Source organism: Peromyscus californicus, unplaced genomic scaffold, assembly GCF_007827085.1.
Source record: "Peromyscus californicus insignis strain IS unplaced genomic scaffold, ASM782708v3 Scaffold_6__1_contigs__length_162567912, whole genome shotgun sequence".
Lineage (NCBI taxonomy): Eukaryota > Metazoa > Chordata > Mammalia > Rodentia > Cricetidae > Peromyscus > Peromyscus californicus.
The window spans coordinates 27,638,528-27,710,616 of NW_026294584.1; the positions used below are offsets into that span (position 1 = coordinate 27,638,528).

Consider the following 72,089-nt stretch of genomic DNA (forward strand, 5'->3'; position numbering starts at 1 on the left):
AGAAACCCTGTCTCGAAAAACCAAAAAAAAAAAAAAAATAAAATAAAGCTAAGATGGAAAGAAACTTTTTCTATTAAATACAAATTACTATTAAGTCGAGTTACAAGTAAGAGGAATATTATCTTGACAAACAAGGCAGGTGTAGTGGCTCATGCCTGCAATTCCAAGAGTTAGGAGACCGAGGCCAGAGAATTTCTGGGAGTTTGAGGCCATCTTAGACTACATGGTAAGGTTGTTTCAATAAAAGGAAATAAATACAACAGACAAAACCCCCAACAAAAAAAACCTCAAAACACACAGTGAGCCACTGAAATTGTGAACCTATTTTTAGGATAAAGCATTCAATTTAAGGATACTACATTCAAATCAAAGTTAAAGTTAAATCAAATACTTTCCAATTGTTGAAATTTGCATTTCTCTATCGAGGCATGAGCATTGTTTAGGAAACTTCTCTCCTTTATAACACTTATAGGGAAGGCCTAAAAGTTACTGCAACTGCTGGCTATGGTAAAATGCCTATTCTCTGGGCACTGCACAATACAAAGACTGATACTGTCAGGGGTCAGTGTTCACAGTGGATCACGTGATTTTTCTCCATTGACTACTATAGATACTATAAGAGTTTCTACCTTTGTTATGTAATAATGTGAAACACTGGCGTTTTGTTAATGTAGTGCAGGAGATTGAAGCTAGGGCCTTGTACATGCTAAGCACATTCTCTCCCTGAGCTATCTTCCCAGCTCAAATCTTAAATCTACCCTCCACTGACTACTTACTGAGGAGTGTCACTGCTGTACTGAACTCAAGGAATTGGGGGAAATGGACAAGTGCTCCAGTGTGTTTTTATTTCTTTTACAATCAGATTTTCTATTTAGCTTGTGCTTTTCTGGAGTGCTGAGCAATGCTATTTGCTGAACGGTTCTTGTGCTTGTGTGCATGTGTTTGTGAGTGATTAAAACCTTCTGCCCCACAACTCCTGTTCCACTTCTGGGAAATAAAGGCAGGATTCTAAGCTGAAGCAGAAAACCTATAGGATCAGTAAGCAGTCGTTCCTCACACAGAAAGATGGTACAAGGATGCTTGACTTTTCCATTATATTATAAGCGCCAAGAAAGTCAGGGGACTATGGTCAGTCCCATGCCTGCTGTTTCCCCAGTATATTGTACATAGTAAAATACAAACAATTGTTCAATTAAAAATCTTTCATGAGAAAGCTGAACACTGGCCTAAAGGGACAGATATACTTAACTATAACAACTGCCATCACATTTCATTTTCTTTGAGAAAATGACATATGGTGGATATATACTTAATAAGAATGTCTGATGGTATTTCATGAAGAACATGGCAGTGTTTGTTAACTGGAAATCACCTGCACTCTCTGGATCTCCGGAGTGAATTTATGTTACAAAGGGACTTGACTAGATGAGCCAAATTCTAAATTGCCAACCAGCTTTCCAATTTTTTAGTGAAACACACCCAAGATCAAAAGCCTTGCTGGGCAGTGGCCTTGCTGGGCAGTGGCCTTGCTGGGCAGTGGTGGTGTACACCTTTAATCCCAGCACATGAGAAGCAGAGGCAGGCAGATTTCTTGAATGTGAGGACAGCCTGCTCTACAGAGTGAGTTCCCGGGCAGCCAGGGCTACACAGAGAAACCCTGTCTCCAAAAACCAGAAACCAAAACCCCAAAACAACAACAACAAAAAAAGCCTTTCAGTTTACAAGCAACAGACAAAGAATATTAGAAAATTTAAATTTTTTAATAAATGTGCTTTGTTCACAAAATGTGAAAAAATACAACAAACACAGACGTACATTTTCAGGTATACTACCTCCAACCACTTTGCAACTATGATAAAAGCACATGATCTGTTCACAATCCCGATGAGCCCAACCAACCACATGATTATCGTCTGTTTTTGAAATAACGAATTATTTTGGAGGGATTGCTGTAAATGGGACGGGAAGTCCCTTAAGTTATTTGTATCCAAATGAAACCATTTTTAACGTACCCACACAATATTGAGAGGCCCTACTAACTTCACTGGTCATTGCTTATATAATCTGGCCCCAGTGAGTGCTCGTGTTTCAGCACTTACACCCTCAACTGGCCTTGTGGAATACGCATTGGCGTAAGTTCTAATTTGAGTAAGCTGAGTTTACAGTAACAAATGATATAACATCAAACATATTTATACTAAGTGGTAGTAGTTCTTATAAAGAGATATTTTTAAGTACTACTTAAAATACATCATGCACACCTTGGAAAAAGCAGACTCAACATCAGTAAACAATCAGAAGAATGTATAGCACCAACATTTTTTGCTGTAGGTCATACCTAGATCAACTTTGCAAAGCACTGTTTCATTTACTTTCAAAGCAATTTCATTTGGTGTATTGTTTTCTTTGCTCTTAGAATCGTAATTAGTAAATAAAACAAGAGAGTATGGTAGGAGAGATGCTACCAAAACATAGTTTTGTTTTATCCTGAATACAGTGCGTTTTCATTCTTTGTCTTTTCTTTTGAGGGAGCTCTAAGATATTATCCTGCAGTGCCTAAATGAAAAGAAATATCAACTCTAATAATTATAGAACTGTATGCTATTGAAAGCAAATGAAAAATTTCAAGTTACTTATGGCATATTTGAACAACCAATGTTTATTGCATTTACACAACTGACCTTTCTAAAATTAGTTATAATCATGTTACTTTCATTAATTTAGCATGTGAAACTGAACTTGAAATATTGGATATACACAATGAACCTATCTTAAAGGGTAAGTTTATGTATTTCTAAATAAAATTTGACATTCAAAGTTAACTATAGCAATTCACAATAAGCACAAAAACATCAGTTTACCAGAGTAAAGAAGTGCAGTTTATGAAATTCAGGATTAACTATTGAAAATGCAAGTTTCCTTTTAAAACACACACATGCACACGTGCGCGCAGGCACACACGCTTGTGCGCGCGCACACACACACACACACACACACACACACACACACACACACACACCATTAACCATGAAATCTGAAACTGTTATATTTCAGTGCAAAAACCTCAGTATGAGGTAATTTTAATGTAATAACCACTTGAAAAAAATCCACACAGTGGCACTCTTAAAAATGATAGTTTACATGACAATTGCTGGCTGACAAGACAATGTGGACTATATGTTTTTAACTGTTTAAACTTGTCTTGTTTGGACATATATTTCTCGTTAATCATTTGCTTCTGATTCAGAAACACAGAAAGGCATTTATCAATGTGGAAAGGGAAATTTCCCACAGCCAACTAATTGTTTATATAGTTACAGAAAATTATCTGCTAGGGCTTAGAAAGAAATTAGGATATTAAAAGGTCAAGACCATTCTACGAGATTATCAGTAGAGGGTTAATTTCAAAAACGTTCATGTAATTCCAAACTTGTAGTGCAGCAGTGCCTTAATGGACAAGTAATGACCCTATCAGAGCTGGTCTCAATAGAATATACTCTTCTAAGTGCAAACCCTTTCACAAAGGTGGTCTCAGTCAGTATTGAGTATTAGACATTGCTCCTTGCTTAAACAGAAAATTTTATAAATGTACTCTAAGTTTTAAAAAATAAAAATGAACTTTCACAGGTAAAACAGACTGAACACCAAAGCCTAAATCAGTAAGAAAGTCATGGAAATATTACTTTGGCAATGGTGTTTGCTGGGCTGTGTTAATGAAATTAGAACATACTTCGGGAAATGTCTCTTCCAATGTCTAATGTTTCCAAATGAGCTTAATATTAAGAGTTGTCACCAATTTCAAAAAGTTCAGAAATACTGTATCAGTAGATGAAACTGAGTAGAAAATGTTTTTTGTAATAGGTAACAATTTAAAAGAAAAGTGTACCATGAATAACTAAACCAACCTATGTGTGAAATATTTAACTTGTGAGTCATCAAAGTGCAATCTACAGCTTTCTACACATCTTAAGGTTCCTCAGGACAATGGTGCAAAGTCAACACTGGACTAAAAAGCAAAATGCACAGTACATCAAACTTCACAACAGCACTATAGAGAAAAGAGGTACCTTTTAAAATCTTAATGCAAAATGCTAAAGGAACAGTGGTTTCTGCTAAGACAAAGTCACTCTGCATGAAACTTTAAGCTTCCTATATAAGAATAAATTTTGAAATCCAGAAGTAGAAAAAAATAGCAAACTCTGTAAACGTTTGCATTTCTTCTCTGCAGACCAGGCTTTAAATACTGAGTTCACGTTAGTATTCTGATTAGTGTAAGCAGTTAGTTTAGGAGTCTGGACTAGAAGGGCTTTTCGATTTTACATTAGCTTAAAAGTAAGATGGGATCCTCTAGCTCATAGAATGGAATAGAGCTGGCTTGACTTTCCCCAGAATCTGAGTCATAAGGAGCATCAGGGAGCTCTGTGAAACCGTATGCTAGTTGTTCGTCTTCTACATCTGATCGAACATAGCAAGAAGGATTAGAATACTCCTCATCTTCTACACTGTTGAAATCTTGAGGAATATATAACATCCCTGGATAGTTCCTACTAACCAAGTCACTGGTGGTTTTAAGGGAGGTTTTCCTAAAAGCCATGAGATGCATATGAGAAAATTTTGAATACTTGAAGCGCTTAAAGCCCAGGGATTCTATAGCAATCTTCCAGCTCTTCATCATCATAGCATGCCGGTTCTGATGGGAGGAATCGGGGGTGATGATGAGCAATAAGCCATTCAGCACTAACAGCTCATGGGCTTTCTTGCAGCAAATCCACCGCTGGTAGGGTGACGGAAAATAGGACAGGAGGAGAGAGAAAACAACCACATGGAAAAGTTCTCCAGGAAGAGAATCAATAGGATTTTTCAGCTGCTTCAGAAAAGCATCTATAGCGTCTTGTGCAAGCTGGAGTGGCTGCTGAAGCTGCAAGTTCAGGAAGTCACATTTGTACACACTCTGTAGAAAGAAAACAACAACGAAGGCATGTTAAGAATTTCAAAGTGTTGTATGCATGCCTGTAATCCCAGTACTCAGGACTGTGTATGTTGGAAGCCAGCCTGGGTGACATAATGAGACCCTGTCTCAGAAAAGAAAAAAACAAAAACAGTTTCAAGAATATGTTCAACCTATAACATAAGTTTCACACCACAATATTTAACATCTCACAGCTTTTTGATAGAACTCAGTAATGACGACCTTTTCCTTCTAACTCCACACAGATTTTCTTTTTTCTTTTTTTTTTCTTTTTGGTTTTTCGAGACAGGGTTTCTCTGTGTAGCTTTGCGCCTTTCCTGGATCTCGCGCTGTAGACCAGGCTGGCCTCGAACTTACAGAGATCCGCCTGCCTCTGCCTCCCGAGTGCTGGGATTAAAGGCGTGCGCCACCACCGCCCGGCCTTTTTTCTTTTTTTTTAAAGGACCAGCCTTATTTTATTTTTTTAGATTTATTTATTTATTATGTATACAATGTTCTGCCTGCATGTATGTCTACCGGCCAGAAGAGGGCACCAGATCTCATTACAGATCGTTGTGAGCCACCATGTGGTTGCTGGGAACTGAACTCAGGACCTCTGGAAGAGCAGTCAGTGCTCTTAACCTCTGAGCCATCTCTCTAGCCCCCCAGATTTTCTTTTCTTCCATTATTTTTTGTTTTTTTGAGACAGGATCTCCTGTGGTCAAGGGTAGTCTTAAACTTCAAAGTCAAGACTAACTCAGGGCTCCTGAACCCGTCTCCTCCTTTCAAGTACCACCATGCCCTGTTCTCAACTAAACTTAAAAATTTTCACTAATTAAGCCCCCGTAATTTCTAATCATCATTCTACACATGCAAACAAATACATGCACACTCTCAAAATTAGGAATAATTTAAAGCACCTTTTTAAAACTGATACTTACTTAGAATTTAATTTGGATAAGAACATACAGGAATGATTCATTTCTAATGTTAGGCACATTTATATTCAGTTTATTATCAACAGTTAGCCAAATAAGAAAAAAAAAAAAAAAAAGAACTTCTAAGGAGATGATCAGAGTTGGTAATTGTTACACAGTTTGTAACGGAATTCTTTAGCAAAGAATGTATGCTCCAGGCTTGCAAACCTGCTGCTAGAACTCACATCCTGGATGCCAGGAGGGAGGGAGGAGACTGAAACCTCAAAGTGACACATTAGTGGACTGATCAGGTGATGAGTTCCCGGGTGAATGGATTATTGGGAGGAGACAGAAACTGTAGGAGCTGAAGCCTAGATCCAGGCAATGGATGCTGTCTCTGTGTCCATCTCTATCTCTGTATCTGAGGAGTCAGCCTTGCCTCAGGCTCAGAATGAATAAGCTATCTGACTACAACCTCTGACATCATGAGACAAAAATAACTTGACCTCCTAAATCTGCCTTTGTCAAGTACTTTGTCACAGTGACAGAAAGGTAACTGACAGATAATGCAGGAAGATTTATGAACTTTCTATATGCAGAATGATGCTAACGCTCTTTAAAGTTCAGTCAAACATTTAAAAATGATACTGACACTACTTTTATTCTATTAAGAAGTTAATTCCTGCCTTGAAGCAAATTACACATTAAATTTAATTAACACTATCAATGAGTAAGGAGAATACAACAAACAAAGAAATAAATATTTCATATTTGGCTGGACACTAAAATGCTACAGAAATATGAAATAAGAAAGTAGTGCAGGGCTTGGGAGATGGCTCCATGGGTAAAAACACTTGCCCTGAAAGCCTGATAGCTTGAGTTTGATCCCCTGGAGCTCATATAAAAAGCAATGCACACAGCTGGAATCTCAGCACCCCTACAGTAAGATGGGAGGCTGAGGCAGGAGAATCTTCGTATATGTTGTTCAGAGGCAGACAACTATGGACCCTAAGCAATACACTTACCTTCTGTATTATTTTACTCTTTGCAACAAAGATGCTTACAAAGACATCTTTGTAACCTACAGATTTTTAAATCACAATGATTTTACTATAGCATACTTCTAAATCCTGGCTTTCTAGATATAAAGAAGGAACAGAACAAAGAAAATATGTTATTATTAGTTATCTAAATGCAAAAAATTTTCAGAATATGTATTTAGTTTTGAATAGAAATGACTTACTAGTTGGTAGACAGGAAGTATATCTTCGCTATTTTAAGAATGTAAAGATAGTGCTTTTCCTTTTTAAAGATACATGTAAAAAAAAATCGTTTGTAAATAAAACCACATACCTCTACGGCAGGTACAATATCTATGCCAACGGTTAGAAATTCTTCAAACTTCAGAAACGGATTAAAGCAGCTGCCAACATCAAGCAATCTGATCTTTTCAGAGGCTTGAAGCAACCTGGAAACAGACACATGCTTTAAAAAGCAAGCTCAAAAGAACACAGTTGAAATTCACACATGAGAATGAAGATTATCACGTGGATTATTAGCTCGTGTCTTAGGAGGAGGGCTTGAAGAAATGTTGATGATGTGGTTACATCTATGCATTCTATGGTAAAACAAAAACAATCTTTATAGAAAAACAGTTTCAAAGTGGCTGTAAAAAGTGAGGCAATGTTTTCTATTTCTTGATCTGTTTAGTATCTGGCATACAGTGGATTCCAACAGCTGTCTGAGCATTTATGATTCTGTAGTATTCCTGCCAGGAAGAAAGACTCAGAAAACACTACTCTCACAGAAGAAAGTAAAAAACAAACAAACAAAACAAATGGTAACTTTGTGAAAATTATTTTTCTCTAGCAAAGACTCCAAAAGTGTCTTAAACCCATACAATACATCTTGAGAACTACTGTATAAGAAAAAGCATAGACTCCAAAAGTGTCTTGAACCCATACAATACATCTTGAGAACTACTGTATAAGAAAAAATAAACTCTAATTCTCAATAGTCAATAGAATTTATCTTTGGATTTCACTTTAATTTGTCAATGACTTAAATGAACCAAAGGAAAACAATACATTATACTCTTTAAATTAGAGAACTTTCTTATTGTATGCAAGTATTTGTCATTTCCCAAACTAGCAGAAAACGAGGTAGCAAATTTAATCAGAATGAAGTTCAATATGGCTCTAGGCAGTAGACAACAGCCTCTGTCAGTCCCAACCCTACATTATAAATAAAAACAATAATTAAAATAGTATGACTGCTTCAACTTTGAACATATGCCACTTTAACTAATGTTAAAATAATTTTTTCTACAAAATTTGTAAGTACACATTGGGAAAATAAAGGGAAAAGAACATAAATAATTGTGTAAGAATAGAATGTTGGTATTTTTTGAAGGCTAAAGTATAGAGACTTGCCTAACTTTGTTTTAGCATTTACTTCAGAGAAGTTTTAAACTACAGATCTAAAAGTGATGTTTTTGAGAAGAAATGCAATAAGGGGGTTATATATTCAGCTAGGAGCTTGATGTGCTAACATTTTATACAAACAGACAGTCATCTGTTTTATTACAAATCATCTATAGTGCACTTCTCTACTATAGTACACAACATAAGACAGTACCTAAAATACGAATCAATTAAAAAAAAACTTTTGTCAATGAAATGTAATTTTAAAAACGTATCTGAACAGGTTACAGGCGTATAGAGGATCAGCAGTTTCTCCAAGTGGACTCTTCCCACCTCACCCCAATTTATAATATAACTTGTTCTTACTAGAAAAATCAGATAAATGTCAGCTTCTGCAACAAACAGCCAGAAACCTTCTCACTGACAAGAACTGCTCTGGAAACTCAAGAGGTGACCTTCTGTGCCCTGGCTGATCTAGGTGAAGACTATCACATGTAATCTGGATGATGTCTATAGGAAATAATCACTTGTAAACCGAATTACATTGGTAGTCTTTGAAATATGACAATACACTAGTTGAAGGAAGATAGCAGCCAGCAAATTTTTGTGGCATAAGTTACAAAATACTCAGAGCAAAAAGTCTAGCCAACAACCAGAGAAATGCCTAGCATATACTTGTGCAAGTTTGAATATTCAGATGACAGCCAGTTAGAACAAATGAGAATCTATAAATATATGTAACAATACTGTTCTAACCCTTCCTTGAGGCTATAGTTAAGCATATGAGTTTTGAAATTAGAGATTAAAATAACAGAAACATTGATCTGTCCTTTAATATGTAATACGGGGATAGGCAGGATAAAATGAGACGATCTATTTAATGTTTAATCACTGTCTGGTACATACACCTTTTTAAAAGGCAGGGTCTGGCTATACAGTCCAAGATGACCTAGAACTTGTTCTGCAGCCAGCTGGCCTCTAGCCCAGGATGACCTTCAACTCATGATCCTTTTGCCTCAGCCCCAAGTATGACAATTACAAGTATGTCCTAGAATGGCAAGTTCTTTGACATTCAAAACTAATGTTAACAGATCAAGCAATAAAAAATATCATTATCCTTTACTTAAAAGGAAGAAGCAACTGAATTTACTGAACATGTGTTATCCTGTGTTGATATTGAGGGAATGAAAATATTTGAAAAAATTAGCTCTAAAAATGCATTAACAGGTGAAGACGTAGATGAGTTAGGGAACAAAAAACTGCATGTGGATATATAGTTACAATACTGTTGGACTACTTCCTATTTTCAGCATATTTGCTAATTCTTTGTGTTGAACGACTGGTGATGACAAATTTCAAATTAGTAATATCTTACTATATGTCAGTGAGTTACTTGTGAAAGCAATATACTTAATGAAGCATGCATAAGCTTTTTCTTGGTATGTTAACAATAAGACTGTATAAAAAGGACATTCAAAAAGTTTCCCGCTAATACTAGAAATAACACCAAGTTATGAGGCAGTGTGGGAGAGCAGTATCAGAACTTCAAATCATCTGTAATATCTGATCAAATACCTGTCTAGACATCATGGAGGTATTTCTTAAAGATAAGATTAGTATTTATATCAAAACTCTGAATAAGGCTGACTGCCCTCTACAAATGGGCAGGTTTCATGCAATCAATCAAAAGCTAAGAGAAAAAGAACAGAGTTGCCTAAAGAAAAAGAAATTTTTCCTTCAGATTGATTCCAGGCTCAGTCTGCAGCATCTTCTATTCTCTGAGTCCACAGAAAACTAGGCCTGCATGACAGATTCCAAACTAGGCAAAATGGGGCCAATTTCTTCAAATAATTCTTCTCATTGTATGTATCTATGCGTATTCCATTGATTTTTTTTTTAAAGAAATCCTGACTAAAATGCAATCCCAATATAGTCTTTGTATGTGATAGCTCAACTTCTTGTCTATCATGTTGGATACCAAAGGGACAAAAGGGAACTCAAACCACAGAGGAATGACAGTAGAAACCTACTGTTAGTTTCCTTGCAGTATACTATAATGTGTTGTTTCATTGTCCTGAAAGTAAGTCTGAGCAATGAACATAATTTCTTAAAAGGAGGCATAGTCAGCAGGAATACTAGTAATTTTTATGGATGTACAGATCTCTCACTACCACAAATATGCCTATACTTTTAAAATTATTTATTGCTTTTTCTCTTAACACAGTTGGTCTCTTTTCACACTTGCCATATTTTAAAATTAATATATCTGAACTTCTGTCTTAAGATTTCTTATATGCTAAACATAAACATATTTTTCTTTGAGGCTGAATGTAGCTCACTAGTCTAGCATGCCCAACAACTTGGGTTTGGTTCCCAGCAATGGAAGAAAAAAAGTGTTTTACATTTTAGTTTCAAAGCAAATACTTAAATTGATCTTGTTTTCACTCTGGGTAGTTAAATATAAGTCTAGTAAAACTGGATCTACTATCGTGTTGTTACTAGGGGAAGAAGCTAAATAGCAGATACTGATACCGGATCATTGTTTTTTAAAAGTACATAGTTTTTTGTTTTTGTTTTTGTTTTTTTTTAAGGAGAGCATTTTGAGTAGTTAATTCTTCAACATTTTAATTTTTCATCTCTTTGAAACCACTTGCCATGTTTTTAGAGTTCCATTCTACTCCCAACACTTGCAGGCATTTCACCTTACCGAATGGTACACAGACTGAAAAGATATTCTAGGGTAACAAGAAAACGAAGGGTAGAAGAGTATTAACTTTTTCTGTTTCTAGTCTTAATACATCCCGATGTTATAAAGTCAGAGTTAATGCAATCATGAGACCGACATAACTGGGAACTGGTGGTATACTTTATTTATAATTTCTTCTAACAAAGACTACATTCACTGAATTACTAAGTTCCTTTACACATACGGTAACTATGTGAGGCTTTGCTAGGCACAGCAGAACATCATGCCACTTCTAACATCTCTGCAGGTAGAGCTTTACAGTCTAATACAGTGGTTAGTTAGGAAGCCTAGAATGGTCCTGAGCTAGGCTCTGAGTTCACTAGTTCTTTCCTACCTTTGCACTCCTGTCAAGCTCTAGGGAAAGCCTGGCATCACATAACAGTTCTCTTGTAATCAGGAGAGAATGGATAATCTTTCAATACTATGAATTCTTTGAACCAGAGTCTTCCCCACGCCTTCAGAACTGCTATTATACTGTATGAATTGAACCTACACTGAATACAGAACAGAAGAGAAATTTTTGGAGATGGGTTTTTCCTCTTGAGTGTTTTTAAGGCAAACAGCATTATTTAGAAGTCTTGGGGTTGAGGAAGACAATTCATCCAAAAGACTTGACTCATTCACACTTACATTTATAGTTTAAAAGCTCTGTACTGTGACCGCTATCACTGATGGTTTAAAGAGAAAAAGTATATAAGTAATAACTTTTTGTTGAAGTCCAAAAATCACTTCTCTAGAGAACTGAGAGAAAAATCCAGAGCTCTTCATATTTGTACTTCCACAAACACTTTACCTAAAGGCTCACACTTCATTTTGGTTCAGTTCTTTGGTAATACTCTTCAGTTTAAAACATAGCATTTTCCAGAAATAACTATCCTCAAGTCTTTATTTTACTCACTTTGCCCATGTTTATTCTCTCATTTATTTAAACACAAGCTGAGTATTTACATGCCAAGCATTCCATAGGTTTCAAGATACATGATAAGACAGTCACTATCCTTCAATTACACACAGCAGGAGTATAACTTAGGGTATTGCTATACAAATACACTGCTTTCTGAATTATTTTCTCAAGTCCTTCTATACAAAGAGCCAAACTGAGTTCAGATGGTAATTATAAATAATAAATGGAGAGTAATATCATCTCCAAAACCATAAAGGATATTCTTAAAATTAAATGTACATATTCTTCCATAAATATATCCATATATTCTTCCATACAGTTACTCAATCCTGAGAAACTAGCCTTTATTTTTATAAGGATAAATTGAATGCAGCCGGGCGGTGGTGGCGCACACCTTTAATCCCAGCACTCGGGAGGCAGAGCCAGGCGGATCTCTGTGAGTTCGAGGCCAGCCTGGTCTACCAAGTGAGTTCCAGGAAAGGCGCAAAGCTACACAGAGAAACCCTGTCTCGAAAAACCAAAAAAAAAAAAAAAAAAAAAAAAAAAAAGAATAAATTGAATGCAGAATGTATTATAAAACTTGGTGCAGGGAAACACCTCACAATTCGGTGAAATATTATGACTGAAGATGCCTGCTTTGATTTTGGCAATCCAAAATTAAGTAGGGAGTCTTCATCAACTACATAATACACAGGAGAGCCACTGGGGAGAGACAGGAAGGCTCTCCAACAGCTTGGTAAAACAAACAAGGGCAGATGAAGGGCTGAAAAACCCCATAGGTATGTTAATAATTTGCAGTTTCAATTCCTATTGTAGCACTTTAAATAGAGACAGCTGTCTCATAAGTTTCATTGTAGAAGGTTTAGACCTAAAATATGAGTCATTAACTGAAACTGGGTTATACACATAGATCTGATCCTGTATAGACCTGAATACTAGATCTTATAAGTATTTAAAAATTCTCATGCTCAAGTGATCTCTCTGTCTCTGTCTCTCTCTCTCTCTCTCTCTCACACACACACACACACGTATGCTTTCCTTACTTGATTTTCCCTTTTTTTCAAACTTCTTCCAAACAATATTAACACTGTATTTTTTCAAAGCAGTAAGGTTGCAAGCAATTGCAGGGATCTTATTAGATAGATTAAAAATATTTGAAGATTGGAGTTCATAAATACAGAGACTCATAACTGGACAAAGTGTAGAGTGAGAGACTTTAGAAAATTCAGTCCTAAGTGGGATATCTCCATCTAATCCTTCCCCTTATGGCTCAAGAAACTCTGTTGCAAATGAGGCAGAGACTGTAGGAGCCAGAAGGGATGGAGGACACAAAGGAAACAAGATCTAGATATAACAGGACTGATGCACATATAAACTCATAGGGACTGTGGAAGCATACACAGGGCCTGCACAGGTCTAAGCTAGATAGGGTCCCAGTGCTGAGATGGGAGAGAAATGGACACAAGTCCCGATCCTTACTTAGCCACAAGCTATCTCCAATTGATAAGTACTTGCAAAGGAAAAATTAGTTATCTCCACTGGAGTCTCACTGGTTATACAAATCACTTAAGGGAGGGCCCATGCCCAACAGTAGATGGCCAAGACAAAATGAACTCAATAGTATTTTTGGAGGGATTTTGTGTCTGTGTGTGGCTCATAATGCTTTGTGTGGCCATGGCTTTTAAACCCTACAGGTCTTTTTCTTGTATATTGTGTTTTCTGATTTTGTGTTTTCATGGGATTTCTGTGTTTGCAAATATGTGTGTCTCTGTGTCTATGTGTGTTTTTTGTGCTTTTTCTTGGGCTCTTTTTATTCTGTTCACTTACTTGTTTTATCTTATTTCTGTTTGTTTTTAATCTATTATTATTATTATTATTTTAGATACCTGTTTGTTTTCTAATAAGAGAGAAAGCAAAAGGGTGTGGATTTGGGTGGGTGGGGAGATATGAGAGGAGTTGGAAGAGAGACACCATAACTAGAATATATTGTATAAAAAAAAATTATTTTCAATTAAAAAAAATTGGAGTTTATGTTTTTCCCTACATACCACTGTAACTTAAACTTTTTTTGCAGGGTCTCAAATTAGAATAATGCCAAAGATAACAGCTTATTTGCCATCTCAATAGAAACAGTAAAATTTATGAGTACTACTCAAAGCAGAGAACTGCTGAACTCTCAGCATCACATTCAATGTGTATATAACTGAAAGTTAAACTCAACTGTCATGAATTTTATGGATTATAAAATATGTACACTCTATTAGAAATATATTATTTATTGTTTAAAGCATGATATATAATTAATTTTTTTCTTTTGAAAATTTTTCTTATAGCCATCCAACTTCTCTATTATTTCCTACTCTTATAAATACCACGTTTCAGGATATTTTTGAGACTGGATCTCACTGCAGAGTGCCTGTACTTCCATGCTTGGCTTCCAGAAATGTGTGCATGAAGAACAGCCATCAGCACACAGAGCAGGTTAGTCTCTTCGTCTAAGGGAAACAATTCTGTCCCATGTGTTTCCCTAACTATGGATCATAAAGAGCAGCTCTAGTCTAAAACAGAGAAACTTGAAATGCTCCAAAAGCTGAGAATGATTGAGCTCTGGACATGATGCCTTAGTGGAAAATTCCACAGCTGACCTTCATGGCGAGTCAGTCAAAAGCATAGTGTTGTTACCTATAGGGTAACAATTAAATTCCAGGCTTTGTGTCATACGAAAAATGAATCTCATGTTCTGCCTGGGTTCCATCTCTAAGCTATCTTGTTGGATGTGTATATAATTCCTCAAAAAGAAAAAAAATCAGAAATCTAAAGCACTACTGTTCCCAACCATTTAGATATTCAACCTGTAATATACTTTTTTTTTGATATCTTTTAAAAATAACATTCCAGAATGGGTAGCTTGTACAACATGTAATAATATTCTGAAACTTTCATTTTTTTCTCTTTACTCAACAGAAAAGAACTGCACTTAAGAGTTAAAACAAAAATAAGTTAGTTTTTCTACCAAATCACCATTGTTACTATCTACAACAAACCACAGATATTATTTTGTGACTAGTACCTTGCTTTCTGTTGCTTGCTTGGGTTAGTATTGGGCACTGAACTTAGGGCCTCATGTATGCTTGGCAGGTGTTCAATCATTGAGTTCTGAAGCTTTCTATCTCTATAAACATCTTATACTTGAAAACTACTATGTATATTATTAAGTAACCAAAAAATAGTAATACAGAAATATATAGTTGAAAAATTAAAATATAAACTAAGATATCTGTAACTCTACATAAATTTGTCTCATTTAATGTTATACGTTCTTTTTAAAAATCTTAACACTTGTTTTTCCTGAATTCCCTGTTACCTCGCAGAGAGCAGGAAAACAGTATCAGTTAACAACTTCTACTCTTTTAAATGGCTAGAAACGTTTCATTCTTAGGTGTTTTGGTTGCTGAGGCTACTTGATATCTCACTCAGGGATTTTTTGCTCTTCAACTGTAAGCTTTTCAAACTGAATATCTTTTAAATAGTTACTATTTTTTTGTGCCTGCTTCCTCTGCGCGCGCGAGCACACACACACACACACACACACACACACACACACACACACACACACACAGTTTTACTGGCTTAGAAACAGCAGAGCCATCTGATGGTTACAATGGCCATTTACTTTTTCTTCTATCTGTTCTCTAAATCTTTTTCCTTAGTCCCTTTATACCTGAGTGAGGTTGTGGCATTTTATAGGTATGGTCATCATAACATATATAGTCCAATCTGGGACACTTCTGAAAATAAAAGAGAACTAGCAAACATAAACAAGATTGTACAAAAATACAGCATATGGTCATCCCAATTTTATGCATAGAACAAATGAAATTATAGCATCAATCAATGACTAATATTCAACAGCTAAAATGTCTTAACTGACTTTCTTAATTTCTGAGTATAATTTTTCATTGCTTTTTAGGTTAGGAATATGCAACTATGTTCAGTATTTTTTGTAAGACTTCTCTGAAAATCATAAATTATAATAATCTACATAGTGCTTTTAACCGCAGTAGTTTTTTGCAACAATTTTATGACTTTAATCTCCCTGTGATGAAAAATGAGCTGTATTTATCAAAATACAAATGATTTAAGAACAAAAGAAAATAAGACTTAAGTATGTTCTGAAGCAGTCTATATAAAACTAGTGAGTGTTTACTGAGGTTCAATACTGACAATACTATGCTATTTTAACAGAAAGATGGCATTCCCTAGTGAAAATTCATTCTTGGGTATAATCAGTAATTAAAAGGTTTTCTAAATTATGAGCCAGAAAGACTTCTCTGTAAGGGAAAGAAAACAGAAACAGAACCTTCAAGAAAAATATTTATTTGGTCACTTTACCAGAACAACTTTGCAAGTAACATCATACAGCTCGATTAAGGGAGTCTCTCAAACACTTTCCCTGTCCCAACTGTGCCTCTCAGTGAATTGAAGACATAACTTTTCTTAGGGGTTCTATGTTTTCACTGTCAATTACATTTTTATGTGTCCAAAACACAGACACACACACACACACACACACACACACACACCTCTAACACAGTGGAGACTGGAAAAACGATTAGTTCTACACTTTGTATCCTCTCTCACAACTCTTGTCCTTTGGCTGGGATCTCCTCCTCCCTCATTGGCTCCTATCACCCTTTCTCAGTTTCTTTTCTAAATGTCCCATCACACCTACATATATGCTGTGATCACATGAGGGAAAATGTGGACACTTCCTTTGAATTTCACTGACCTAGCTTAACATACATTCTTAGTCCACCTTATTCCTGCAAATCTCATGCTTTCATTTTTCTTTATAGCTGAACAGTATTCCATCTTGTATACAGACATTTTCATTATTGATTCTTCTATTGAGGGGCATTTAGATTGTTCTATTTCCTTGCTATAGTAAATAGAGGAGCAATAGACACAGATATGCAAACACCTTTGTGTTAGGATATGGAATACTGTGGGTATATGTCTAAGAGTAGAAGAGCTGGGTTATGTGGCAGTTTTTAAATAAAATTTTTTTTGAGGAATTTCCATAATGGCTGAATTAATCTGTACACCTACCAGCAGTGAATGAGGATTCTTCTTTTCCCATGTCCTAACACTGGGCAGATTACTTGATGATAGTTATTCTGTCTGGGATAAGGCAGAACCTCAAAGTAGTTTTAATTATCCTTCCCTGATGACTAGTGAGTATTTCTGAATAGATTAAATTTAGTCATGCATGCAGTGCGGACCCATCAGGATCCAACCTCAAGTCCACACAGATGACCCTGGTCAGCCCCAGAGGGACACAAAGAAAACAAAAAGACAGAAGAGACATGACAAATGGGAAGGAGGGAGAAGAAAGAGTGGGGTGAAAGCAATCCGAATTTATCATACACATGTATGAAATTTAATTAATAAAAAATTTACAAAGGACAGTGATCCTTATGAGGAAATAAGTAGGTGTTGCTTAAAACTGTAATGCTGTATCTTACTCTTTTATGCCAATTCTGTAGCCCACACATACATCTGGGCAGGAGCCTGAGGGCTACTCTCTGCCTTACAATTTTGTTAATGTGATTATGATAACATTAAAATATTTATTAAGATGGCTCAGGATATTGAAAAATCAGGTCACTACACAGAGGGACACAATTAATATGTGCTGTAGTCAGCTGGGCAGAACTCCCAATATGCATTTCCAGGTATTTTTCTCTTAACCTTTTCACTTACCATCACACGTGAAGACTGCCATTAGCCTACTAGAACTTCCCAACTGAACTTCAAGTCACTAAAATGTAGTTGTCACCCTTAAAGGTCAATGACCCCTTAGTTGTTAGATCCAAGAACAGTCAATTAGTTTGTATCTTACTGGCAAAAATAGCAATTTGTTACTTCAAAAGAAAACACTGAAGACTCCATTCCTTAAATTATCTTTCTATAGTTTTACGTAAGGTCTCACTAGCTTTATGTTTACATTAGATCAAACTAAATTAAATTCCAGTTACCAAAGTAATAATAATTTGTTTTAGGTAGTAAATCAAAATGATGCTGGGGACATAGTTCATAGAATTATATTAGTGGGGTGGTGGGAGCGCACATCTTTAATCCAAGCACTCGGGAGGCGGATCTCTGTGAGTTCGAGGCCAGCCTGGTCTACAAAGCAAACTCCAGGACAGGCACCAAAACACAGAGAAACCTTGCCTCTAAAAAAAACCAAAAAAAAAAAAATTATATTAAAAAATTTATAACCTAAGATTAGCAAATGTTTAAATGATTTAAAACTCTTACTAAGAAGGCATATTTATTTCACATGTTCCTCCAAACAGTACTTACTTCAATAGAAAATACTTTGTAGTCATGAATTTCCTCTAAATACAGTATATTACAGAAGTTTGATCATGGTTATGGTCTCATGATGATTTCCCAACTGAGTTGTTACCCAAATGACATTTGAATCTGTATCATCATTACTACATTCATTCTCAACAACCAACACTTTGAAAGGTCAGAGCTTTGGGATTTTACCTATTTCTTCCCATTTTTAAAGAGTAGCCTGAAGAGTAAAGGGATATGATCAAAGTACATTGCATGAATGTATGGAAATCAAAGAATAGATAAATTTAAAAGACTCTTCAATTTATCTATTCTTTGGTTTTTATACATTCATGCAATGTATTTTGATCATCTCTCTTCTTCCACCTTTTCTCAGATCCTCATATTTGGCTCCCAACTTCATATGCTCTTCTCCTTTAATTTATGGCCCACTGCTGGGTGGTGGTGGTACATGCCTTTAATTCTCGCACTAGGGAGGCAGAGGCAGGCGGATCTCTGTGAATGACCAGTCTGGCCTACAAACTGAGTTTCAGGACAGCCAGAGCTGTTACAGAGAGAAACCCTGTCTCAAAAAACCCAACAAATAACCAAAAAAACACAGGAAATTTATAGCCCATTGAGTTCCGTTACCATTGCCAGTATGTGCATAGATATAGGGCCATGTACTGGGACATGGATAAATAATACAGATCATGCCCCTGACCCTTCTTCCAGCAGCCATCAACTATCAATAGATCTCAGGGAGGAGTGGGCCCTTGTGAGTCTTTTTTTTTTTTTTTTTTTTTTTTTTTGGTTTTTCGAGACAGGGTTTCTCTGTGTAGTTTTGGGGCCTGTTTTGGATCTCACTCTGTAGACCAGGCTGGCCTCGAACTCACAGAGATCCACCTGGCTCTGCCTCCCAAGTTCTGGGATTAAAGGCGTGGGCCACCACCACCCGGCCCTTGTGAGTCTTTCTTCCCACTCGTGCTGGAATGCTGCCTAGCTTGATCTTGTGCTGATCTTGTACAGAAAGCCACAGATGCCATGAGTTTATGAGTATACTAATCCTGTCACATTCAGAAAACATTCACAACAGTCCTTGACCTCTGGTTCTTAAACTCTTCCTGCTCTATCTTCTGTGGTGTTCCCTAGGCCTTGTGGGTAGGGGTGATCTAATAGAAGTTTCACTTGGGGCTCAGCACTACAGGCACTTATTATCTGTGCTTTGCTAAGCTGAGAATCTGTGTGTCAACCACCACCCACATTAATAAGAAGCTTCTCTGATGATGGGTGTGAAGGTCTGTTTGTCAACACAAGCTAGAGTCATTTTGGAAGAATCTCAATTGAGAAAAATCCCTCCATCAAATTTGTCTGTGGGAAAGCATGGGGCTGGAGGAGAAGGGCATTTTCATGATTAATGATTTATGTGGGAAGGTTCAGCTCTCTAGGGGCAGTTCCACTTCTGAACAGGTGGTCTTGGATGTTATAAGAAAGCAGGCTGAGCAAGCCACAAGGAACAAGTCAGTAAGCACCATTCCCTCACAGCCTCTGAATCAGTTCCAACCTCCAGCTTCCTGCCATGACGTCACTCAGTGATGGACTGTTACATGGAAGCATAAACTAAGTAAACCCTTTTCTCTCCAAGTTGTTTTTGGTTATTTTTTTTTTTAAATCACAACAACAGAAAGTTGACTAAGAACGCTCTATTAATCTGAATGTGTAAAGACAGCAGTAGAAAGTCGTTCAATGTTTTGTCTATTTGTGTACAGCAGACTTGGCATGTTAAGCTATTTCACCAAGGTTATCAACTAAGGCACTACTAAAATAAAGAAAAAAAGCCTGTCTTCCCAACTGTTGTGAACACATTAAATAAGTATAATTATTTGCATTATGCTAACATATAAAATCTTCAACATGTATTTTTAACCAAGACAAATTGTGGAAGATGGTGTTATAAATTTCCATTTAAGCATTGTTTTGGCAGAATTGGCTTTAAGCTTTATAACATACATTGTTTTAAATCAGAATTACTATGTTGCTAATTTTGCTAATACTCCTGATGGGTATTTACCAACTTAACTAATTAGCATTCAGCAAACTAAACAAAAACTTTTACATTCAAGTTCAAGTGCACACATTTGTATTCATACTTTTATATATCAACATAAGGGATTGACAGTTTATTCCAGTGTTAATAGAGAAACAACAAATCGAAACCACGAAAACACTCGATGCTGATAAGTTTGGGCAAATGGGCACTTACTGAACTCAATTCAACAATCATGGGCAAGAACCTAGACCCATCTACAATGATCATATGTAGACAATCCAACCCTGTCTTCTCTCACATATATTCTATTTAGTTAGTAGATAATCATATAGGACATGTATTTGTCTTACTATCTAAGAGATTTGGAACATTATACTAAGGCACACAATAGCGAAATTTTTATGAAGAATACTATGCAAAAGTGAGTGTTTTATTGGCACAGGAAGAGTTTCCAAAATTCTATATGGACATAGTGTTTACTGCATAAAAACTCATGAATGCCCTGCAGAAAGCCTGAGAAGTGGTGCACTTAAAATGTAACCATTGAGGTTGAGGGAACATTTCCTTTTTATTTATAATCTTCACATACAACATTTTCACATCTTCATTTTATTGGCAGTCAGGAAAATATCTAATAGTGATTTCTAATAAGATATAAGTACTGCAATAATGTATAACAAAAGTTAAACAATACTGGTGTGGTGGTTTGAATAAGGATGGGGCCCATAGGCTCATATAATTGAATGTTGGGGTCCTAGTTCCTATGGTGTTTGAATGGAAAAATACCTAGAGTCATCTTAGGCAAAGTCACTCTAAACGCTTAATGTTATATAACGTAAATTCCGGCTTTAAGAACCATATTTAAATACTTTAAATACTAGAAACTATATTTTCCCCTTTATAAGTAAATTCTAGCTGACCATGCCAAAGGCTGGCTGTGATGGTTAATGGTTAATATTAACTGTCAACATGGCAGGGTCTAGAATCTCCAGAGAACAAGCCTGTGCACCTGTCTAAAGGGGATTGTTGAGATTAGAGATCAGGTTAGCCTCTGGGCATGGCTGTGAGGGATTATCTACATTAGATTACCTGAGGCAAGAAGATCCATCTTAATTGTGGGTACCCTAGCACTGAGCTGAGTTGTAGACTCAATAGAAAGAGAAAGCATTCATCCTTCTCTGCCGCCTGATGGGACTGCAGCAGAGCAACTGCCTCAAGCCCTGTTGCCATGCCTTCCCTAATCAAGCGGACTGGCTGTCCCTTGAACTCTAGCCAACAGAAATCCTTCCTTCCGTTACTCAGCCAGGTAATTATCACAGCACTGAGACAAGTCACTCAACATATCAACAAACTAGTCTTCAAGAGATGACTGTAAGATTGGACAAAGCCATGAAAAATCAACATCCTAAGGGATCTAAAGGAGAGCCAAGTAGGGTGAAGAGTATCTGTCATGAAAAGAAGCTGAATGTAGGTTAAGAGCACTGAGGATCTGTGCTATGCTTCCTGGAGCTGTTCTTGTTTCTGCCGTACCTGCTTTATCAAAGGAAAACCTCAGATTCTTCCAGGACAAATGGGGCTGTGAAACCGTAGCACCTTCACTGCTAGAGGGGACTGAATTGGTTTGGACTGTGGGTGGAAGATTTTACAGAGTATTCTCAGTAAACAAAGTAAACTGGGTTGGATCAAACGGGGACAGTCTGCAAGTATGCTAGTCTCAGGTTGCTATACTAGTCTTGGTCAGGCTGAGCTTCAGACTAGAAGATAAATCAGAAATTTAGCAGCAAGATCCTGAGTAAAGAAATACACAGAGGAACTAAATAAGCCCCCTACAAGACTATGGCCAAGAAGGCAATGTAGAGGACCTTCACGAGGGAATGGCAGAAAATGAAGGGTGAGGCTGGTTTGCATACTGTTTAACTACCTTCCTCAATCAACACATGTCCTGGCCCAGAGTATTTGGGCACAACTTCTCATCTATCAGTGTTTAACCATTCAACTATGAAGGTAAGTATAAACCCTAGAAAACCAGCTTAAAATAATCAACTAAAAGTGAGGCAACACAGACATCAGCATGTACAAACCACAAACCTTGAAGATCAATTACATCTAGGAGAAAAGAAAAAGAGACGAAGGAGGGAGGAAGGGAGTGTGGGAAGGAAGGACAAAGGAAAGAGGGGGAGGGAAGAAGGAGAGAGAGAGAGAGAGAGAGAGAGAGAGAACGAACACAACCCTATTCCTTGACTTCCTTCTTAAGAGAAAACTCAAATGACAAGTTTTGTACTACATTATGAGCAACATTCAACTGCCAACAGAACACTGAAAATATGCAAAGAAAAATAAAAAAGTGTGGTCCACACTCAGCAAAAAACAGTAAATAGAAGCTTACTCTGAGTAAGTGAAAATTTGAGATTTTGCAGAAAAAAATTTCAAGGCAATGATTGTAAAAGAGCCAAATGGGTACAAAGTATACATTTGTTGTCTCAGCTACATGAGAGGATGAGGCAAGGAATGTTTGAGCCCAGGAATTCAAGGCCACCTGAGCGAGCAACATAAAGAGATCTCATCTCAAAAACAAAAATTTAAAATGCATTTAAAGAATTAAAAGATACTATGTTTGAAGAATCACTGAGAAATACGACAGAAGTATACAAGGGAATCTCAGAGACTACAGCTGAAGAACCATACAGAAAATGCAGAGCGAGTGCTTTCCACGGCTACCTGTTTCTATGTAGCTAGATGAGTGATTATTCTTACCAACATTTTATTTATTTGCCAGTATTGGGGATTGAACCTAGGGCCTCACAGACACTAGCCAAGTGCTCTATCACTAAGCTACAGCCTTCGACAACAACTTAAAAATACTTTAGCTATTTCATGAGATCTAAGGTACAAGATGTTGGATAAGTCATAATAAGCTTTGCAATAAACTTAAGGCAAAGATGACTTACTCTTTCCTAGTGAACTAATCAATGATGTGCTGATTTTATTCAAATGAAATTACTCATAGCTAGGTAATACTTTGAATACAGTATAAGGTCAGAGGAACCAAATAATGCTATGCTGGCATCAACAGTTCTGAAATTATTTAAGAGTTTAATTTTGCTGTTATCAGTTTTCAGCATTTGTCAAGAATGTTTCTACAATTCTCAAACAATTAATAAAATATTACATGACAGAAAATTTATTCTGAAACTAAGATACATACATAATTTTAATTAACTAGACTATAATACTCATGAACTCGCAAAGTTCATACCTACACACACATACACACACCCCACCAGCAGGCATATTTTCAATTCAACAATAACATGATGATAGGTGGTCAGTATTGATATTTTTTTTACTTGTAATTCCTTAGTAGCTAAATACTTTAAACAGTTTAATTGGCTTTCATTGCTTGGATTTTTCATAATAACATTTAATTGTCACAACATATAATTGTCATAACATTTAATAAACCATCCTTTTTTCATTTTTTAAGGACAACATATGCTATAGGAACACTAAGTTTTCATATATTTCTTGAAATTTTATGACAGTTTTATGCTTAACAATATTATGAATTTTTATTTCTCAAACTTACGTATATCAGAGGAGAAAATAAACATCCTGCCTCTAAGTATTGACCATTACACTGTTTTACAAGGTGTAAACCATTTTTTCCCACTATTCACATTAACACAGCTACCTGGGGAAAAGTTGACTGAAACAGATAAGTATACTTACTCAGTAATAAATTCAGGGCTTGTAAAGCTGAGGTTTGTTAAACGACCTTCAAGTTTCGATGACTCGTGCACGTTTAAGGCTGGAGTGGTCTTAGTAGCGAGTACAGCTCTTTTTTCATCTTTCTCAAGTGCTTTTCTCTTCCCACCATTCTGGAAATACTCTCTGCATATACTAAAGATCAAAACAAAGTTGGGTTTAAAAACATTAGGTGTGATGAAGTAAAATAAATTAACAACAACAACAACAACAACAACAACAACAAAACACCCTTCATTATTCAAGGTGGGAAACTTTCAAATGGAAGGGTCCTATTTTAAAAGGTCAAATATTACAGTGATGGCTATTCTTGGTTGTTAACTTGACTATATCTAGACAAGTGGCTGGATACACCTGTGAGAGATGTTTCTTGATTGGATCATTGAGGTCAGAAGGCCCACTCTAAATCCCGATCTTCTGAGGTTGAAGAACCACCTTAAATCTGGGCCACGCCCTCTGCTGGCAGCCGGTAGGAAGGACAGGGAAGAAAGAAGCACTGGTTCTTTCCAGCTTGCCCTTGAGCTCCCTGGCTAAGTCCTTCATTGGTATCAGAGCCTGCTTCTTCAGGATCCTGACATACATCAAAGACTAGCTGAGATACCCAGCCCTGAGGACTGAACGACTACTGGATTTTTGGACTTTCTGTTGGTAGGAATGCTATTGCTGGACTAACTAGACAAGCCACTCTAATAAATCCCTTTTACTAATTTATTAATGGATTAGACAGACAGATTCATTCTATCAATTCTGTTCCTCTCGAGAACCCTGACTAATACAACTACATTATAATTTCAAAAAGCATTATTATAAAAATGTTGAATAGGTTGGTTCATCAGCCATTCTTGCTAGGTAAGTTGCTTCTCCCTTTGCCATCTGTACACAAGCCTAGCTCCAGACTTGCAACCTGTGAGCCCTGACCCCTTCTGTTCAAGTGCCACCTTTGCTGCCTAGCTAAGTCCTTTATTCCTTATCCCATCATTTACCCTACCTGTTGTCACTCCACACCCACAGCCCTGGTTTCAATCTGCTTTGTTCATGCGCCATCTTTGACTGGTGGGATGGTCTTTAGCTATCCCAACCTTCTTGTTACCCACTGCAATCTCTAGACCCACTGCTGCAGCTCCTCTTCTGTGGTCAGGAGTCAACTTTGCCGGGTCCAGTTAAACAGCTCATCATCAGGTCTACCTGGCGTAGTTCTAGTCACACAGCTCCTGCAGTCACCCAATCTAAGGCAGGCTCAATTCTCACAACAGACACAAACCAAGGAGAGTTCACATGCCTAGGTCAACTCACAAAAACAAAAACAACACAAATAGCCAAGACAGTATGTCTTATATCAAACTCACCAGTTCTATAGTTCTGAGGACTACCTAGATGAACCCCATGACAGAATTTAGAAGAACTTATATATTTTATCAAAGAATTCATGTAATTCAAGGAAGAATGAATGAACAAAAACCTCACTGAACTCCAAGAGGCTCACAATAAACACCTGAGTGATGTCTACAAAAAGACAAATATACTACTAAATGATGAAGAGAATTCAGGAATTGAAGACAGAATTCAATAAAGAGCTAGAACACAAACTGAAATGAAGACAGAATTGAAAAACTCTGTATCAAGAATTAAGTAGAAGACATAATACCAGATAGAGGATCTAGATCAAATAAGCAAAGAATATTTTTAAAAAATTAAAAAGCAGAGGAAAGGAACATGCAAGAAATGGTAGACACTATGAGGGAAAGCATCGTGGGTTATATAGATCAGGTCCTCAACAGGACCATTGAAGAAAAGTTCCCCAAACTAAGGAAAGACATACCCATCCAGACACAAAAAGTGCAGAGAGCAACAAATGGACAAGACTGAAAAAGAAACACTCCATAGCATATCACAGCTGAAACAAAACAAAGAAAAACATTGAAAGTTCCAAGACCAAAAAAGTGACATATAAAGGAAAAAACCATCAGAGTAACAGCTGATTTCTCAACGGGAACTCTGAAAGCCTTCTGGAGCAATGCACTCCAAGTTCTAAAAGACCATGGATGTCAACCCAGACTACTGTAAACAGTAAAACTATTTGCCACAGCTGAAAGAAAAAGAATACTTTCACTGATCCAAACAGTCTTAAAAAATTCATAACCAACTACAATAATAAAATCTCTAAGTAGAATACTGGAAGCAGCACTTCTAATGGAAGAGAGACTGCACATAGCCAAGAGACTCTAGAAAGAAAACAAGTAAAGCTATAATTAAAGAATTACAAAGCACAACTAAGAACACAAACCTACAAACAGCAAAATGATTGCAATCTACACAAACTTTTCAATAATAACTCTAAACATCAATCACCTCAAGTCTCCAATCAAGATATAGGCTGGGTGAATGGAGTAAGAAACAAAATCCATCTTTCTATTTTCTACAAGAAACTCAGCTTGGAAAATAGGCACCATCCTAAAATGAAAGGATGGAAAAAAGTATTTCAGGCAAATGGGATCAGGAAGCAAGCAGGCATAGCCATCTTAACATGTAGCAAAATATACTTCAAATTAAAATGAATTAGAAGGGACAAGAAAGGTACATCATTACCATCAAGATACCAATTAATCAAGAATATAGTATAATACTAAAGATAAATGCACCAAATTCTGGTGCACTTAGTTTCACAAAAAAGCATACAAATGGAAGTAAAGACACAAATTAGCACAAACTCCAATAGCAGTAGGTGATTTCAACACCTTTCTCCAATAGATAGAATATCTGGACAAAACAAACAAACAAACAAAAACAAGAAACCTCAGAATTAAAGATATTTTATCAAAAGGACCTAAAAGATAACTACAGAATATTCCAACCAAACAACAAAGAATATTCATTCTACTCAGAAGCACATGAAAGCTTCTCTAAAACAGACCGCATGCTGGGACCCAAAACCAACCTAAAAATACAGATAATTCCATGCATCCTCTCAGGCCATTATGCAACAGAATTTAAATTTGACAGTGAATAAAACTCTAGTTAAGTGTACAAATTTATGGAGATTAAACAACTCACTAGTGAATGATGAATGGATCAAAGGGAAAAAAAATCAAGATAGAAATCAATATCCCAGAACTAAAACAAAATGCAAAACAACAAAACCTATGGGGCACATTAAAAGCAGATCTAAGAGAAATATTTATAGCCCTTAGTGCCTACACATTAAATAATTAGAAAGAGCCAAATAAATGACTCAATAGTGCAACTCAAAAATTTGAAAAAAAAATAAGAAAACAAGCTCAAACCTTGTAGACAATAAGCAATAAGAAAAATTAAAATAAAAATTAATGAAATATAAACCAACAATAGAGGAATCAATGCATTTAAGAGCTGATTCTTTGAAAAGATAAACAAGACAGACACTTGGCCCAAAAGAAAAAGAAATGAACAGGGAACATTACAATAGCCCCCAGAGAAATTCAGCATGTTACAAGGGAATACTTGCAAAAATCTGTACTCCATTAAGTTGGAAAATCTAAAAGAAACGAATAAATTTCCAAATTTAAACCACGAAGAGATCAACAGTCGAAACAGATCCGTAACAAAGCAGGAGATTCCAAAAGTAACAGAAAGCCTTCTGACAAAGAAAAGCCCAGGCCCATATGGATTCACAACAGAATTCTACCAGACTTACAAAGAACTATAACTAATAAATCCTAAGTTATTCAAAGGAGTAGAAATAGGAGGAAGACTCCTAAACTTGTTCTATGAAGCCAGTATTACTAGACTATCCAAACCAGGTCAAAACACAACAGCTATGAAACTAAATCTAACAAATGGCCAGCCAGTACACCTGATGAACACAGATGCAAGCATTCTGAATCAAATACTCTTCAATGTGGTATAGAAACATGCCCAGGAGTAGTTGTCCAGTACAAGAGGGGCTCTATGTCTGTCTTTTGTGTGCTTTTTCACTTTGTTGTTATTTTTTGGTCTTACTAGTTTTCTGGTTGTTTTCATTTTTTTTGCTTGCTGTTTGTTTTTTGGTTTTTTTTTTGGAGGGGGTAGGGAGGTAAGAGGAGTTGAGTGAGGAGAAATAATATGATCAAAATGTACTGTATGAAAATAAATTTTAAATGAAAAGCAAAGATCATTCAAAGTCAAGTTGGCTTTATCAAGAAAATGCAGGATGGTTCAACATATTTAATTATATAAATTACTAAATATAGTAAGTACATATCAATAATTAATAAATGATATAAATTAGCTTAAAGACAAAAACTCATGATCATCTCAATAGATGCAGATAGATAGCTTTTGACAAGAACTGGAAGGAACATAACTCAACAATAAAGGTTCTACATGACAAACCCACAGCCAGGACAGTAAAGTACCTCCTCCCCTTCTCAAATAATGAATGCTGGGAGCACCAGCCAGAGCAATATAGCTAGAGATGGAAATTAAAGAAATACTAATGGGGAAAAAAGAAGCCAAGGATCCCTATTTGTAGACAATATGGAAGATGTAGACCTCACAAGTGTGATGGCTATTCTTGGTTGTCAAATTGACTACATCAGGAATCAACTAAAATCACACTAAAGACACACCCGTGAGGAATTTTTCTTAATTACATCATTTGAAGTGTAAAGATCTACTTTGAAAAGATACCTAGTGTTCAGTATTTTGGTAGAAATAATACTGTGAAAATGGCCATCCTATCAAAAGCAATTTACAGGTTCAATGCAACCCCAATAAAACTAACCACAATATTCCATATAGAACCAGAAAAGACTCTGGATAGCCAAAGCAACCGTGAGCAGAAAAAATAATATTGGAGGGATCATTATCCAAGATCTTAAAATATATTACAGAATCACAGTAATAAAAAACACTATGCTGGCACAAAACCAACATGGAATAAAAGCTCAAATGGAATGAAATAGAAAACCCAAACAGAGTACCCATAACTATAGCCATCTGGTAGTTGAGAAAAGGGGCCTCAAACCATATACTGGAGAGAAGACAGCATCTTCAACAAATGTTAAAATTACATACAGCCCAAGCCTGCTCTTAGGATCTTTGGGTGCATGGAATATTCTCCCAACAGTTATCTTCTGATCTCCCCTTCCCATAAATACAAATAAAGTAAAAACTGTGGGTGAGGTAAGCAGAGAATACGTTAGAGAAATCTTACATAACAGGAACTGAATAATAATCTGAAGCCTGAGAGAAGTGAGCCTTGTTTCTTGTCTCCATCTCTTTTCCTGTTGCTGTGATAAAATACTCTTGACAAAAGCAATTTCAGGAAGAAAGGGTTTATTCTGTGTCACAGTTCATCATAATTAGGAGTCAAGGAGCCTGGCACAGTTGTTCACATTGCATTGACACTCAAGAAACAGACACTAGAGCTGACAAGATGGCTCAGTGTGTGAAAACAAGCAGCCGGGTCAAATGAACTGGAGAGGAAGAAATAAAACTTAATGTATTCAGATGATACTGCGAATATCTAGACAACCCAAGAGACTCAATCATGAACTAACACAAACAGTAATAAAATTCTGTAAAATGGTGAAATAAATGAGAAGTATCCATAAACATGTTCAAAGAAATACATACACTAGCCTGTTAGAATATGTAATGAAAAAGAAACTCATATTTATAACAACAACAAAATGTTAAGGTGCCTAGGAATAAAACAAGAGATATGCACAACCACCATAGAGAAAACCTTGAAATACTGACTAAAAAGGAAAAAACAAAAAACAAAACAAATGAAATACATTTTTCATGGGCAAGATGATTCAATATTGTGAAGGCATCAGTTTTTGCCAATTTATAATTTCATATCAAGCAATTAGAAAAATAAGTAAACCAGCTTATTCTAAGGTAAAAAAGGAAAAAAAAAACAAGAACCAAGCAATTTTGAAAAAGTACAAGGGTGGGTAGGATAGATGACATAGAACGGTATTATGTAAGTCTATCATTAAAATACTGACAGTCATAGGCCAACAATATACATAACTAGTGAAAGAAATTACAAAACAAAATCAACTATGAGGTAAACAGTAAAATATGTAAGTATCAAGCTATGATACTGTGATCTAGTTTTTTACATAAGTGGTGTTGGGGAAATGGACAAATCATATGGGGGAAAGTTATTTTAGGGAGAAAAAGGAGAGTGATACTTCACAACAAACACCTGATAAACTCCAAACAGGTAAAATACATAAATACACAAAATGAAGTTACAAAAGTATTAGAAGAAAATACGAATGAATAATGAATAGGAATCCCTATAGTTGGCAACTCCAGAAACTTTTTCTAAATGTATTTGATTGGCACAGTAAGGAAGAACATTTATAAAGTATTGTGTGACATTTCAATATACTGATACTCTGTACAATAGACTTATAGTTCTTCTTTAAGATATAAGAGGGATACAAGGTATGGAACACTGATTATGTAGTCCTAGTTAAAAAGCCAGTCATCTCAAAACCCAGGAAAAATCAGTTTAATCTGATCCAGAAGGCGGGAAAAAGATGGAGTTCTCTGAAGATGGGCAGGAGAAATTTTCTAGTTATTTAAGAGAATTATTGTGTTCAGACTTTGAACTGGCTGGATGAGACCAAGGGCAATCTGTTTTATTCATCTAACAGTTAAAACAAAGATCTTAGGATCGATCAGATTTCATGATTATATGAGTCAGTTCTTTAGCACCACTCTATCACTATATATCCATACAGAAGTACATAAATGTGTCATGTACACACACACACACACACACACACACATTGCTTCTACTTCTCTGGAAACATCTAACATAATACCAAATGGCATGATCTCCACAATTAAGTAAAAAAAGGTAAGAAGCAATATGTAACACACTATCACCTACAGTTAAGAATAGATATTGGAGGGGAAATTAGTACAGACACTATGGAAATTAGGGTGCTGGCTCCTTAAAAAATTAAGACATCTACTACCATATGAAAGGACTGTATTTCCTACCACATGTTATTTGCTGCTCTATTCACAACAGCTAGGATGTGGAAACATCTAGATGTCCAACAACTAATGATTGAAAAATGTGATAACTATACACAACAAAATTTTATTATCTGTAAAAAGAATGAAATGATGAAATCTTCAGGTAAATAGATGGAGCTGAAAAAACATTTCAGTAAGTACAGTAACCCAGACCCAGAGAGACAATGTTCTATGTTCTCATTTATATGTTGATATTAGCATCAAATTTTTAGGTCTATGTGTTTAACTTTGAGTACCTGTAGAATCCAGAAAACTAGAAAGGGACCGATGCTGGGGATGGGAAAGAAAGCTCTTACGGGAAGAATAGAACACGGGTGATATGAATGGAGGAAAAGAATGGAAAGAGAAGTTTCAGTGAGGAGAGTGACAGGAAGGGGGGATTAGAGGGGAGAGCTGAGGAGGGAGTGGGGGAATAACTAACATGAGGGATGTTTGAAAAAGCTATATGAAAACCTACTATTTTATAAGGATCAAATACATATTTTCATGTAAGAGGTTAATGGAGTTACCCTCTACAGTGGATTCCTTGCAGAAGCCAGAGCACCAAATAAAAAGCCCAGTGATATGTGTGGGATACCCACTGGAAATGTTGAGCAGTGGTGTCCCAGGGACCCCATAAACAACAGAGGCTATTGTCCTTGCCCTTGACTGCCCACCAGAATTTGAGGGTAAGATCTTACTGCTAAAGACATCACAGACTTTGGTTACAAGACAGGTAAATCAAGCTACAAATGACCGAGAAGATTCCTCCATTCTAGCTAACTTTCATAGCATTAGAAGTTGCTATGTAGACTGCTGGGGGATGAGGGTGAAAGTCATCAACACTGTGAACTACAATAACAAGTGTCACAACAAGATATGCCGATGGGTACAATAGTAGCACAAATGTTATGGGAGTAACCAACTATTTCCTGATTAAAGAATTTAAGACCTGTTCCACAGGAACAATCTGTGCCTGAGGTGCACACAAGTCACAGGTGTAAACTTATTATAATTCTGCTACATGGACATAGAATCAAACTACTAGTATCATAGTTCACTACCTATTGTGATAAATACCAAGACCCAAAGCAACTTGGAGAGGAAAGGGTTTATTTAAGCTTACATGTCCTAATGACAGTTGATCATGAAGGAAGTCAGGAAAGGAGCTAAAGGCAGGAATCTGGAGGCAAGAACTGAAGCAGAGACCATTGAGACATGGTGCTCACTGGCTTGCTTTCCATAGCTTATTACATAACCCAGAACCATCTGCCTCGGGGTGGAACTGCCCTTTGAGCTGGGCCTACACAAATCAATCAGGAAAATGCCCCATAGGCTTACCTACAGGCTAAGTTGATGGAGGTATTTTCTCAATTGATGTTCGCTCTTCCCAGATGACACTGACTTGTGTTAAGCTGACAAAAACCACCAACTAGCATGCCTATATAAATGGTGATTTTACATAGTACTTTCAAATTATTATTATTTTTTTATGTTTTACAGTGGCATTTCCTTACATATGCACAATTATATTTTACTCTAATTTGCCCTCCCTCATGCCACCTGCCCCAGAAATAGAATCTGTGTTCCCTTTCCATTATCCTCTTTCTGCCCCTCTCTCTCTCTCTCTCTCTCTCTCTCTCTCTCTCTCTCTCTCTCTCTCTCTCTCTCTCTCTTTCACACACACACACACACACACACACACACACACACACACACACACTTACTTGTAGTTTTAAATCTAGGTTGTGCATCTGAGAGTAATCATGTGCCATTTGTCTTTCTGAGTCTGGCTTATTTCACTTAACATAATGATTCTCCAGTTCTGTCCATTTTCCTGCAAACACCACATTTTTCTTTGTGTATGTGCACAACTTCTTTATCCATTCACCTACAGGTAGGCATGCCAACAAGTTCCATTTCTCAGCTACTGTGAATAGTCCAGCAACAAATGTGGATATACAACAATCTTTGTGTTATGGGACTTCAGGTACACACCGAAGAGTGGTGTAGCTGGGTCATACGACAGTTCCATTTTGTTGTTGTTGTTTTCGCTTTTTAAACACTTTCATGCCGATTTCCTCACTGGCTACATAATTATTCAAACCTATTATTCCCTTTCTTGCCCTCAGTGTGAAGTATTTTTAATATTTTGATCATGAAAGTGGAGAATTTTCCATTTGTGGTGTTATCAGTGCTCAAAAAAAAAAAAAGCATTTTGGAGCATTTAGGATTAAGGATGGTCAATCTCTCTCCCACTCTGCCCCTACTCTCTCATGTGTTTCTAATTCTCTTCACAAAAATGACGTGACATAAAAGACATCTAGCTGCCTGTATCACATTATTTTCAAATTCTACCTTCCATTAAAAGAAAACAGGACTCTGAAAAATTAGATTGTAGGTCTAAAGCAAAGAAAGTAAAGACTTATTTTGTACTGGACAAAAATAAATTGCTCAAAAGCAATGTGAGAATATAGAAGCAAGCTTTGATTCATTCTCATTGGCTAGATGAAATTATATGATTACCCAATAAGGAAAAAAAGCCAATAACAAAGGGAAAAAATGACTAAAAGATAGAATTAGTGAAAACATGACACTACTGCTTTGGGATGTTCTGTATGTTAAATGTGTTGCTCTGATTGGTTAATAAATAAAACACTGATTGGCCAGTAGCCAGGCAGGAAGTATAGGCAGGACAAGGAGAGAAGAGAATTGTGGGAATGGGAAGGCTGAGGCAGAGAGACGCTGCCAGCTGCCGCCATGACAAGCGAGATGTAAGGTACCGGTAAGCCAAGAGCCATGTGGCAACTTTTAGATTAATAGAAATGGGTCAATTTAAGATAGAAGAACTAGATAGCAAGAAGCCTGCCACGGTCATATAGTTTGTAAGCAATATAAAAGTCTCTTGTGTGTTTACTTGGTTGGGTCTGAGCGGCTGTGGGACTGGTGGGTGAGAGAGATTTGTCCTGATTGTGGGCCAGGCAGGACTGGAGAAAACTCCAGCTACACACTACAGTGATATTACAGAAACATTTTCAAAACCTCACTTGTCACAATTGTAATTGTCTATGTCATACAACTTAATAATGTAAAAATTGGTCAACAGAAAGAATTATAAACAAACATAGATATTTTGAAGAACACATAATTATGTTCTATTTATAAAGAAAATGCTTATTACAAAACAATGACAGTAAGTAAGTGTTAAAGAATGATACACCTTTAAAAAAGATCTTAACTCTGCAACTGCAAATGTATTATTTAATAAACAGAAGTGCTGGGCAGTGGTTGTACACACCTTTAATCTCAGTACTTGGGAGGCAGAGGCAGGTGGATCCCTGTGAGTTCAATGTAAGGTTGGTCTACAAAGTGAATTCTAGGACAGCCAGGACTTATACAGAGAAACCCTGTCTCCAAAAACCAAAATAAATAAACAAACAAACAAGTAAATTTATTTCAAAGGCTGTTAAAGACAAAATTGATCGACAAGCCAAAATGTCATTTCATATATTACTAGCTAACTAAAAAGAGAAAATCGAAGTTCCTATTTGAAGAATCTAGAGGCTTCACCACAACCAAGTGAATAGCATGTCTCAGAAAGGTAAGAGCCTACTCATAAGATGCAGATGCAGTTTCATCTATAAAGATTTCTTTTTGCAGCCAAGTGGTGGTGGTGTACACCTTTAATCCCAGCACTCGGAAGCAGAGACAGGTGGATCTCTGAGTTCCAGGCCAGCCTGGTCTGCAGAGTGAGTTCCAGGACAGTCAGGGCATAGAAAAACCCTGTTTTTAAAAAGAAAACCAAACAAAAGGATTTCTTTTTGCAAAAATGTTTGAGTTGCAACAATCCTCTAGAGCAATGATTCTCAACCTTCCTAATGCTGTGACCCTTTAATATAGTTTCTCAGGTTGTGGTGACCCTGAACCATAAAATTGTTTTTGTTGCTACTTCATAACTGTAATTTTGCTACTGTTAGGAATTGTAATGTAAATATCTGCATTTTTGAATGGTCTTAGGCGATCCCTTCGAAAGGTTGTTCACCACCCCACCCCCACCCCCCCACCCCCCACCCCCCCACCCCCGCAAAGGGTCATGACGCATAGGTTAAGAACGACTGCTCTGGAACCAACTTTCAGTTTATAAGAAATAAACAAGATTGTAAACATGAATAAATAGAACCAAGAAGAAACAAACACATGAATCCTGAATATAAGCAACAAAACTGGTTTAAGATTAGAATACAGACAATCACAACAGTTTCCAACTTCTGTAACAACAACAACAAAACTATATAATCTAAAACTGATGTATTTTTTTAAAAGCCTGGAGGACAAAGAGTGCAATGTGGCTTAAAGGAATGAAGAAACTACAAATCAGCCTCCTTTCCTAAATAAGGGAGTGCAGGTAGGGGGAAGCGTGCGCTGCAACGTTTCCGAGCACGAAGAATCAGGTTTGTCAGAGTCATGGGATCCTGTAGTGGCAGAGCTTTCAAGGGATAGTCACCACATGGACAGGTTGGAATCTTTAAAGAACCAAACTACAGATATAATTCCTCATATACTCTTTCTGATTCTTGGGCAGCAGCAGCATGTGAGGCTGGGAATGGAACGAAAAAGCAGAGGAGGATCTCTGTGTTCTTTCTTGGGCTAATACCTCAAGATCTTAGCTCATCTTCTCCCTCTGCATACACAGAGCATTCATTCACTCACTCTCAGAGCATCCAAAACCAAATGTGAACTGACGCTTTCTAAAGAGGTAATTTAGCTCCATTCCAGACCAATTACTACTGCTGACAGATGAAGTGTTCTTTTCTTTCATCCTAGGTCCTGTATCAGAGGGAAAAAAGGCACGTCTTTTCTGAGGAAAATATTTATATGAGTGTCTTTTAAGCACAATAGCAAACCACCACACACACAATGAAGCAGGAAAAAAAAAATGGCCTATAACCAAAAGAAACAGATCTGCAGCTAAACTGTGGTAAAATAAGCAGAGAAAGTCTTGCCTAACTATTACAAACATAATAAGCAAAAATAGAGAAAACAGTCAAGTACTTTTAAGAAATTTGAGAAAATTAATCTTACAACATTTCTCAGTAATTGATAAGATAACAAAAAAGGAAAATCAGTGAAGATATCTAAAATACTTGAACAATGCAATTAGCCACTTTTAAGCAACAATCAAAATTAAACTATGTGAAGTTTTCTAAAAAACTGACATTTTTATAAAAACTCAATGTTATTAAAAAAAAACAATGTAAGAACATAGAGATGTACCTACCAAGGTCTAACTTCATTTAGAAAAAACTTAGAACCTTGTGTTACTTATTGTTCTACTGCAATGACAAAGCACCACAACCAAAGCAAACTACAAAAGAAAGCATTCAATTTGGGATTCATGGTTCCAGAGTGTTGGTCCATGACCATCAAGGCCAAGAGCATGAAAGCAGCAGGCAGGCATAGTGCTTACATGAGACAACCATAAGGCAGAAAGCAAGAGAGCAAGCTAGCAAGAGAGAGAGCATGAGCTTGCTAACTGGGAATGACATAGGCTTTTGAAACCTCCAAGTCCCACCAATTCCTAGTGACACATTTCCTCTAAGAAAGCCACACCTCCTAGTCCTTTCCAAACAGTTCCACCAACTGTAGAGCAGTATTCAAATGTATTAGCCTATGGGGTCATTCTAATTCAAATCACCACAAAATTCTAACATTCATTCTGGAGACAGTAAGAAAAAAAACCTGAGTTTATGAATTAGATATTTTTAGTAAGTTAGAAGATTATTGATAATTGTCTTAATGATACAGAAGGATTTTCTCCTTAGGAGTTGTGAGTTCAGGAATAAAATGGGATGTTATTTGTAAACTGCTTTCAAATTGTTCAGGAAAAAATATGTTTATGTATCTTTGAACATACACATAAAAATGCTTTACTGAAATTTTACCTGTACCTTTATATGTACATTTTGCTGTATTTTATTATTTCATATTATATTTGAAATCTAATTATTCTTATAAAAGAAATCCACCTTTGAATTATTTCAATTAAATGACCAATAAAAATCTTAGCAAAGTAAATAAGTCAGTCTAATTTCACATATCAAACCTCTTTAAAATTTTAAGCATAACTAAATGGAAGCAAACTTCTGCTCAACTGGCACTGAAGCCCATATTAGCTTTGAAAGTAATACTGATCTCTTATAATTATCAAGAGGGAAAAATCATACATAATTAAAATTATATATAACTACAAATTTAATATTGTTTTGAAGGCTTTAGGTTTAAATAAAGACACTGTACAACCTACAACCTCTCTTACACACACATTTTGTTCTGCATCAAGATCTCAGTGTAGAGCCCAGGCATGTTCAAACTCATAGCTCTCCTGCCCTGCCTCCGAAGTCTAAAAGCATGTGTCATCATGGTAGGCTCCATCTTTGTTGTTGGTGTTTTTTAAATCCACATCTTTTATTTGACTATTGTTCTTCAGAAGTCTGAGTTAAATTCATATCAACTATTTTTAGCAGTTTGACCTAAAAACAATCTCTTTCTGAACACAAGAAGACAGAATGCCCCTGGGGAAAAACAAACTCAAGGAAAAAGAAAGGAGAGTGAATGCAAGGTAGATTCATGACCCAAGTGGAAGGTACAAATGTTCCTCTGAGAATGCCACACATCAAAGTCCACTTAGGAAAACAGGAAGAGGGGTTGCCTCCTGGATTGTCATGACAACTGAAAAGCCAAGAGTAAAACAGTGATGGTTCTGTTCTGTTCCCGAGTAGATGACACTGGAACTTCCCATTACCAGGGAGCATCGCCTAGTAGGACACCTCTTTGGTTTCTGAGTTGGGGGTGGGGGGCAAAACAGAAAAAGCATTTTCTCTACAGAGCTAAGCAAATAAAACTAAGCAGTTAATTACAACACCCCATTTTTCTTTTCTCTTTTTTTGGGGTGAGGGGGAAAGGGAATCCATGCTTTATTTCCCCCACTGTACAATTCTTTATTCCACAATCCACTCTTCTCATTTTCTCATTACTTTCACCCATATATATATATATATATATATATATATATATATATATATATATATATGAATGCATGTGTTTGTATATATAAACATATGGTTCTCTTAAAATTAACAGGGAAGTGAATGTTTATATAATTTAAAATTAAATTATATATGACAGAAATTTTAATATTGTGTTGAAGCCTTTTTGGCCAAATTAGCTTTAGGTTTAAATAAAGACACTATAACCTCTCTTACATACACATTTTATTCTAGATTACACATGTGCGCATGCACAACTACTACTAATTATAAAAGAGGTCATGAAACTGAGATTTAGAGGAGGACATGGATGAGTTGGAGTGGGAAGACACTGGGGTAGAAAGGATGTAAATAGAGTACTCAGGTATAAGACTCGCAAAACACTAATATATGAAATCTCAAAGTATTAATTTGTATTTCCCTGCGGCTATGGATGTTGAAACTCATTTAAGTGTTTTTCAGCCACATGTATTTGGTCTTTTAAGGATACTCCTAGTTAAAAACAAAAAACCCAACAAAAAACCCCACTCCTAGTTTCATGACTGATATTTTAATTGAATTATTATCATTTTTTGATGTCTTACCATAGTCAGAATGGCTAGAATTAAAAACAACAACAAAAACAACAATCCAAATGAAGTAGATGAGTAGATGACGTAGAGGCTGTAGAGAAAGAGACTATTTACTCACTGATGGTGGGAATGCACACTGGCCAGCCACTATGGAAATCAGTGTGGAGATTCCTCAAGAAGCTAAAAATAGGTCTACCACAACATGTAGCTATACCACTCTTCAACATATAATAAAAGGACTGTATCCTACTACAGAGATACTTGCTCATCTATGGTCACTGCCCCTCTACTCACAATAGTCAGGAAGTAGAAGGTATCTACCAACTGAAGAGTAGATAATGAAAATTTATATAGTAAGAAAGGGGGACCTGTGGGAGCCCATTTTCAGGTTTTCTCATGGCTTTACCCAGCAGGTCTGCATAGAGAGGATGACTGGACCATGGGCCTGAGTGCAGGTGTCTGAGGTGGTCTGCACTTGGCTGTGCAGCGGGGAGGACTTTTGCTCCACCCCTTGGCATTCCTATAAATACCCTTGGGCGGAGACCTGTTGGAATAGGTTCCAGGCCCTCTCAAGGTTATCCTGTATTTTCTATCTTTATCTCCCCCCTCTATATCCTTCTAACTAATATTTCCTGCTGCTCCTACTCAAGAGCACTCTGGGGAAATGTGAGGGTGTAGTCCCCACCCCACATATGTGTACGTATGAATACTGTGTGTGGATTTGCTTGGACTTCTAATCATATGGTCTCCATAACTCCTGTTTCACTGAGCATCTAGAAGGAAAATATCTTTCTGCAGGATATAATCCTAGAAGATAGGTCAGCTGAGAAATCACTTTGGAATTTGAAATCGAGATGGGGGACAGGTGCAGGGTATAGGGGTAAACGTCATATATGCAATGTAGGAACTAAAATGCTTTTGTTCTCTTCTGTTGTGAAAGTTTTTGTCAAGCCACATATCCATTCATCTGTTTCTCATTAGTTTTGTTTTGTTCTCATTTAAATATACACATACACACAAACTAAAAAAAAAGAAAAGAAAATGTGGTACACACACATAGTAGAGCATTATTCAGTTGTTAAGAAAAATAAAATTTACAGTAATGTGATAGAACTGGAAATAATTATGATGGAGGCAGTAACCCTTCCAGTATGGTTAATCTGGAAGGACAAGCATTGCAGGTTTCTTCTCATATGTGGAGTTGAGCCTTAAAACTTTATATAGTTATGTTTCATTTGGAATACCCACAGAGGGCCATTGGGAAGGAGGGACCTTTCAAGGACTGGGTAACAGAAAATAGCATTACTGAGTGAGAAAGTTGAAGAATGGAATAGGAAGGATTGGATAGGTGGGGGACAAGAGAGTAGGGTAAAAGAGAGAACATGGGGAGAGATAACTAACACTGAAGGCCTTTTGGAAAGCAATACAGAAACCTACTATGCAGAAACTTTCTAAACTGTATGCACAATATAAAAAATAGTTCCAAAGGAGTTAATCAATAATGGAGATGGGAGGCGGCATGGGCACAATACCCCAACTAAACACAATATGCTACCAAATAAAAGCCCCAGTAATTGGAATAGGTTAACAGAAATGGAGAAAGAAACAAAATAATACAATACAAAATAAATACTATAATGCTGTTAACCTTCAACAAAGGAAGAATTAAAACAGAACAGAATTCATATACTTGTTATGGTTAAATTGTTTAAAATGTTTGTCCATTAGAATGAATTATATGGTTTCCAATAAAAAATGTTTAAAAAAACAAAGAATATGATTTCAAAATTATTATTAAATCAAAATTTGAATTAAATGGGCTGAATTTGGGTGGGTGAGGAGGTAGGCAGAATATGGGAACAGTTGGGGTAGGGGAAACTATAAACAGAATGTATTTTATAAAACAATCTATTTTCAATAAATTACAAATATTTTAAAGAGGTGAGGGATGATGGCTGCAGTTAAGTCTACTAGCTGTCCTTCCAGAGGACTTGAGATCAGTTTCCAGTACCCAGGTATGTCAGGGTACTCACAAATGTCTGTGACTTTAGCTTCAAGGGTACCAATACCTCTTCTGGCTTCTTTAGGACTACACACAGATGGCGTGCACACACACACACAAATAAATCTTTAAGAAAACTGAATATAAAAATGGAAAATTTGAATGAAATGAAGTATAAGTTGGACACTATCATAAACTTAGGGTTTATACAAACAGAACAGAGCTTTACTTCTGGGAATTCATTTTAAAAGTCAACCAACATATAAAGAGCTTCTAATTTTACCACATTGATAGCATTAGTAGCAATAGTATTTCATTTTCCAACTTTCAACATTAGAAATTGTACTATTAGAGAATAAACACTCAAAGTCATTATAAATGCTGATATACCCCAAAATCACACACCAAAAATTTAGGATTTTAAAACTGTTACCATGATTTTAAGTTTAATGTACTCACCTTTTACTTGAATCTAAATGTATTATCCAAAGAAGTTTTTTTAAAAATTACGGGTGAATTAAGTGTTCTTATATTTTAAATGTATTAATGTTTAATGTATTTAAATTCATATATATATATATATATATATATATATATATATATATATATGACATTATTGTGGTCTATTTGGTTTTGTTTTTCTATCAGTTAATTATATTTTTTCTAGCCCAATCACAGTTTCTCCTCTCTCCCTGCCAGTTCTCCTTTCTCTTCAGAAAAGGGCAGGCCTCCCGTGTACATCAGCCAGCCACTCCATATCAAGTTGTGGCAACACTAGACGTAAAGTCATATTTTATAAAAAGTTTCGAAAAAATTAAGCATGTGAAAGAAAAAACATTTCAATTAAGAAAAGGTAACTGAAATAAACCTAGGCAAAGTGAAACACAAAGGAAAAAGAGGCTCTTAAAGACATCACTTAGAGTATTTATAGTTTCCATTGTGGTATAATAAATTGTACATCATTTTACATTTACATTAAAGAATCTATTAGAGACCAAAAGCACCCGTTTATAAAACACTCACCTACAACACCATTCAATGCGACCTTCACCCTCACAAGTTTTTGCCCAGTGATTATCTGCCAAATTTTTCATTGCAACAGCATATTCACAAAGTGTTTCAGCGTCTTCACAGTGTTCTCTCCAGATCTTATCAAAGTCTCCCACTGTAGGCAAAGAAAAAATATGAGCTAAGTTAACGTTATTTTTATGTGAACTAATTTTATGAAAATAAGATAGTTTATAAAATAATACAAAAACTCATGAATTAAAACTTAATGGAGTTTTAAACATTGCTTTACAATTGATGATCTGACAACCAAAATTTACCCTTTCAAACAGACTTATACAGTTGAACATCACAAATTGTGTACACACGCGCGCGCGCGCGCGCGCACACACACACACACATACACACCCACAGATAAACACATGAACTACCAGCTCATAAATCAAATGCATGTTAGTAGGGTACAAGTATGGCTGGAAATTAACCATTAGTTTCACATTATACAACCTTGGAAAAGAAGAACATAAACACTATGTTTTGTACTTAGTCTAGGTATGTTGTATCTCTTTTGGCCAGGAGGGACATGCTTCACATGATGAAATGTTTGCTTTGCAAGCATAAGGACTTGGGGTTCCACTGCCAGAAGCTACAAGCTACAAGGGCTGGGGGGAGAAACGGGTGGGTCCCTTCTGGTTTACTGACCATGGCTAGCAAGCTAACCAACAGTCCAGTTGGTCAGTTCCAGAGTAAGGATAGACCTTGACTCTAAAATCAGTAAAAATACAAGGTAGATGGTACTGAGGAATGATACCCAAGGTTGTCCTCTGTGCTACACACATGCACATGTACACATACAAACACATACACAGAAGGTTATAATCTAACTATTACTTTTAAATCAGTCATCGTCACATTTAAGATGGAATTTCAAATGTCACTGTGAAGACTGATAAAGGTTGGAAAGCTATTTGACCAAATAAAGGTCATTTTGGTCATTAGCACAACAGGGTAAAGAATTAAAATTATCTGATTGCTTTCCTTCAACATCTTTAAACAAAGGAACTGAGTTCTCCTGTACCATATCTAAGTCTAGGTATTTATGTAGTAACAGAATAAACATAAAGAAATAGTCAACTGTGGGGTTAATTACATCCAAACTCTTCTTCCAAGCAAGATTAAGTCTTTTTTCTTTAACAATTAACACATTTATTCAAATTTAAAGAGCAGCCAATTGATTCTACTTACCAGCTACTTTAGTTCCACAGTCTAGTAAGTGTTGAGTTGAAAACCTACTTATTACCCCTCGACTTTTGACTATGCCCATAAACACAAGTAAGGGTACAACACACCCACATACACATTGTCCAGTTAGAAGACCACGGTACCAAACATTCATAGACTAAATACTGATTTTATTTCCAAAGTAAATGGAAGCTTAACTAACGGTAAAGGAGTGCTACGCCCTTAATAGACTAACATTTTCATTAGTCACTAATTTTTGTGAAGGGGCTGGGCTCTTAATTTATTACAAATCAGGTTAGCCTTCTCTGTCCCCAAAGAAGCAAATAATAATTTGATAAATTCTCAAAAATTTCTTTCTTAGCAACATCTATCAGATGGAGGGATGTATTAAGACTATAAACAGAATAAGAGGTCTTCAAAGCTGACTAGTGATTTCTCCATACACCTATGGGAGCTCATAATACCGTTCTTAAATTTATCCATCAGACTTGGTACTAAATGACTCAATGAGGTATAGTGTAGTTTTAAAGCTGCTTTATGATTAGAGTTCTGTATCAACTTTAGAGGGCCCCTTGGACTTGTTTCACTATCCTATGTAACACATACATTATTCAGAAATACTTGAGTGAGTTACTTGGGTTTGTAAATGTGAGCCATTTGCATAAAAATTCTATTATCAAATGTATTTCAAAGAACCTGTGAATACTGAAAACTGATTTCATTCGTGCAAGACTTGATTTATATTCTACATGGTAGGTAAAACTTGAAAATTTGAATATTTGTATTTTATTTGGAAGAGAGTCCTAAACATCAGCACTAAGGGGGTGGGGGGAAAAGCTAGGAGAAAAAGCCAATAACAGTCCAGGGGTTGTTAGTGACACTGCTGGTGAGGACACCATGTCCACAATGCTACTGGATCCAAGGGCAGGAAGCCTGAGCACCAGCTATCCTAGTTCCCATTAACTAGGGAATGCTAGAAACCTTGGATTCCAGTAGGCACTTACTGAGTAAGGACGTATCAACTGAAGGCTCCCTGAGCACTAGTTACCCTAGTTCCCATTAACTAGGGAATGCTAGAAACCTTGGGCTCTAGGACGCACGTACTGAGTAAGGACGTATCAACTGAAGGCTCCAAAGTGCTGGAGAAAAGTAACAGAAAAACAGAACACACTCAAAGTGGAACTCTTGTCACGGATGGTGACTGAGTTCAGTATTTGCCCATTACAGCTGAGAACTAAAGGTGGTGATGTGAGACACTACTGCCCTCTATTAAACTTCTCAGTGTCCTTACCATGTCATTTTAGACTCTGAAACTTGATTTACTCTGTAATTAACTAACAGCTAAAAGATGCAAAGATGATTAAAACTATAGAGAAACCTATTTCCAAATGGCTTTTTAAAAGGCCTCTGTATTCCTCACAGTCCACAGAGCTGTCTTTAAAGAGTGCTTTATGTGTAGTTTTGAGGTTCATTACCTGCTTATCTGACATTTAAAGGATTCAAACATTTGTCTGTGTGTTTAATTGATTTTAATTGCAAATAACTTAATATTTTAACATTTTCATTAACAGTAGAGTTTACATACCCTCAAAGTGTGCTCACACTGAAAGTTAATGTGATTGTAAGCAGAGTACACTTAGCTATATAACTGAAAATAAACAATAAAATTTTATATATTTTTATTCTTATACTGTATTTGATGAAAAGGGTTTTTCTTTTTTGAAGACTATTTTAAAGTGTGTGCGCAAGTGTGCAGGTGCCCATGAAAGCCAAAAGAAGAAGGTGTAAGATCAACTGAGCTGGAGTTTATAGGCAGTTGTGAGCCCTGTTACGTAAGAGCTGAGAATCAAATCAAACATGGATTCTTGGAAGAACAGCAACTTCTATTAAGTGCTGAGCTATTTCTCCAGCCCCAGCGTAGAAAAAAATAATTACTATTAAATGCTATATGAAATAATAAAGTTATCAAACAGGTAATAAAACAGAAAGTGCAAAGCATACAAATAAAATGTGAGTGAAGCTATAACAAACCAGACATGAACTTAATATATTCCCTATGTCCCTTGTAAGTATCCTGAACCACAACTTTTAATTCAAGCCCTTACCCAACAAATATTTATCAAAGCCTATTAAGTATACACTACAGTAAATGTTTAATGGCTAAAAATGGACAAAAAACATAGCTGATTTTTAATTATGAGAAAATTTCACTTTCTGTTATATTCCTGAAAGCTTAAGGGCACTATTTTAAATAAATTAAGAGGAAAAAAAATGGGAAAGGTTAATTTTTTCATAGTATTCTACTTTTTTTTTTTTTTTTTTGAGATAGGGTTTCTTTGTGCAGTTTTGGTGCCTGTCCTGAATCTCACTTTGTAGACCAGGCTGGCTTTGAACTCACAGAGATCCATCTGGTTCTGCCTCCCAAGTGCTGGGATTAAAGATGTGCACCACCACCGCCCAGCAATATTCTGTTTTTATAGTGTCCAAAATACTGAATTTAACAAATGTTTAAGCATATTATAATGTGGGTTCTGAAAGCACTGCTCCCCAAATTAATTTTAAAAAAAGTTACCAAAATGCCCAGCATGTATATTCAAATTTCTTCTGCACACTCAAACTGTACACATAAAACATATATTAAAAGTTGATTCTAAAGACTTTTGACAGTCACTTGGTTATTAGGTCAACCACAATTTTAACTACTGTTTCATTGGAAAGGACAATACACTTTGCTTCCTGGCCATCCCTGAGATGTAAGCAAACCTCTGCATGTTTCAACTACCAGGGGCAGGGCTTGCTCGTACCACCATGAACCCTGCAAGACACTGTGAGCTAAATGAAATCTATTCCCTCAAAAAGTACAGTAACTTGGGGCCTGGAGAAATGGCTCAGTAGGTACAGTGCTTGCTCAGCACCCACTCAAAAGAAAAGCCCAAGGGTGGCTGCCTATAATCCCACACTGGAGGTCAGAAGAAGCTTCTGTGATGAGGGCCGAAAGGGTCTCATGTACCTGAGACTGTCCTCAAACTTGGATGAACTAAACTTCTGATCCTTCTGCCTCGAGCACCAGTGCTAGGATTACAAGAGTGTGGTACCACGCTCGATTTTATGCAGCCCTGGGAAGTGAACTCAGGACTTGGTGCATGCTTAGACAAGCGTTGTACCAGCACCCCACTTTCAAAATTCACTCCCTACAGGAATCCTAGAACAAGTGGATGCACATTAGAAAGAGACAAAGTATGAATATATCCAACAAATATACAACTTCACCTTTCCTATTACAAGGAATACAAAAATTACTTTTAGAAAGCATCATTACACACACACATACAAACACACTTCATGATCAAACAAGAAGAATAAACTTAGAGAATCATCAATAATAACTTATTCAACTACATAGTTTTAAAATCAACTTAAGTCATATAAATCCTAGAACAAAGTTCACAATAGCATGACTTCTACTTTTTGGATTCTCTTTATATTTACACTTTAAAAAACCCGCTTTAAAACAACAACAAAAATAAATAACTAATTTATAGTGGAAGTGGAGTCACATCTATGGAGTTCACAGGTATTTTTGTAAAATCTTTAAGCTTAAAGAAAAGTAATTTGAACAAAAACACTAAATTATAATGAGTTTCTTATATTCAAGAAAAGTGAATCAGTGCATTTTACATGCTATGATCACCTAATTACACATATTATTTTTCTCAGTCATTATTCTAATTCTCATTCTTAAAAGGTATAAATATAAAGCAAAGATCTGAAATTTAATGAATATAATCTACAACTAATTTATTTATAAATCACAAATGGTAAAATATTAACATAGAAAATACATAGGGACTCATAAGATTCAACAGTAAAATTATACCAGTCTTTTAAAAAAGTGGATAAAGGAACTGAAGCCACTTTTCAAGCCAGACATAAAAAAGGATTACCAGGCACATGAAAAGATGGTCATGATCACCAGTAGTCAGGGAAATGCTAATTAAAGCTACAATGTAATGGCTATGCTATACGTGATAAAAAGAGAGCCTACGTACTCTGTTCTGAGAGTATACTACTACCATTATGGAAAACATACAGAACTTCCTCAGAACATCCCAAAGCGTTCACCTTCTCTCATCCTCTCCTCCCCGTTTCCCTCTCTGTATGTATGAAAAACAAAATCAATATGTAAAAGAGACTTTGTAATCTCATGCTTTCTGTGGTATTAACTACAAGATAAGAAAAAAAAAAAAACTCCAGGTATCCATCAGTGAGTAGTAGACAAAAGAATTATGGTATTTACATATATAATGAAGCATCACTCAATTCAAAAAAGGAAATCCTTATGAACTTCAAGGTCATTACGCTACATGAAATACAGCAGTCATAGCAAAGACATGCATCACAGACCATGTAGATGTGGAATCTAAAGCAAGGGGCTTAAAGAAATATAAAGTATTGTGTGCTCATCAGAGGTCTGAGGAAGAGGCAAGAGTTGAAGACACAGATGTTGGTCAAGGGGGTAAAAACTAAGTTACAAAATGAACAGGCTTTAGAGATCTAATGTACAGTACTGTAACTATGTTAGAATGTATACATTAGTAAGTAGCAAATTTTTAGTAGTCATACACACACAAAATAACTGTTAGTGATGGATGTCAACCAGATTGACTGAGGAATCATTAAGTAAGGTATATTTTTTTTATCAAAACAGCAGGGTATATACCTAAAACTTACTCAATATTTATCAATTAATTATTTATATGTAATAAATGTATGTGTATGTGTGTGTGTGATATACTGTTGAATCCATTTAGTGCTGACAATCCGAGATCATAACTTATCAGGGGAGTTATTACCATTTATACATAAAAAAACAACATGTTAAAACTCTGAAAGGTAACTCTATAACAACAACAAAAAAATCCTGTATGAGGCAGTGAGTAGGGAAAGATAGAAGGACTGGAAAGGGAATTCTGGGAGTGATGGAAATGTTTTATAGTTTGTGGCAGTGATTTCACAGGTCCATACAACTATTAGCATTCACAGAATTCTGTACTGTAGAAGGCATATATGAACTACACACATCAATAAACCTAAGCTTTAAAATGATGTGCAATGAGCAGAGCAAATGCTCCAAAATTAAAACTTATCGTGGTAACTGTTAATCTATAGATTAGAATATATTTCCTTAACTTCATGGTCAAATTCTAGAGAACCAACACCCCAGGGACCTAAGACTTACATAAGACTTAAAGTTCTAGAAATCAGAGCAATTTTCTGGTTGTGACTCAGGTATACTGCCAATGTGACTATAAGATGTTATATCTCTGTAAGAGCAGAGTCAAGTCTGATGAACTTTTAAATGCTGTTGTAGAACCTAAAGACATGACGCTGATAACTGACTGGGAAAAGCTTATACTCCAGTCACCACAGCACCCTGCCTTTCTTCCTGAGTTTTACATTTGTAAATGTGAATGGACATGAACTAAGGTCTGCAACAAACAAACTGCAATGACTTTCCTAACCACAAACAGATGGGCTTCCATCAGTCAAATGCTGTATTTAATCTCTGTAACTGCATCATCTTTAATTTTCTGGCAGTTGTTCTCATCTCTGGTTGCCAATTCTCAATGCACATTGTAACTACACAGACATTTCATTTAATGGATCTAGAGTGTGAACTGGTCATTTACCCCAACGCTTTACAAATAAATCCACTGTATACTCATGGCTCAAAACCAACAGCCTAGATATATAGCAAGGTTGGAGAGTCAAACCCCAGTGAAACAATACAGAAAGCCATGAAGCTTAGGGCAAAGTAGAGTCAAATGAAACTTTAAAAAACAAAGTAGTTTATGCTTATAGTATATCTTCATGAGGCAGCCTTTTATAAGACGCATTTATGATTAAGAAACTTCATCCAAAATACAAAAGTCTTTGACTACTTCTTGTAAAGGAGACAATCTAAGAAGAATTAGGACCATGTTATTGGTTTTTCCTTTGTGAAAATAATTTATGTACATAGCTATGACAACAATATACAATATACAAGCATAGTTTCCTACCTGGTTGGTATAATACCAAACTTGCAAATAAAAGGACTTATGAATAGCCGACCAGAACTGAATATGTGAGTAGGGAACTGCTACACAAGTAGGATCTAGCAATGCTCAGATACATCTTTTTACAGGTATGAGATTAACAAGTTATTCTCAACAGCCCGGGATGGACATGAGTAGAGCTGCATTTGAGGCACCAGAAAGCAGTACACCAGTGGTTCTCAGATATTATATTTTATAAATAACATAAAGTTAGCCTCTAAAATTTAGGAGACTATTGTTATGACCATAAAATTTTTATCTGTAAATTTAGGGTATACAAATATAAATAAATATATACAAATATACAAACTATTATCATGATTTTATATAAACATATTATATCCATCAAAATATCTTTAGTTTTTACAGTCTGAAAAAAAATCTTAAAACTAAACTTAGACTGAGTGATATGAAGGAACCAATAGGTAGGGAGGGCAGAGTAGCAGGTAAGAGAAGAAGAGAATTCACTACATAGAGTAAAGCATAGCTAATTCAGGACAGTTTGCCAAATGTTACAATGTTCCCCAATATTTGTAGTTTTAAGTATATAAAAAGGGAGATGTTTAGAATAACTTGGATCACTAAAAAGGGGATAAAGCCATCAACAAGAAGCTATTTCTATTACCTTCTTTCTTTTGTATATGAATCTTCAATCTACGTGAGGCATTGTGTTAAGGATAATTAGGCAAACGGCAGAGTTCTACTGAAAGAAGTAAGCTCAGTGGGAAAGAGATAACTAACTCAGGAGTGACAGACATGAGAAGGTCACACCAACTGTGGGAAGTACAAAGACAGACACTTATTTATGTAAAATTTGTCCTAAACATCCTAAGGAACTAGTCTAAATGACCATCCATAGCATTTTAAGAGACGGAAAGATTTCTAATTGTAAACCATAGTATTTGATAACGTGACACAGATTACCTGATTCATCCATTTAGGTTTTTTCGCTGTTGTTGTTGGGTTTTTAATTATTATTATTTTCTCTAGAGTTGTGCGATATAGTCCAGGCTCTTCTCCCAACTCTTCATCTTTCGGCTTCAATCTCTTAAGTGCTGGAATTAAAGGCTTATTCTACCACACTTCGCTAATAACTTGAATTTTAAATTGTCAAGAAAACAATATATGGCTAAATTTACTGGGTATCACTATTCTTAGTTTCAAGATGAATATTCTAGAAAATGTTACAAGAACAAGTGGGAATAGGATGGGGTAAGTGATAATGTCCCGGAGCCAATCAATTCTTAATGCTACCTTGGAGGTGTATAGGTAGGATAGTTATAAACAACACTTCTGGTATATATGCAACATGAAGATAGTTGTGATCCCACTGATTTTAGAAATTAGCAAGAACTAATAAAAATGGGAGATCCAAAAAGTATGTTTCATAATAAGACAGGGACTTCTTAATACCACTGTCAGTTATTAAAATTTACAATATGAGACTACTCTTTCAACAACATAGTATTATTTTTAGGTAAATTTTGTTATATGTGACAAACAGTTTTCAATCTATGTCAGAAAGGGTATTTCCAAGTACTGGATTGTTCTAAATTAATATAAATGCTATAAGAGATTGGTATGACAGGGGCTATGGGAAGCATTTGCTCATATTATTTAGATATCAATATAGATATGCTTATTTTTACTACAGAAGTATGAAGACACAACAAAAAAAGGAAAGAAAAAAAAGAGACAATCTAATATATGAAATCAATTTAGGCATCAAAACTATTAACAAGGAAATTTGACGACACAACTGTTGATATGCACACTGTACCTTAAAATAAGTAACTCTTTACATAGCAGTGAAGCAAAAGTACTAAGAAGTTAGTCAAATCACTAACTTAGCTCTATCTCAACTGGCACTTCCCTCCTCTATACTATGTTTTTATTATAGAAATGAAGCATCTTATATAGGCAGACAAGGAATGAGTTTCATTCTTTTGCATCAAACTATCTAGTTTTACAACAAAATAACCTTAGTTCAGTGTCATCCCCTCCCCCGCCCCCCAATTGGTCCAACAGTCCAACAGTTACCTGCATCAGAAGCAAACAAGAAATATTTAAATGTGTTCTAATTTCCAACTTACACAATTGTTTTCTGGGGGTCTAAGAATCAGCATTTTAAAATTAACAGAGTACTGGCACACACTAATGTCTAAGATACATCACACTAGATTGGAAGCTAATGCTGAGAATATTTCAGAATCAAAACCAATCACCACTTCTTAAAGAATGTAAGAATCCTAATTCTGTCTTTTCTTGAAGACTGTAAGCTGTCATTTTGAGTACTTTTACTGTAAATGAAGCATAAATAGCAGGCGTAGTTCTTCAGCATTACAACCTAGCTAGAACAGAAGAAACTCAACTTCTGGGAGTGCTCCCTATGTTCTGTGAAGGCCCTACTCTCTCCTGTACCCCGAAACTACTAGGGTACCCAAGCATCACTTCCCACATCATCACTTTTCTGAGAGTCTTGTTTGTTTTCTTCCACATGGAGCTTCCACCCTTCAACTTCCAAAGAGTACATCCACACTAAATCATTGTCTCCATCCCTATACTAAGCCGATCTGCCTGTCTACCCTGTTCTCACAGCACTCTTACTCAACCATATATAAAGCATTTCTAAACTGGAGGTTTCATGGCTACTAACATTTTCCCAAAGAATCTTACATTATCATTGTCTTTTCCTCTTTACTTTTATGAAAACTGCTTATTGTACCCTTCAAAATATTCTTATTTTTCTCTATTTTACCACCGTGCCTGCTATGTATGTCTTTATCAACTCTATATCGATGAGTGTCAAGAGACACCTAACTCACTTCTTCTCTAGATTACTTCCTATTGCAGTCTTCTGTACTTCAGTGTTCTGACTTTTCTGGCTACTGGACACTCCATGGAGTTTTGTTTTGTTGTTTTTCTTTTTTCCATCAAAAAAAGTTTTTATTCATTTTACATACCGACCACAGATTCCCCTCTCATCCCTCCTCCCACTCCCCCGCAACTTCCTCCCACCCCACCCACCCCTATCCCCTCCTCCAAAAGGGCCCTCCATGGGGAGTCAGCAAAGCCTGGTATATACTCAGTTGAGGCAGGACCAAGGCCCTCTCCCTTGCATCAAGGGTGAGCAAGGTGTTCCACCATAGGTAATGGGCTCCGGAAAGCTAGCTCATACACCAAGGATAGATCCTGATTCCACTGCCAGGGGCCCCTCAAACAGACCAAGCTACACAACTGTCTCCCAAATGCAGAGGGCCTAGTCTGGTCCCATGATGCAGGCTCCACAGCTGTTGGTCTAAAGTTCGTGAGTTCCCACAAGCTTGGTTCAGTTGTCTCTGTAGATTTCCCCATCATGATCTTGACGACCCCACCCCACCCCCTTTGCTCATATAATCCCTCTTCCCTCTCTTTGACTGGACTTCCAGAGCTCATCCTAGTGCCTGGTTGTGGATCCCTGCATCTGCTTCCAGCAGTTACTGGATGAAGGCTCTATGATGACAGTTAGGGTATTCACCAATCTGATTACTGGGGTAATCTGATTTCACTCTTCCCCACTATTGCTGGTGGTCTAATCTGGGGTCATGCTTGTGGATTCCTGGGAATTTCCCTAGCACCAGGTTTCTCCCTTACCCCATAATGTCTCCCTCTATCAAGATATCTCTTTCATTGCTCTTCTACTCCCTCCCTCCCTCAGCTCAACCATCCAGTTCCCTCATGTTCTCATCCCCCATCCACTCCCCTCTATAGACAGTTATATCCTACAAAGTTCCAAAGATAACACTTATAATGGACCTGAGACTAAGAACCACGAAATCTGGGGTTTTGTTTTGTTTTTTTAATGTTTGTTTGGGCCGGTTAGGTAATCAAAGGATTTGCATTGATATTTTTCTTTTCAGGCTATCATCTGAAATATAACCCCCTTGCAAAGATACCACAAAGACACCTAATGATAAAATCAAATAGGTAACATACACTGCACACCTACTGTGTGCCCTTCACTCAAATCAACTGCATCAGTATTCCTTTCAGTGTTACTGATTACTAAGCTCCTTTCATTTCTCTTCCTGCAAACAAAAACAAAAACAGCCCCCCAAACAAACAACAAAAACAAAACAAACCTTCTAGGCCTAACTTACCTACATTTTTGGTGGAGTCTATTACAGCGATAAAGCAAAGATTCCCTCATAGGCATATGCACATGTGCCACGCATGTGAGCAAGCGTGTGCACGCACGCGCAAACACACACACACACACACACACACACACACACACACACACACACACACACAGAGACACACACTTTTCTGACTCTGTATCAGAATGGGGGTTGACTAGGGAAAAACACAACAAGAAACCTCACTTGAAAAAAAAAGAGAACCTGTTCAAAATCTCTTGGTGGTCATAGAACTGGTCAACTCACTAACACAGTTGTGGAGAAAGTCTACTGAAAGAAAAGTGCAGGTTAAAATGGTTTCCCCACAATCCTCCCATTTCAGGTGTTTGCTCGAAAGCAGTGACAGCTGGAGAGATGGCTTGGCCACCAAAGTGCATGCCTTGCAAGCAGGAGGCCCTGTGTTCAGATCCCTAACACAATATACAAGGCCCAGGCCCAACATCATGCAATCATAATCCCACCGATGTCAAGGGATTGCTGTCTGGCCTAATTAGTGAGCACTAAGGTTCAAAGAGAGACCTTGTCTCAAAAAATAAAATGGACACAACCAAGAAAGACACCTGAAGTTGCCCTCTGGCCTTCCTAGGCATATGCACACATGCACTTATACACACACATACACACACTCACACAATACAACACACACCAAAACTACAAAAAAAGCAAAACCAAAACTGAAAATCCACATGGCTCCAGTTCAGTTCTCAATCAGATAAACTGATCAAGTAAATCTGACCAATCAACAAAGTCCTTGTTTGGAAAGCAAAACTAAACTAGCTATTTCTTAAAAATACTGTCTTACACATTATGATCAATTTAAAATATTTTAAGTTGCTGTGGAAGTCAAATTTTATAATTCTGTATAGCAAAGATAGAAAATACTTGTGTGTGCAAGCATATTTCCCTTCACATAAACTCAATCTATAACAGTCTCTTATCTATGAATGTCTGGACATAAAACATCTCTCTCATCACCAATGCTAGAACTGTGCTCACATTTTCTTTTAGTACCTTCTTCAGATATACAGTACTATTTCAAACTCTGCTCTTTCTTGTCAATTCTCATTTCTCTTATACAAACTGGCACAAGACCGCGGAGTGGTGGGTGACACAGGGCGGGCAGGGAAATGGAGCAGAGTGAAAGGGTGGTAAGTGTATTAAGCCCACCTTCTCGCCCTTGGAACCCTATTCACTTTCCCGGCCCGGGCCTGCTCACCACTGTCCACACTTACCAGCTGGACAGATTAGAACAGGAAAAGAAATACCTTTTTTCATCAGAGCAGGAGGGTCTCATTTTCATTTTTCTTACTGTTGCATTTCAAATCCACTATCAGAGATAAAGGCAAAGAAAACTCAACCCTTGCTCGTGTTCTGATTTTTCAGTAACTGCTTATTTCCTTTCCCATTCCACCCCAAGCCATTTCTTTCATTAGCAGTATATCCCTGGGAAAGCCGTACTGCACACTGCCCTAATTCAACTACATCCATCTCCCACAGCCCACACCCACCAGTTTATATCTTTTACCTTGCCCAACTTTTAGCGCTGCTTCCTGCTCTCCACTTTCTCCTATATTCTAACATTTAAGTTACCAACATTAGGATAAAAGATGGGAGGGAAATTCTATTATTTCCCATAAAATAGTACAGCACTAATGATGAACAATCTTGGCCTCATGTAAGTTACTTTGATCTTCTTAGGACTGAGTCCACTATAAAAATGAAAGGATTAATTTAGGTTATACACTAAGTCTGGCTGATATGTTTCCTGTCCCTAATGATAGAGATGCAGAAACTGAAGATGTGAGATAAAATGTAGACAGTTTAAGACAACCATGCTTGAGAATCATTAATGAAAACTATGAGTTCTTATAGTCTTACACTCCACAATTTTAAGTGAGACTTTTCACTGCTTTGGGTTGTATATCTAGACTTTCTCAGAAGGCATTCAAATAACTGAGACTAGGACTGTGTCAAACGTGAATGTTGAAAAGGGCACACTTACTCAGATCATCTATTTTGCAAGTTAACTGATGGGGTATTATATATCACTACAGCAAAGCCTAGAGAAGCCTAGATTGTTGATGGAATTTCGGGCATTAAAATGCCAAAAGAATAGCTTCATTCAAATGCTTGGACTGTCAGGAATCCTTTACCTGCCTAACAGCACATCAAATCATTCACTTCTGAACTACATAGATTGCTTTCAGTTCTGGTAATTTCTAAGTACCAATCCTCATTATGAACTAAGTGTTCCTCTAGTTAGAATTTGGGCTTAAAGACATGTTTAAACATGTGGGACTAAGCATGCATAAACAGCAGCTTAAAGAGATAATGACACATTAGCAGGGTGTTAATTTAAGTGGAACCTATTCCTTTATGAATAAATGAATAATGAATAACAATGAAATTACTACAAAAAGGTTAATAATAGAAACTGAATTACATGCTAGTCATTTTCTTTTAAAAGATGTGCCTTAAATTTGTACAAAATGGCATGATAAATTGAAGAAAAGTGGGTCCACTTATTTCCTCATTTCTCCAAACAACATAAAAACCAATAGAGAATGCCATTATGTAAGTGCATTTTGTGACTATCAAGAATGATGCAACTGCTGCTATGGTAACCACTCATTTTATTGAATTGCGGTTGGGAACTAAAGCAATTTTAATAAAAAAAAATATTCAATACCTTAATATGCTTGCCAAGGCTCTTCTATTGGTACCTATCAAACAATAGCTTTAAACCTTCTATGGGGATATCAAATGGCCTCTATTAAAAGCCAGGACTGAGTTGTCAAGGAAAGAAACTTGGAATAGTTTTAAAAATAAAACACAGCGCCGATACTCAAAGGAAGAAGACTTGGACTGAACTTCTAGAGTAACTGGAAAGTGCATAACTGAAAAGCAACATGATCTCACAGGTCTTTGTTCCTTCACTGTCATATTTCTCCTTTAACCTAAATTATTAACTAGTTAAATGACTAACACTGCTGAGTTTGCATTTTGCAATTATGCTAAAGCAAAAATCCGCTGGAAGTATCCCATTTTAATACTTAGGAGATTTTTTTTCTTCCCTTGAGCATATGACGAATAAAGCAAGTTTTCAGCTTCGGAAATCTTACAAAGTTGCTTTGTTTGAGAGCCTCCATTTACAAAATGCCAGGATAACTCGTAAAATCCAACTACAGACACTGTTCTGGCATAAGCAAAAGCCAGTAAAGCTGCTTCCATGGAGGGGGCTGCACCTATGGCCGGCTTCCGTGGCATCCGTGTCTTTCAGAGTCCCTGTGGTTAGACACTGTTCAAAACTGCACAGTATCCAAAGAACCTGCCCCAGATCTCTTTCTTGCCTGCCTCCACAAACTTGAAGATGGAGCTGCGGGGGGAGGGCTCTGCCTGCTACGCTTCCTCCCCACCGTTAAACCAGGTGAAGCACCTTGAGATCCTCTACCGGGCCTGATGACTTCGCAGCCCTGGAAGCCCAGGCAGGGGGAGGCCTCGGCACGGCCTTGCCGAGAAGCGAAGAGGAAGAAGATGGGGTCTGTTGCCAAGCGAGCAGAACAACAGGCTGGTCCAGCGCAGAAGAGTGAGGGGCAGCTTGGCTTCTGCCAGTCTCCTTCCTGGGCGGATTTTCTCCCCCTTGTCTTCGGGTCTTACCTGAAAGCCCCTCCCTCTCTCCCTCCCTCCGAGTGTGTGCTCGGTGACAGTGGTCTCAGCACAGCGCTGGGGACAGGGCCTGGGCCGGTGGCGACTGCCCATCAGGGTGCCGGGCGCCGAGAGCAGGAGGCCGGTGGCGGCCTGGGCCGCCGACGTGCCGCCCCCGTGGGTGTCAATGGTGGCCTGAGGGGCTGGCAAGAGCTGACCCCGGCGGGGGCCGCGCCTCCCCTCCCCCCGCTGCCTGTTTACCTTCGCGGTACTTCTTGCGGAGCCGCCGGTGGACGCTCTTCACCACCCCGGACAGCTTCTCCTGCTCGAGCTTCCGCTCCTGCTCGCGGGGCTGCGCGGCGCTCGAGGGCCGCTGTCCGCGCGCGGCGCCTCGGCCGCCCGACCCGGGCTCCATCGCGCCGCCGCCGCTGCCGCCGCCGCCCCTCGGGCCCCGCGGTCTCTCCCCGGACGGAGGAGGTGGGCAGCAGCGGAGGCAGCAGCCGGAGGATGAGGCCGCGGAGCCCCAGCCAAGGCCTCGGGGGGTCGGTGTCTTCCCCGCAGCGCGAGGTGATTGGTGGGCTTCGGAGGGCTGGGCGGAAATGGAAAGGGCCGAGGGCCAATGGGCGGAGGGCGGCGGCGCAGCGCCGGGTTGTTTGGGAAGGAGCAGCTGGAGGGGGCGGAGGGAGCACTGGGCCTCTTGCCAGGCCCCGCCCCGGATGCTGTGCGGAGGAGCCCTGGCGGCCTGGGGGAGGGGGCGGGGAGAAGGTCTGTGGTGCGAGGTGCGCTTGCGCCTGCGAGTTTGCTTAGTTTGAGCTTCATTGTGAGGTCCGGCTTTGGCACGTCTCCCAACTTTCCGCTGTGTGTTATGATAGGATGCCACTCTCTGAGTTCACTTCGCACCTGTGTCGCTTCCCATCAACCACATCAACCCATTGACCACTTGACTGCACAGAGTTTTACACTTCAAGGAGGAGTCCAAACTTGCATGCTTTTTGGGGGGTCAAGGAGAGGTCAAGCTACCAAATCCGGATTTAATTCTCTAGCTAGCTGTGGTTAATGCCAGGCATGCTGCAGAAGCACCAAAGACGCCTAAATGGGAAAAGGAAGGTAATAGAAAAACAATAGAAGATGTGAAATAATCAAGTTGGAAATATTACTACATCGTCTTCCTATAGAACCTTTATACTCTGCATACCATGGGGTTGCTAGAAAACCTACATTTATTGTAGGTAGTCTCAGAACTCAGGAAAGTCTGCTCATGTGGTCTCGCTCACATGACTGTAGAGAGTCCACTACTGCATGCAGAGTTCACTGATCAACTTTCCCTTCCTAACTCCTTCAGGCCTTGGTATGGTGGCGCATGTCTAATCCCAGCTCTTGATCGGGGAGCAGAAGTATGCTAATCTCTGAGTTCAAGGCTAGCCTGGTCTACAGAGCAAGTTCCAGGACAGCCAGAGCTACACAGAGAAAATCAAAAAAGAGGAAATAAAGAAACATGGAAGACTGTTCTCTAAAAATAGACCTTATTAGCTCGGTACTGGTACCTAGGCGGGTGGAGATACTGCAGGCCGGGAATGAATTGTATCTAACTGTGTACTATGTGATTGTGCAGCTGTTGGTTACATTACATTGTATAGACATTGTTGCATTGAAACTTTCAGATCAATGATTTTGTAATATAAGTAACATTCTCCTTCTGTAACTGTCAAGTTCAAAGGAAACTCCATTTCCCCAAATTCTGGGGGTTAGACAAAAGCCAGCATTCCTCAGGAACTAGGGGAAGCTAGTTCCCCTCTACCAAAGGAACTATTTCCCTTACCTTTGGCAGAAGGGACCAATGGTTATCTGTGGTGCCTATTAGCATGCTGGCCTCCTGGCCTCCAGGCTCCCCCCCCCCCCCCCCCCCCCCCCCCCCCCCCCCCCCCCCCCCCCCCCCCACCCCCGCAGCTTCCTCTATTCCTCTGGCTTCTCTTTATAACCCTAAGTTGGCTATGTGTATTTGGCTATGGTCCTCTTTCTGGCCCTTTCTTGGTCCTCTTTTGGTCTTCCTCTCACCTGTCCCAGACCCCTCTACCCCAAACCACCCCCCACTCCCTCTCCCACCTCCACCCCCCATGTACCCTGCCTCTTTCCTCTCTCTCTACGCTGCTCCTGCTTCTCTCCTGGTCAGGTCCAGTCTGCTGGCCATGTTTACTCTCTTACTTTCTCTCTCTACTCTGGACCCTTCCAGATGCCTCTGGCTGTTCTCTCCTTCATATCTGCAATAAAAACTTTCCCCTCAACCATACAATAGAGTGGTCATGTAGTCAGTTTATACACTATTCATGTTTCCTCCTGGGTTAAGATGATCTTGAAGAACAGAATATTACACGTTTTTTTCCAGATCACAGGAGAAGAAATACCACAGTGAAGTAGATCAGACACAGACAGATAAACTCCAAAAGAACTAATTTCAATTTCGAAGAGAAATTCCAAGAAATAACTAGGAAACATGTATGTGGTCTTAACATAGGGAAGTTTCGTTTGGGAAGAAAAGAGAGCTTGGATGGTTTGTTTGTGGTGTTTTGTTTTGTTTGTTTTGTTTTTTTCCACATATGAAAAGTAAATAAAGTTGAAAATATTGGAAAGCTACATAGTAGTTGGTAGTGAAGATAGGAACATATGTCATTTGTAGTGAATATTAGGTACTCAGTTGTTTTTGTTTGTGTTGTTTTAAAATTAACCTTTTCTACTTCCATCTAGGAAAGTAAATCTAATGATGTATTTTTATTTAAATATTTTTATTTTAATTATGTGTACATGTGTGGGTTTGTGCATGTGAACACCATGCCCTCTGGTACCAGAAGAATGTATTGGGACAGCTGGAGCTAGAGTTAGTGTTAGGTAGTTGTGAGTCATCATGTGGGAGCTGGGAACTCAATTTGGGTTCTCTTCAAGAGCTGTAAACTCTCTTAGCTGCTGAGATAACTCTTCAGCCAAGGATTTGTTTGTTTCTTTGTTTTGCCTTTTCAAACCTTCTTTCACACTAATAGCAGATGAATTTTTAAGACCTTTTAAAAGGTTAAAAACGTTGAAGTGAATTTGGGAAATATAGGAAGGATTAAAGATGATAAAAACTACTCAAAGTTTTACCAGTGAGAGGTAACAACAACATTTTTTTTTGGCCTGTATGTACTAATTTCAAATGAGGGGTTTCTCAAATGGCTAGGTGGTAATCTATTGAATGAATAACATACCATTTATTAGTTAACCCCCAGTCACTTTATATTTATGTTGTCTTCATTTCCCTCCATTAGAAGCCACATTACATTGATTAATACCTTTGATGGTTTTTATTTGGTTATATGTATCATTAAAGAAACGTCATTAGATCGCCCTAGGAAGGGGAAATAGATAAGATCTCCTGGGTAAACTGGGAGGTGATAGAAGGGAGGGGATGGGGGATGTCAAGACGAGGAATCAAGATGGCCGAGTTGAGGGAAGAACTGAGAGGGAGAGCAATGAAAGAGGTATCTTGATAGAAGGAGTCATTATGGGGTAAGGGAGAAACCTGGTGCTAGGGAAATTCCCAGGAATCCACAAGGATGACCCCAGCTAAAACTCCTAGCAATAGTGGAGAGGGTGCCTGAACTGGCCTTCTCTTGTAATCAGATTGATGACAACCCTAATTGTCATCATAGAACCTTCATCCAGTAACTGATAGAAGCAGATGCAGACAGATATCCACAGCTAAGCTCTGGGCCAAGCTCCTGGAGTCCAATGGAAGGAGAGGGAAGAGGGATTATATGAGCAAGTGGGGAAGGGTCAGGATCATAATGGAGAATACCATAGAGACAGCTGACCCAAGCTAGTGGGAGCTCAGGGACTCTGGACTGACAGCTAGGGAACCTGTCAGGGACTGAACTAGACCCTCTGAATATGGGTGACAGTTGTATGGCTTGATCTGTTTGTGGGGCCTCTGACAGTGGGACCAGGACTTATCCCAGGTAGATGAACTGGCTTTTTGAAGCCCATTCCCTATGGTGGGATACTTTTCTCAGCCTTGATGCCAGTGGAGGGTGGAGGGGATTGGTCCTGCCTCAACTTGGTATGCCAGACTTTGTTGAATCCTCCTTACCCTCTCTGAGGAGTGGATGGGGGTAAAGAATGGGAGGGGGAGTAGGAGAATGGGAGGAAGAAGGAACTGTGGTTAGTATGTAAAATGAAACATAAATAAATAAACCCCATTAAAGTCCAATTTCTAATTCAAAGGGTCATACCTACTACACTTTTTGATACTTGTTATCAAGATGCCTTTTGTACATGGACTAGGAGTTTATGTCACGTCTGGAAATGTAAGTGGCTATTTATTTCTTTGTACCATTACCAAGTAGAAGTACTACTATTTGCTGATTGATCATAGGGACTGTTAAAAGTCCCTATATTTAAAAGTATGAGGAAACTTCCTGCTACTTCTTAAGTAATTATACTTTGTCATAATATTTAGTTTAACATATTAATATAAAATTATATTATACTTTGTCATAATATTTAGTTTAACATATTAATATAAAAGAAACATTTACAATAAACAGTCATTTTCCAGAAAAATTGAAAAGAAACCACATATCTTAATTTGTTTTTTTGACTTCTGGCTTTCTTGAGAATCAACTCAAGAACTTGAGATTGGATAGTTAAATTTTACTTAAAATTTGCATGAATTCCAGTTGAGCCAAGGCTTTTATATCCTGAGAAAGACCAATATTGAGTTTTCTTAACAAGACATGACAAATGGCCATAGATTACACGATGAAGGAAGTTTACAATTACCTTTCTCCAGCCTAATTAGTAATACTAGGCAAATCTGTACATCTGCCCTAGTAGAAAAGTGATTGTAACAGGTTTTTCAACTAAGTGCAATAGCTGTTCTCATTGATGAAAATGTAGCATGTAGGTTTAGTGTCATACTGAACAAGCATACCCTATAGCACCTTTCTTCATCTAGTAGAAGCTTTTGATTTATTATGAACATGTTTTTAAAATTCTTCCAATATTAACATAGATGTCTTCCGGAGATAGAAGATATTGGAAGGAAACACTATACGTTTAGAGGAAAAAGCAATCTTGGACTGTACTCAACCCCTGGTCACTAATTTCTCATCTTCACCTCTTGCCTTATCTGACCACTTTCTACACCCTCCTCCAGGCATGTCATAGCAAGGTTCACCTGTTGAAAGAAGCCATCTCATACAGCATTAAGGAAAGGCTTTTTGTTTATAGTCACACTCTTTATAAGAAGAGTGAAACACTACGGGTGATGAAGAGAGTCAATACAGTATTATATATATTAATACAGAGTCAATAACAAAGTGGAAGCTTAAAAAAGTACTCAGCAATGAAAGCAAACTCTAAAAGTCCACATCACAGGTTCTGCGTGTCTTTGCAAAGGTGTAGTCCCTTTCATTCTGCCTGCATTGAGCACCCCTGCAGAACAGAGAACTGATAATGAAAATTAGGAATCTTTCAATGACCTAAAACATTTATATTTTATTTATAATTGATTCTGATGATGCTGTCCACTTCATTTGGCCTTCTTTATTGCCAAACTTTAAAAATATATTTTAATGTTATATAATACAAATCCCAATGTTAAATTTATATTTATGACTCATTAACAGTATGCATCAATAGTGCAAAAAAGAATTGGTCAACCACCTCATTACTGATGATTGGACTATTATATTCCAAGTCAGAAAAAAATTCAACTCATGACTTTAGGAAATTCAGTTAAAATGAAGACTAGATGTGTGGCAGTTTCCTCCAAGGTTAAAACTTTCCATTTTGGAGAGAAACTTGTTAAGACATAGATAGAAAAAAAAAGTGAAACAATAAGCTATTTAGTGACAGGATGTTTACAAGACGGTGAAACAATGAAACAACAGGATGTTCTAAGGGGAAGTTAAACACTCCATCCTACAGAGAAACACTTAAAACAGGAAGGAAACAACTCAAGATAGCTTCAGGAAGACCCTGAAAATGACCAGGTTCACTAGTCTTTTTCCTCAAGAGTAAATAAATACTAAAGACTGCTGAAAGTGACTTTCAGGCAAGCCCAGCCACCTAAAGAAGCAGAGAGCAGCAGAACTGCCCAGAAGAAACAAAGACCGTCTTAATCGCTGAAGACACTCAAGCCAACTATGCTACAAGGAAAGGATACTTTGCAATCTGTTGAGCTTGGAGCAGGTGCTGTGGAATATTGCTTTAACTAGGCAAAGATCTGTTACATTTGTTTATGCTGTGTCTCTGTGTGTTGCACCAGGCACCACTGGTGTGTGGGTTCACATGGCTCCGTGGAAAGATGACTCGGAGGCATCTTAAGAATGAATCTAGCGTTTCATGGCTGCAGGGGGATCCAGCCTTGAAGGATTGAAGCCCCATCCCTTCGCCTCAGGCATTTTTATTTCTCTCCATTCCAGTTTAGCCAGTTAATTTCCATATGCTCAAAACAACCTGAAAGGAGCTCCCAAATATACAGTGCCAAGTGCAAATTCCCTGATTCCTCAGGTACCATGGTTTTCCAGGTTTCCTGAACCAAGTTTTGCACAGGCCGTTGTGTCCTTGGGAAACTCTGAAACAAGATTCACGTAGAGGACAGCAAGAGAAACAAAACGTGTCTGCTAAACAAAAAAATGGATTAGGGCTAGGTGCTTCTCTCTGGAGTCAGGCCAGGTGCAGCTCAGCAGGAATGCAGCCACAATGCTGAATTTGTTTAATTATGTGAGGATGTGTTGCTGTTTCACCTTGCCTGCCTAAGGCACCTCATTGGTCTAATAAAAAGCTGAATGGCCTGTGAGAACAAGGAGAGCAAGGGAGAAAGAGAGGGAGATGCCCAGGGCCAGTCAGGCAGCCACCAGCCAGCCAGACACAGAGTAGGACATACAGAATGAAAGAAAGGTAAAAAGTTCTGAGGCAAAACGTAGATGAAGAGAAACAGGTTAAATTAAGTTATAAGAGTTAGCAAGAAACAAGCATAAGATAAGGCTGAGCATTCATAACTAATACAGAGTCACCATGTCATGATTTGGGAGCTGGTTGGTGGCCCAAAAGAAAGCCTGTTAGATGCAGGCAGCTGTATATTCTAGGTTTTCAGCTTTTGTGAGATTTCATCCATTCTGGGGTGGGCGTTGGTGATACAGCTTTCTTTTAGTCATTTCTGCTCCTATAAGTAATCCTCTTACCCATATCCGTATTATAAGTAACCCCAATAAAACTCACTGGTTTACCAAATTGGACTTTGGTGGTTTCTTAATTAGGGTTACTTTTACCATTACGAAACACTATAACCAAAAACTAGATTAGAACTTGGAGCCAGGAGATGATGCAGAGGCCATGGAGAGGTGCTGCTTACCGGTTTGCTCCTCATTGCCTGCTCAGCTTGCTCTTACAGAACTAAGGACCAGTGGCCCAGGGATGGCACCAACCACAATGGGCTGGGTCCTCCTCCTTCAATCACTAATTGAAAATGCCCTATAGGATTGCCTACAGCCTCACCTTATGGAGGGATTTTCTCAATTGAGATTCTCTCCTCTCAAATGACTCTAGCTCATGTCAAGTTGATGTAAAACTAGCCAGCACAGATGGTATCCATACTGGTTTGTCATCAGTTCCCTAACTGGGGTGAGTCACATGTGTGTTGTTTCTCCCCAAGAGAAGTCTGTCACACAACACTAGAAATGTAAAATTTATATTATCTTGGAAATAACTGCTTGTTATTTGGAGAGTTGTTAACCATTCATGCAAAAATACCAATAAGTATAAATCCTTTGTTTAATTTTAAATTGTAGAAGCATCATTAGGTGGGAATATTGTAGAAAAACTAAGAAAAAAAATAGATTTTCTTGAACTTATAGAAACTTTCTTCGGGAAAATATACTTAATGATTTTTAACTTAATACTTTGGTAGATGATAGAAGCAAACAGAATGAAAACACATTCAGGCAAGGAAAATTCTCTATTGTTAGATTTCTATTTACTAAGGCAGATTACAACTTGGAAGTCCTATTGAAATATATATTTTTTCTTTAATTATTATGTTTATAATTTATTCAGTTACCTCTTTTGCTATTCATTTTGTAAAGAACTTATTTTTATTATTTTATATTATGGGTATGTATAGAGGCCAGAGGCCTTCTGTCTCCCAGAGCTGGAGTTTCGAGTCACCTGGCCTCTGGAAGAGCAGTAAGTACTCCTAACCACTGAGCCATCTCTCCAGACCACTTCTTCAGTATAGGCTTAAAATAACACAGACTACTTGTTTCCCCAGGGTTCACGTATGGAACACATAGCTTTAACTACAGCAACTGATAACTATTAATACCTCACTCTACATGCTACTATTAAGCTTACATATTTTGTGACATACTAATTCATTAAATATATTCAATAATCACAAATGAACTAATATAGACATAGGTCTACATAGAAAAATGGCAATAGCTTATGCCCATAAAATGAGGAATAAGACTGAGAGATCAATACTAGGCCTGGTGGTGTATGCTTGGAATCCCCGCTATGCAGGAGGCTGAAGCAGAAGGATCACAAATTCAAGGCCTACAGAGTGAGCTCAAAGGTAACCTCAAAAACTTAGCAAGACTCTATATCAAACTGAAAAGATGAAATGTTAAAAGAAGTGTCTCTAGTTCAACAGTAGACCATTTGTTTAATGTGAGAAAAACTGTAGTTTCAAGCAATCCCCACAACACCAAGGGCTGCATGTCTGGGAGAGAGACATACACGTTCATTGTGTTCTACTCCCTTTCCATTATTCACAGCTAAGGATTTACTTTCTTATTTTCTCTCTATTAAATGTAAAGTGAAGAGTCTGTATTTGAGTAGTATTTTAATTTACATATTTATCATTATTTTCGTCATGAGTCAAGAAACAAATGCATTTTACTTTGAGACCCAGGACATTTAAAAACATATGACATGCATGTGTAATGAAGACATACTTTCTACTAGACAATTCTTAACTTGGCTAAGTGAAAAGCATCAATGAATTTTCAGTACAGTTTTTATTTGTAATGCTGTAGAGCAGACTATATTAATTTTTATGTCCTTCTAGTGAGTCATGAGCTAAAATTTAGAACACACTCTCAAATTTTAAAGATCTCTTTCAGCTCTCATTCTACAATGATTCTGTGACTGACATTGACCTAGAGTGTTCCTTAAGAGATGTTGTGTCCAGGCTGCTGCGCGGTTCCTTTTGAGCAGCATCTTTATTTTGGGGGAATTTCCAACTTAAGGAACACAGTAAGAAACATCCACTCTTCTAATAAAACTCTCTTGAAAGAAACACCTATTTGGAGGAATGGAATACAAAAAAGCAGACGATCGAGTGAATAGTGTGGTCTGATGAGGAAGACTGGGAAAGTGTGGGTCTCTTGGGTTGCAGTGATGGAGTTCTATCTCTCACTGCTTGACATTTCCTCTGTAAGCCAAATAAAGAGGCAGCCAGGCCTTCCCCGAGTCCTTTCTGTCTCACTCATATACTCATTGAAGATGGGGACCTGGGAGACAGTCCAGATCTACCTCTTTGATTCTTCGACATATATGGCGCTCCTTAACATATTGCAGTAAATGCCATTTTAAAATCTGAAATAGCTAGAGTGAGTTCTACTTCTTGTGTAGAGGGGTCTAGTGAAGAGATGCCAGGGAAGAAAATCACAAGAACCTGAAGGAGCTTTTCCTGTAAGTCCGTGTGGATAGCTGTCTGCTGAGTTTTATCAGCTGGTGCTTTATCATTCCTACATCACAAAGATGAATAGCTAAGAAGTGACCATTGACTGTAATTGCTTTGAAAAGTCAAAATATTTTAGTAGTTAGTAAAAACAGGTAGACACAAATGTTTCAAGGAGCCAGAGAAACTATTATTTTCGTGGATGCAGGAAGCTAATCTGGTCTTTCTCTTATTAAGCATTTATCAATTTACTTTTAGAGTTTAGTGGTTGTTACTGAAACATTTTTGTCTTTTCCTAAGAGTAAATATATCCCCAAATTCTCATATTACCTCAGAAATTGTAAGGTTTCACAAGCCAAACTATAATAACCATGCTTTTCTTAAACTTGACTGTTCTTGCTAAAAGTTTTTCTTATAAAATAATTAGAATTTATGCCTTTTTCTAAAAATTAAATTAAAATTTGCTATACCAGGAAACACGGTACTTACAACTTACCTAGCAGGTCCATAAAATTCTTGATTTTAAAATCAAACTCACAACAAATTTATTTTACTCAATAAAATATGTATTTAACCATGGTCAGAATCCCCAATGTTAACAATTTTAGTTCTCTATAATCTATCTAAAGATTCAGGAAATTCTAATTAAAAAAAAAAGCTGGGTGGTGGTGGCATATGCCTTTGATCCCAGCATTCAAGGGGCAGAGGCAGGCAGATCTTTGTGAGTTCTAGACCAGCCTGGTCTACAGAGCAAGTTCCAGGACAGCTAGAGCTACACAGAGAAACCCTGTCTCAAAAAAGAAACCCTGTCTCAAAAAAAAAAAAAATAGTTCAGCAGTTAAGAGCACTTGTTACTCTTGCAGAAGACCTGGGCTTGGTTCACAACAGCTGCATCATGGTGCAGAAAAATCTAACATCCCCTTCTGGTCCCCAAATGTGCTTCACATATGTGGTGCCATACATAAAAATAAAATAAAAATAAATTAATAAATAAAAGTCCTACCAAGTGTTTTGCTGTTATTGTAGAAATCGGCAAGTTTGTTCAAAATCTCAAATGCAAGCACAAAGACAATAGAAGGTCCAAAACAGTTTTGGCAAGGAAGAATAAAGCAGAGCATTTGAATACTCAGTGCACAAGCACATTAATTAAAGTAGTGTGACATTGGCAAAAATGTGAATAAACAGATTGATAGAGCGGGGAAGGAAGATCAGGAATAATAGGTATACATGGTTAAATTCCTGATTTCCCAATGAAATGCAAATACAGTTTCAGTGGTGAAAAGGTGGTGTGTTTTTAAAAAACTAAGCCAAGCTACTTGGACAACCATTTGAAAAATACTTCAATTCATACCTCATGCTATGAAAGAGAAAATATTCAAAACAAAGCCCAGGTTTGAGTGTAAAACCTAAAATTACAAAACCTTAAAAAGAAAATCTTGGTACCTTACTGTCATGTGAATAGTACTTCTGGATATAACGTAAGTACAGTTCATAAAGGAAAAAAAATGTATCTCAGACTCAATCAAAATTTAAGACTTCTGCTGTTTGAACAATATACTAAGGGAGTAAATTGGTGAGGCATTGAGTGAGAGAATATAATTTCTGTTATATATACCTTGCAAGGACTTGTATCTGGGTTATGGAAAGAATTCTTATAAAAAATTTCACATTAGCCATTGCAGTTGGTTAGATGTTGTGACATTCTGGCTTTGTTTATTTATTACTTACACATTTATTTACTTTTGTGTGTGTAGGAGGTACAAGACATTGTTGTATATCCTTGGCTGACCTGTAACTTGTTATGTAGAAGGGGCTGGCCTTAAACTTGTAGTAATGCTCCTGCCTTGGTCCCTGTGGTGCTAAGATTACAAGCATATGCTACCATGCCCAGTCTTAGCTCTTTTTAGATGTTTTCCACTTGAAGTGATAAACATCTTGAACTTAAGTGGATGCTTTACAAAAATCTATTAGAGAAAATGTTTATCTGGGTTACCAAAGAAGAATTTAAGTTAACCATTAAGCATAATGGATTCAGAACATTTCTTTTATTACATCTTTGATTTTTTTCTTTTTACCTGCAAAACTTCATAGCTCTTAGACTTTTTCACTTAACAAAAGAAACAAAAACTTTCAAGGATATGTAAAATCAGTTAGATCAGTCTATAAAATTGAAAGATAAAGTGAGTTGGCATGGACAATGAGTAGAAATGTTTATTAAGCTAATTGTCTCCATTAGAAAAGAGAACTAGGCACTTTAATAGTATTCCTTTTCTAAAGTGCATTATCACAGGTAGAGCTGTGACCAGCACACTTGCTGATCTTGTCCTCAATAAAACCTATGCTTACCAGCCCCTGTTATGACTTGGGGGGTAGGAAATGTGCCCTTGCAGTGAGGGAGGAAAAGGGGCTTACAAATAGATCGGCATACATTGGGTTTGTACATCAGCAAATCCAACTGAAAAATTCTTAGCTTACAGATGTACTTGCATCTTCAAAAATAGCTTCTTTTGAGGACACTGCAGTGATTTCAGTTTGAAAAAGTTTCTGAACTTTTAACTCAAGGTAATGAGCTAGTTAATGGAAGACTGAGTTTCATGTAGGAAGCAATTACCTGGATTGATAGGAAACTTGAGAAAATGAGCACAAGCTTTAATGAGATTGGCAAAAAGGTCATGTGTCTGAGAGCTGAGATGGAGTAAAAAGGAATGATAGTGGGAGAAATCATTAGAGACAATGCCACAGAAACCAGTAGAAATAAAGGTGAGATATTATACCACGGAATATACTTTTGTAAAAGGCCACAAAATTAATTCACCTAAACATAAGATGACCTCTGGAAATTTGTAAGTCAGTAGTCCGTGGTCTAATTGGAGCTTTGCCCATGATCTACTTTATTCCTACCAACCAATACAGTGATAGAAATAGACTTGAAAAGAAGAAATCGTTATAAACTGATTGATAGGTATTCTAGTTAGTGCACAGTCTTTGCAAAGAGCATGCCCTAGGCCATGCTTTTACCTCCTCTCCCAGTCACTTCTCAACTCACAGGGTGTTCTGTCTCGCAACCCCAGCATTCCACTTACACTGTTCTGAGAAAGGTCAGCAGTGATGTGCTTGTCAAATGCTTCAACCTCTTTGCAACTTATATCCTGTTTTCCTTCCCAGAAGAATTAGGCATTGTTCACCTTCTTTCTCTCACAAACTATGTTGCCTCCCAAGACACAGCTATGTCCATTTATCCCTTTATCCATTTATCTCTGTCTGCTTTTGAAAATCCTTTTTGTAGTTTTATCTTTTCTGCCAGAATTTTTCCAGAGCACTACTATCCTTGCTTCCTCTGCAGGATATTCCTGAGTGATCTTCTGCCAGCCTCAAGCTCCCACTGTGTTCTATGTGCTTCTCAAATATTGACTTACCAACTTTCCTTGAATTGCATAACTGGCATTGGGTGTACCATAGTCCACTACATGTGAGATTGTTCTCCTCATATCTTGAATTTTCTTTTCTCATTTCCCGTGCCCTAATTATCAGCAACCCTATGTGTCCTCTTGATCACATGGAAACTATTGTTTCTTACCCATCTTCCTTTCCCATGTATACCCAGGCTCTGTCCTTTCAGTCTCTGCAATGAGGTTGTTCTCTCCATGCCTTTCCACCATGCCTCCTATCAGAGTCCTCATGTGGAATCTTATTATTTTCCCTTGGAATTTTTCTTAATGGCTTCTCAATCAGATCCCACAAAAATCTTGTAAATCTCTTTTCTAATTGTCTATATTGCTACTGGGAGTTATCTTTTTTTAAATGATAGATTTGATCATGCTACTTTCTTGACTATGAAATGAAATTTCAATCTATATGAGTGTTTTCTACTTAGCTTCTAACATAGTAGCGTCTATTTCAGGTCATAATCAATGGGAACTGGACCACAGAAGCCTTACTCTTCCTAAATTATTTTCTACTCTGTAGCCATAGTTGACTAAAATAAGAATGGAAACATGAATTAAGGCAGTCACTCTCCTTTCTGCAAGATCTACACCAATGAGGTTGTAGGATTATCATATTTTCATAACATGTAATTTAATAATAATGTAGGCTATAGAAGAATCATACAGACTAGGAAGGGAAAGGAGAGATTAGTGAAAAACTGGACAACATTCTAGTCCCTTTCCAAGCTACCACTTAATTTATGCTGTTGAATTTTACAAGAGCTCTGTATCTTTTTATTAAACAACTCCCTCACTTCATTATTTATTTTATTATTAACTTCACTTAATTGATTTATGTATGACATTTGGAACTCAAGATAGTTTTAATGATTATAACTATCAACAAACTGAATTCAAAAAATTGAACTTTCAAATTTTGTTTCCTTGCTTTTTTCTGCCTGTACTATCCATTATAGTTCCCAAAGACAACCAAACATTTCTTCATACATACATCTATGTTTCTGTTTTAGTCTTTTATGGATGATTCTAATAGAGTATCACGGCCCAGATAATGTATAATAAAGATTTATTTGTTACAGTCATGGAATCTGGGAAATCTATGATCAACAGGCTGGTGTTGACACAAAAGCACAGGTCTCCCTCCAAAGGAAAATCATTTATTCTATAGCTAAATATGAGTGACAATGACCAGGAAGACAGGTTCCCCAAATGTCACATAACAGTCTCATGAAGTTTTCATAGTGACAGATAAAAGAATAGCCAAAGATAATTTGGCTTCGTTCTTCAGTATTTGGATTCTTCCTAGCAAATTTTAGTAATTTAGCCTCGTTGAATGTTTAACACAAGTGCTGCCCCGGCTCTCTCTTTCACGTCCTCTAGGAACTTCATTTCACACTGGAATCTGTCAAGAGCCTCGTTACTGTGTCACCTCATGGCCAAAGGGAGAAAGGCTGGAAAGGGGTGGAACGGATGATAGGAGAGAAGAAGGGGGACAGAGAGCAAGGAAGGCAGACAGGAGATTAAGAGTTTCCTTTGAGGAAAGAACCCATTCCTAAGGTGATGAACTCTTCCTGCGTTGTAGCGTAACTCGTCCATGATGTCAGTGCTCTGGTGACCTGATCATTATTTTGACTGCTGTCATGGTTTCTTAACACTGTACAAAGGCCTCTAACACATGCTCTTTGGAACACTAAAAAAACAGTATTCTCCCTGTGATCATTGTCATTCCTTCCCAAGTATGCTTCTTCCTCAGAAAGTGATTATCACTCTTCTTAGAATCCCCGGCTGTTGCCTCATATACCTGCGATTACATTCTCACCCCTGACGTCTTCTCTCCACCCCAAATCTAGCTTGCCCTACATTGGCTGTCAATCTTTTGAGAATATCCTCATTTGCCAGGCTGCTTTCTGACTCTTTTGTTATTATACCCTCACCCCCCGGACTATCAGTCTCTGTTTGCATCAGAGCACCTCTACCAAACTACAGATATGCTTTGGGGTCTCCTCTTGACCCAAGATCTCCTCCATATCTTAT

The 72,089-nt window shown here is 37.5% G+C and overlaps 1 protein-coding gene across 1 annotated transcript; it reads right to left on the minus strand.

Moving 5' to 3' along the window:
• Positions 1-1,739: 1,739 nt before the first annotated feature.
• On the minus strand, positions 1,740-57,332 carry Bmt2 (base methyltransferase of 25S rRNA 2 homolog). Its single transcript, XM_052719341.1, has 5 exons — positions 57,153-57,332; positions 41,744-41,885; positions 24,063-24,233; positions 7,219-7,333; positions 1,740-4,951 (listed from the first exon to the last, which is right to left on the minus strand). The coding sequence occupies exons 1-5, from the start codon at positions 57,304-57,306 to the stop codon at positions 4,322-4,324; spliced, it is 1,212 nt and encodes a 403-aa protein (XP_052575301.1). The 5' UTR covers positions 57,307-57,332; the 3' UTR covers positions 1,740-4,321.
• Positions 57,333-72,089: the final 14,757 nt, after the last annotated feature.

What these genes read in the sequence shown, in the direction of transcription:
- Bmt2 (XM_052719341.1), bottom strand. Translation starts at nt 57,306, where the DNA reads ATGGAGCCCGGGTCGGGCGGCCGAGGCGCCGCGCGCGGACAGCGGCCC. An exon ending in CCGCAAGAAGTACCGCGAAG is followed by an intron (nt 41,886 to 57,152) that starts GTAAACAGGCAG and finishes CTTTGCCTACAG; the next exon opens with TGGGAGACTTTGATAAGATC. An exon ending in ATATTGTACCTGCCGTAGAG is followed by an intron (nt 4,952 to 7,218) that starts GTATGTGGTTTT and finishes TTCTTTCTACAG; the next exon opens with AGTGTGTACAAATGTGACTT.